Source organism: the organism of the source record quoted next, unplaced genomic scaffold, assembly GCF_019419815.1.
Source record: "Pyrus x bretschneideri cultivar Hongxiangsu unplaced genomic scaffold, Pyrus_bretschneideri_v1 Contig2, whole genome shotgun sequence".
In the NCBI taxonomy this organism is placed as follows: Eukaryota; Viridiplantae; Streptophyta; class Magnoliopsida; order Rosales; family Rosaceae; genus Pyrus; species Pyrus x bretschneideri.
This window is the reverse complement of record NW_025999501.1, coordinates 366,094-438,182: the sequence shown is the minus strand read 5'-3', so window position 1 is coordinate 438,182 and position 72,089 is coordinate 366,094. Positions and strand designations below refer to the sequence as shown.

At 36.8% G+C, this 72,089-nt stretch overlaps 4 protein-coding genes and 1 long non-coding RNA gene across 6 annotated transcripts; 2 read left to right on the top strand and 3 right to left on the bottom strand.

The window, feature by feature from the left end:
- Positions 1-17,210: 17,210 nt before the first annotated feature.
- LOC103936000 (aminoacylase-1) lies at positions 17,211-19,997 on the bottom strand. The gene is made up of 4 exons (XM_048583505.1): positions 19,131-19,997; positions 18,885-19,022; positions 17,756-17,995; positions 17,211-17,648 (listed from the first exon to the last, which is right to left on the bottom strand). The coding sequence occupies exons 1-4, from the start codon at positions 19,971-19,973 to the stop codon at positions 17,559-17,561; spliced, it is 1,311 nt and encodes a 436-aa protein (XP_048439462.1). The 5' UTR covers positions 19,974-19,997; the 3' UTR covers positions 17,211-17,558.
- A 6,224-nt stretch (positions 19,998-26,221) lies between these two features.
- On the top strand, positions 26,222-28,974 carry LOC103936001 (the record flags this gene model as incomplete). The annotated part of the gene is made up of 3 exons (XM_009345837.3): positions 26,222-26,398; positions 26,528-26,617; positions 28,782-28,974. Coding segments are annotated over 3 exons (327 nt in total), but the record flags the coding sequence as incomplete, so codon positions are not given.
- Positions 28,975-48,364: 19,390 nt separating this feature from the next.
- Positions 48,365-49,715, bottom strand: LOC108866314. Of its 2 annotated transcripts, XR_007258213.1 has the most exons (4): positions 49,622-49,715; positions 49,042-49,131; positions 48,780-48,846; positions 48,365-48,651 (listed from the first exon to the last, which is right to left on the bottom strand). It is a non-coding gene; the product is annotated as an uncharacterized LOC108866314 (long non-coding RNA). The 2 variants fall into 2 exon arrangements; XR_007258212.1 differs by having other exon boundaries at positions 48,780-49,131.
- Positions 49,716-49,801: 86 nt separating this feature from the next.
- LOC125468134 (enhanced ethylene response protein 5-like) lies at positions 49,802-50,614 on the bottom strand. The gene is made up of 3 exons (XM_048583002.1): positions 50,308-50,614; positions 50,063-50,185; positions 49,802-49,960 (listed from the first exon to the last, which is right to left on the bottom strand). The coding sequence occupies exons 1-3, from the start codon at positions 50,359-50,361 to the stop codon at positions 49,802-49,804; spliced, it is 336 nt and encodes a 111-aa protein (XP_048438959.1). The 5' UTR covers positions 50,362-50,614.
- Positions 50,615-62,421: 11,807 nt separating this feature from the next.
- On the top strand, positions 62,422-67,913 carry LOC103936002 (WAT1-related protein At4g08300). The gene is made up of 7 exons (XM_009345839.3): positions 62,422-62,731; positions 63,071-63,133; positions 63,317-63,433; positions 65,791-66,028; positions 66,536-66,694; positions 66,799-66,950; positions 67,305-67,913. The coding sequence occupies exons 1-7, from the start codon at positions 62,532-62,534 to the stop codon at positions 67,465-67,467; spliced, it is 1,092 nt and encodes a 363-aa protein (XP_009344114.2). The 5' UTR covers positions 62,422-62,531; the 3' UTR covers positions 67,468-67,913.
- The last annotated feature ends 4,176 nt before the right edge of the window (positions 67,914-72,089 follow it).

Sequence of the window (72,089 nt, the reverse complement as noted above, 5' to 3'; positions counted from 1 at the left end):
TGGTACCATACATGTTCATGTAGCATGCTTGAAACCCAAAATCTGAATGGTAAATGTTTCAGTACACATGCTACAATTTGTGTGAATTTGTAGCATCATATCGTGCATGTTGGGCGGGGCATCATTGAATCCCTAAATTTAAATCTTAGGTCTTTCAATACACTTGTTATAGTATGTGTGACTTTGTAACAACATGTAATACATATTGGTGATATGTGTGAATTTGTAACAACACGTGATACATATTGGCGTGGCATGGTCGAATCGTGTAACATCATGTGATACATGTTGGACATCATGTGATACATGATGGAGTGGCATAGATGAATCCGTCACATCATGTGATACATGATGGAGTGGCATAGATGAATCCGTAAATATGAATGGCAAATCTTTCAGTACATGTGCTATAATTTGGATGGATTTAGAAAATCATGTGGTAAATATCTTAGGAACTTTAACGAAAAGCTCTTGGTACTGTTCATATTAATGAAAAACCACATTTTTACACTAAAAAATCAATTCTGGTACTATATCCTTTATTTTGTCCTTATTGTTAAAACTCAAAATTTTCAAGCTCTTTTAATTAGTTTTCATAAATATCTACTAATATGGTTGAAACCCCAAGTCTGAATGGTAAATATTTCAACATACGTGTTGTAGTAGGTGTAAATATGTAAATCGCGTGGTACATGTTCGAGTCGCAAGGTTGAATCCCCAAATCTGCATGGAAATCTTTCATTACAATGCTATAATTTGTGTAGATTTGTATCACCATGTCGTAAATGCCTACGTGACATTGTTGAAACTCCAAGTCAAAATGGTAAACATTTCAACACGCAAGCTATAGTTTGTGTGAATTTGTAAAATCAAGTGGTACATGTTCTCGTGTCATGGATGAAACGTTAAATCTAAATGGTAAATCTTTCAGTGCATGTGCTATAGTTTGTATGAATCTATAACACCACGTGACACATATTGACATGACATAACTAAAATTCCTAAATCTAAATAGTAAATCTTTCGATACACATACAGTTTATGTGGACTCATAACACCACATGACACAATCACGCATATAGTAACGTTTTTAAACTGTGATCACACATTGAAATAAGAATATGGACATTCCAGAACGTTTCCGCCATGTACAAAATGATGAAGGTCAAAACATAGTATTGTAATGGAAAAATCTGCAGTCTAAATCAGGCTGCAACCATGTAACCATTAACGATATGTAAAGTTGGTTACGAGACAATTGTGAACAGGGCTTTTTGAACTTTTCAAATAACCACCCTGCCCATGTGATCTGCTTGAACAACGCGTATATATATACATCTCATCTTCTCATTTGCGGAAAGCAGAAAGTTATTGATTGCCAATTTATTCTTCTGAAACTATTTTAATCCGGTTCCCTTCGTATTTGTTTTATAAAAATAATCAGAGCTAGGGCTTTGTTGAGCAGAGAATTGGTTTCTCCAACGATAATGCATGTGTGTGAAAAGAATACTGTCGTCAATCCGTACGAGAGTCATCTCCCTCCTCCCTCCTTCCTCCTTCCTTCCTACCTTCCTTCCCCTTTTGAAGCATTTTGTTCATCGATTTTTTATAATATATATATATATTATTTGGATTATATGCTATCAGGTGTGACTGACAGTATGATTCTCCATGAATAATGTGACAATTTTTAATGACCACTCTCACATGCCAATCCTGCCATCTCATCTTTCTTTATTTTCTATTAATTTGTCAGAAATCCTGGAAAAACGAAACACGACTTGTTCTTTCTTGGAAATTATGAAGGAATTTTCGTTTTTATAATAATTGGTTAATTTGGATGAATTATATTCCACATTGTTTACCTAATACTTAAGTAAATGTCAAAGGTAATTTTATATTTTACATGTGTTATGAGTGCTTCGAGCTGGCAAGAACATAATATCAAAAACGAGCTTTCACATTAATTATTTTTACTTATAGATGGGTTTCGAACTCTGAATCTCTAGCCTATTTCTTACTCATCACCTTCCCTACCCACCCCGAGGCCCGAGCACTGAACTAACCCCTCTGTTAGGTTACTTGAAAATGAAGAGTATTTTTTCAGGGTGTTTTACTTTTGGAACAACGGAACTGGTAACAAGAGCTAATAGGGTCTCTTGCTAAGAAGCTACCCTGCCTATATAGATGGGAAAGCAGGACTAATATCAATTTTGTTGGTCTGGATGTGAGTTGTATTCAAGATTCATCATCATAGGACAATGTGATGACTTCAAAATAAGCACTAATAGGGTCTCTTGCTAAGAAGCTGCCCTGCCTATATAGATGGGAAAGCAGGACTAATATCAATTTTGTTGGTCTGGATGTGAGTTGTATTCAAGATTCATCATCATAGGACGATGTGATGACTTCAAAATAAGCTTGCAGATAATTAAATAGATGACTTCATTGTTCCTACTTCATTGTTTAATTTGGTTGTAAGTAGAAAGTATTTAGGTTTGACTATTGACAATGAATTCACTATACCAAATCATCCACTTCTTACTGTAGACTAATAGAAGAAATACGCTGAATATTTCGTTACTTTATTACTCCTTTAGGGTTTACAATAGATGACCATATATGCCTTATTCTACAAGGAAAGTAATTACAAGGAGACAGAAACTAGATACAAGAGATTACAATCAATTACAAATCTTAATCCTACCTAAAACAGGACTCCTAGAATATTTACAAATTAAGATTCAAATCAAAACTCCCTCTAAAGTTGGTGCATAGATATCATACATGACCAACTTAATAATTGAGTCTTGAAGAACTTTACTAGATACTCCATGAGTAAAAACATCAGTCAGTTGCTCCTCCTAATTCATAAACGGTTTAGATACAATCTTCCTTTCAAGACTTTCCTTGACAAAGTGTCGATCAACTTCCATATGCTTTGTTCGATCATGTTGTACCAGATTATCTATTATCTTCCTTACAGATCCTATCACAATATAGCCTCATTTGGTCCAAAACTAAGACATCTCAAAAGTTAACGTAACCAAAGGAGTTCACATAATTTGTGTGCTATACCTCTAAATTTAGCTTCAAGCAAACGATCTTGACACCACTTTTTGCTTCTTACTACGCCAGCCTAACCAGCATTTGTAAATCCCTCAATCTTTAGATGCCCATGTTTCCATAAAGTATTCCCTTAATATGTGCAAACTTCAGATGTGACAAAATTCTCATTACCATTGCAATGTGATCTTCACTGGATGAACGTATAAACTGACTTACAACACTCACAACATATAAAATATAAGGACAAGTATGACATAAATAAATTAATCTCTACAAGTCTTTGATATCTAACCCTATCAACAAGAACCTAATCTGGGTAAATACCCAAATGATGTTTTTCTACCATAGGAGTATCCATAGGTTTATACCCTAACATACCAGACTCTTTCAACAATTCAACACATACTTTCATTGCGATAAGAAAATACCTTTAGGTATACATGCGACCTCAACTCCTAAGAAGTACTTCAACTTTCCCAAATCTTTCATCTCAAATTTAGATGCAAGATTTACCTTAAAACTTCTGGATTTTGTTTGAATCATCCCATATAATAATCATATCATCCACATAAATAATTAAAGCAGTCAATTTGCCAAGCCTACGGTTAAAGTGTGGTCTGAATGACTTTGGCAATACCTATATTTCTTCATTGTTTGAGTAAACTATCAAACCAAGCACGGGGTGATTTCTTAAGTCTATTGAGACTTACGCAATCTGTACACTCTTGTATTACCACTCCTACCATAACATGGTAGAAAGATCATATACACTTCCTCTTCTAGGTTCCCAGGAAGGAACATATTCTTTATATCAAATTGTTTAAGAGGCCAATCTATATTTGCAAGTAAGGAAATCAAAACACGTATCGTATTTATCTCTACTATCGGAGAAAAGGTTTTTTGGTAATCTACACCATACATTTGAGTGTACCCTTAGCTACTAACCTTACTTTGTACCTATCCACTAATCCATCAGCCTTGTACTTGATTGTAAATGCCCAATGATAACCAACATGTTTCGTCCCTTTTGGTAACTGCATTATCTCCCAATCCACTTAGGGTTTCGTAGGGTTTCTTCTATCTAAGTTGGAATTTTGATTGATTCTATATGATTTACCATTGCCCTCCGCTATTGTTCACTAGATACATAATTAACAATTAAATGGTTGACCTTCCATTCCGAAGAAAACCTATAAGGTGGCAGAACACCATTATGTCTTGCTAACAATTTATAAGTACTCACACCAATATCAGGATTAGTTGTGATATCGTTTAAGATACTTACCTCTTTGGAGAGCAATTTATTTAACCTTATAAGAGAGAGAGCTTATAGGATAATTGTTCCCTCTCATCTAGCAATATTCTACATCTTACCCGTGTAAAGGATCGTCTTTCGTTGCTTGCTTTGTCTTCTTCGCGCCGCATCGAGTTAAGAAAAATTTAATTTTCCTTGTCTTCTTCTTGGATAGTACTGCCGTAGGGTAGCCTTCGGGGTGGTGCGGCACGTCCGCTGGTAGAGGCCAGGAGTCGGCTCGGCATGGGCCGATGAGGTGTTATGGCAGGGACCACTGCTTAGGCTGCTTGGCTTGGCTAGAGCCAAGGGCAGCTTGTGAAGTGGGGGTGTCAAATTGAAGCGTTGGGGTGCAGTGTTAGGCGAGCCGCATAACTCATGTCCTTTAGGGTCTTGGACCTGACGCAGGCCAAGCCGGCGATTGAGAGAAATGAGGAGGTCGTGGGCCTCATGGGTTGCTAGAATGCTGGGCATGCAGGCCTCTTGCTTGTTAGTACGAGAGAGAAAATAAGGGAAAAACCAGTATGGGTTGAGCTCCCCTGCTGAGTACCTTGAATGACGTTGGCTGCTTAGTCGTCTTCGCTGAGAGAAATGTGGACTACTCCCGAGAAAAGAGGTAAAGAGGATCAAGGCGGATCATTGGCTCGTTTGATCACTGTCGTGGCGCTTACTATGAATGAAGGTGGAAATAAGGGATCTTCCCTACCTACTCAAGAAATGCTGGTTGAGAAAAAACTGAAGGCTTCCTCCGCTGCTCATGAAGGTCCGCCTACTACCGAGAGGCATGTGATTAACATGACTTCTTCTAATGGGAAAAAAATGAGGTTGCTAGATCTTAGCCTATGGCGTCTGCCATGTTAAGAATGGCTAGTACGATTGCTGATAGGATTGCTTAGCATCAAGGTCTTGTTATGCCCCCACTGCCGAAGTCTGTACCAAGACGTCCGTTGGGAGCTAAGTCCGGTTCACCTTTGGAGATGTTTGCTATTATGAAGAGCAATAAGGTGACTCTACTGCTAAAGTGGCACCAAGGCCCACTCCCCCTGCTGCTGAGACTAATTCTCTTGCTGGGAATGATGAGACTAGTCGCGTGGACAACTGTGAGAAATCCACTAAGCCTGCTTCTAAGAAGGTTGCTGAGATTTGTGCGCTTTTGAAACTAGATCTACTTGAAGACATAGACGCTTATGCTAAGTTTGTCAATGGCATTATAGGGGTTGTTTTCCCAAGTTCCTTTGCGAAGCATACAACCGAGTATAGGAAGACTGCTTTACTTGCCATGATGCATAAGGCGATCTATTTTGGCAGCCGAGTCTATACTCATTGACCAAAAGGATACCAAGGCTGCCAAGGAGGTGGCAAAGACTATGGCATCCAAAATTTATTCTTCTGCCGAGAAGATCAAGAGGTTTGAATCTGAGCTCGTCGCTTTGATGGGGTCTAATATCTCTGCCCCCACTTCTCTATAGCTTGAGACTGCTCGCCAAGAGATCGTTGACTTGAAGACTAGGCTTGACGCGATCTTAGTTAAGTATGAAAGTGCAGCTAAGGAGATCAGATGTTACATACCTCAGATTTAAGATCTTAAGCGTGTCATTTTTTAGCTTCATTCTGCTATTTATGCAAAGGTTACTGCTCATAACCAAGTCATCCAATTCAAGAAGGTCGTTGATAGGCTTGAACCCCAAGTGTTAGAACTCCAAGGTACGCTGAAGATCAACAAAAGTTTAAAGAAATAAGTTGATAAGCTGCAGCACGTCCGTATTGGTCTACTAGAGGAGAACGAGCAGCTGAAGAGTGAGAAGGCTAAGCTTGAGGTTTTGCTTGTTAAGAGTCATGCTGATTTTTACAAGCTGGGTTATGTAGATCATCTTTTTGGTAGGCCGTCTGACTTCAAGTTTGTTGGGAAAGACTTCGAAACCTTTTCTATTTCTCCAAAAGACTTGCTTGCCTTTACTTTTGAGGCTTCCATTAGTGAAGTAGTCAAAGAAGTTGGTGCCTAGGTTGGGGCAGCCGGGGATGAAATGCTGGATGGTGCCACGATTGCTGAAGGTGTGGCGACTGAGTAGTCGTGGAACGTCCAAATTGTTGAGGAGTAGTCTTCTATGTAGTCTTTAGGATTTTCTTTGTTTTCCTTGTTGTTTTTGCTTTGCTTGAACTCATTCGGTCTTTGCTAGTCGTTTATCAATTTTGCTAGAAAATTTAATAAACTTGCTTCATTTGCTTTTCTCCATCTTCGCTTCTTTTGTTCATGCCCTAACCTTTAGACATTATAGACCAGTGGCAGACGTGCTACTTTTCTATAAGCAGACAGGTCGCATAGCCTATGTAGTCGTAAGTGTTGGTGTAGAACTTTGCAAAGTTCTTAGTCATAGGGTCGGTAACTGGACGTCTTACTTACAGAAGCAGACAAGTCCACGTGACCATTAGGCTGTTAACCTTGGCTTTCTCCAATTTTGTAGGCTGCGTAGCAAGTATCACAACACTTTAGGACTTGGTGAAGGCCGTTCTACGCTTGGCAAAGGTGAAGCTTATCGACTACGTAGCATGTCGGCAGTGGATAAAGCTCGTATATGCACGCTATCTTGTTTAACCTTTCACAAGAATGTGCAGTTGTATAAGTCTAGCGCGGCTTTACTGCTCGAAGGGTAAGCCGTAAGCAGTCTTATGGAAACTGTAAGCTACCTTAGTGCACTCGGTAGCAGCTTTAGGGTTTCAGGGCAGCCGTTCATAGGGCGTACTACGTAATGTGCCTCATCCGTCTCGGAGGTCCGGTTCCCCACGGATTAGGCCAAGAAACCCAAAATCCTTCAATTAGCTAAGCCTTGAAAAAGATTATTATGGCTACATCTCAGAATCTCAGCGTAAGCCATCATGCACCTAGTTATACCAAGGTAGCCCGGCTCATCCACATCTGGATATTCAGAGTGTAAGTTTATCTCCTCGCCTTGGAGAGCAAACCCATGTGGGTGTCGTGGAATTGGTTTACCCTCTTACATTGGAGAGCAATTAGTTTATCATTTTGCACTGGAGAGCAGACCCAGATGGGTGTTGGGGAATTGGTTTACCCTCTCACACTGAAGAGCTTAGTTGGTCCCTCGGGGGGGGTGCAATTCCTGCAATAAGTTCCTAAGAAGGGCGCGTTCTTTTTGAAGTGCAGGAATGATCAATTGTTGTAAGTATGTAGCCGAAGCAAGTTATAGATTAGTTCTGAATTCCTCATTGAAAAACGAGTGAAATGAACGAAAACTTAGTTGTAAGATAGGAACTGCATAACAACTGGATAATTATCGACTTGTGTGGTTGTGCCCGTCGAGGTGCTTGAGTTTTCAGGCTTTGATGTGATGGGAGGTCACACATGGTACTTCTTCGGATTGTAGGCGTTCCACTATTTTTCGATTTCTTTATCATTAATGGTGGCGATGGTGTAACTACCCTTGCCACCTACTTCGCTGTTCTTGTACTGACCTTTCCAGATAAGATCCATCTTTTTAGAGCCTTCTTTGTGAGCAGTGATGAAGGCTTTTCTTAGAGCTAGATCGTCGAGTTTGAACTGCCGGATCTTAGCTCTTTTGTTGTAGCTGGAGATGAGTTGCTGTTGGTAGGTTGCGATGCGGGTGATGGTTTGCTCACACTTCTCCTCTGCCAAATCTAAGCTTGTGGCCATCTCTTTACTGTTCTGCTCAATGCTTAGCAGTAGAGTGCTGATACTTGGCACGATGACATTTAGGAGGAATTTTGAATCAAATGTCAAAGAGAAAGGAGTCTCACCAGCAGCTCGTCATTTGGTGGTGCGATATACTTATAGACATCTGGGGAGTTTGTTTGGCCACTTTCCCTTCTTATTGGAAAGGGATTTCTTCGAGAATCATCTTATTGGATGCTTGATGTCATACTTTTGGAAGAACTTCGTCAAATCTTTGCCCACAAATTACGGGCCATTGTTTGTAGCGTTGGCAACGGTCGTACTTTTACACTAACTCCTTAGCGTCTTCATGCATGGTAGATTAGTAGTAGCCTGCGTTAAGAACCCTCTGCATTAAGGATCGACCTCCGGAATGATTTCCACAAACGTCTTCATAGACTGAGCTTAGAACCTTTAGGTTGTCGGGAAGCGCTAAGCAGTAGAGATGTAGTCTGGTGTAGGATCTTTGGGCGAGAATGTTGTTCCGCATGTAGTAGCATGTTGCCTTTATTTGAAGCTTTCTAGACTCTAACCTTTCCGTGGGGAGTGTGCCATTAACCAAGTAGTCTATAATAGAACTTTGCCAATTTGGAGTTGTACTAACCTATGACACTTCGGCTACCGGCTTCGCCTCTATGCTTGGTTTGTCTAGATATTCCATCGGGATAAAGCGTTTGAGTTAATGACCGAAGGCAGAGCCTAGGCCGGCTAATGCATCCGCGTAGGTGTTGTCTACCTGCGGAACTTGAGTGACAGTGTAAGTCTAAAATGCCTAAAGTTGCTTGCGTACTTTAAGTATTGCACCATCCTTGGATGTTTTTTCGTGTTCTCCTCAGTAGTCTGGCTAATGATTAGCTGGGAATCGGAATGAATTGCAAGCTTTTTCACCACCAAGTATTTTGCCATTCGGAGGCCTGCTAGTAGGGCTTTGTACTTTGCTTCGTTGTTGGATACCTTGAAACCTAGAGTAATCGCCTGCTCGAGCATCGAACCGTTTGCAATGACAATGACCATGCCTACTTCTGAGCCTTTTTAGTTGGATGCGCTGTCAACGTGCAAATGCCAAAAGTTTTCATCGGGCGAATCAAGCGTGGCTAGGGCATGCTTGGCTACCTTCGAAGCGTCGTTAGGTCGCACTGTTGCATCGCCTAGGCTAGGTGTGAAGGCGTGGTAAGGAGTATCGAGCCGCTTTAGAACTGAATCATGAAGCAAGGGTCGGCTGAGGTCGTGTGACGCGCAGTAGGAGGTGGGGCTTAACTTGCCAGTACATGTTGCTCCTATGTAAAATCTTCTGGGGCAACGATGACAAAACTTGCTTCCGAGTGTCCTTTTAATGATCGTCTGCCCTTAACGTGCCTTTTCAGCTGAGTTGTTACGTTCGTAAAAAAACTTTGCACCACCAATGTCTGCGCCTTTATCATCACGCTTCTGGATTGGACGGAATAGTGCGTCATGATGATGACTACGTGCGTCTAAAGGTATAACTTGAGCTTCTGGGTTGCAACAATTGTCGCCAAAGTTTACTTTGGAATTTCTGGTAGCTGGTTTCCACATCGAGGAAATCTTTTGAACTGTGGAATACAAGTAGTTTGGCCCCTAGCTCTTCTCGTATGAAGGTATAGTTTATTGTTGCTTCAGATGCGACTGCTCATCCAATCAGACCTTGAATCTCCTTCAAAGTAGCAGGGGACTTCATATTCAAGATTACTCGGATTTGCCTTGAATGTGCATCGGCGAACCGGGTATGCTTCTCCGCCAGAGCGAAAGAGTCTGCCAGAGTTAGATCTTCTTTCATGATTAATTCTTTGAACAGCGGATGGTTTGCTGAGAGTCCTTTTTGGAAGGCTACTCTAGTTATCTAGTCGTTGCATCCGACTATTTTTGCCTTCTTTACTTTGAATCTCTTCACATAGTCGCAAAACGACTCACTTGGGTTTTTCTTAACGTTGAACAAGTGGTAGGACTTTTTCTTGATCGAACGATAGAATGAATATTCTTTGGTGAAAACCAAAGAAAATTTGTCGAAACTCCGGATGAATTCTAGTGGCAAGGTGTAGAACCAATCTTGCGCTTCGCCTTGTAAAGTGGTGGCAAATATCTTGCACATGAGATCGTTGTTGTTCCAATAGAGGATCATTGCGCTTCGGTAGTGCTTTAGATGTCTTTCTGGGTCTCATCCCATTTAAAGGATGTGAAATGTGGCATGCTGAACTTTCATGGAGGCTCTGCTTGCTCGATCTCGTCGTGAAGGATGACCTGCTTATGTTGGTCATGTTCCATCGTAGTGCCTCGTTAGTGACCTTGTTGAATTGGAAATCACGCAATTGCTCGGTCAGGAGCCTTTCTACTTCTTCCTAAATTTTCCTTTGTTGGGATGTAACGGAGCTCCCAGCTGCCCCCGGTCATGACCTACTATTCTAGGCTGCTCTTCTACGTGCTCAGCTTATCTATGTCACGGCTGCGGTGCATGTCGTTCGTTCCTAGCAGGAGAAGGAAATCTTCGCAGGCTGCTAGTTGAGCTTGAGCCAGGCTGAGTGACTGCTTTTCTCCATCCTTCGTGCTACCTATTCCGATGTGAGGTGGATGATGCTCCTTGCGGCCTAGTTGCGAATAAACACTTCACCTGGAAAGTTGCTCATGTTGATTATCAGAGTGTGGCCTCAATCGTGAATGTATGCTTGTTCATAGGCCTAGTCGAGAGTGCACGCTTCTCTACACGCTAAGACATGAGTACATGCTATCTTAGGAGCTCAATTGGGAGTGTACACTACCCAAACGCTCGGTTTGTGGCTAGTAGAGTGGCTACTTGTCGAGATGCGGCTAGTAGATGTTCTTCGTTTGCCCTTGTCCTACTTTGGAACACGTCGTCTAGGGCACGTTGCTTATCGGTGCAGCAGCCCCTTTTGAAGAAAATGAGGGTGTTTATATAGGGGTGTGGCCAGCCCCTTTGGGAGGAGGAGGACCGACCACTTGGATGGTTTTTTAGGTGAGATTCATGATTTGTTAGCTAATTAATAAATTAATTAGGTAATAAATCAATTAATTAGCTAATTAATATAATTAGAAAGGAATGATTTGGGGTTGTCTTGTGGAGAATATTTGATGAGGATGGATGAAATAGGTTTTGAATAAATACCTATTTTGGGCACTTTTGACTTGATTGAGGGATGATTGTCCTACTGCTTGTGCATAGAAATCCCGATGTGCCTTGAGGGTAATTTTATCTTTTTCACCCAAAAATCCACGTGTTGCCTCCATATTATTCTTGATTATTTTTGGCTCCACACCAATAATCAGAGCATGAGCTGTCTCTAGGATATGACAATTCTTCCTTCCTGCCACCCCATTTTGTTGTGCGGTATGCAGACAAGTAGTTTTATGAACAATCCCACGATCTTGTAGAAATCAGGATAACTCAAAATTTATATAATCTTCACTTTGTCAGAGCTCAAAACTTTAATATTAAAGGAATATTGAGTTCTAACCATTTGATGAAACAAACGAAACACATCATAAACCTTACTTTTATTTTTCAACACATACAACCATGTCATATGGATGCTATCATCCACAAAAATAACAAAACAATTAATTCTCGAAGTAGTACTAACAAGAGAAGGCCCCCATATATCAGAATGTACTAGCTCAAACGGAAAAGACTTTCTATTCATACTTGAAGAGAATGAAGTACGATGACTTTTGGATAAAATACACGCTTCACACTTCAATTTGAAGTTATTAATATCGCTGAACAAACTAGGTAACATATGCTCCAAATAACCTAAACGATGCATACCTCAAATGATAATGTGATAACAATACCTAATGTAGATTACTATTACGCGAAACACATGCAAATTATCTATTCCAGGAATCACATCTTCCATATAATATAGCCCCTCTCTCTTAGCACAACGCCCAATAACACCATTTGTCTGAATATCCTGAAGCAAGCAAAATAAAGGATAATTTAATACAACATAATCCAATTGTTTAGTGACTCGTGGTACAAACAATAAGTGATGAGATCAATGACAAAATCAATAGACAATTATGTAAGGGAGGAAAGGGTGTAAAACACATTGTTCCCACTCCATTAATAGGAGCAGTAATACCATTAGCAGTTGTCACACACTTCTATGAGAACGAGTAATATATTGAAATAAAGTTTTGTCATATTTCATATGATATGTTGCATCAGAATTCAAAATCCAACATGTATTTGCCATTGTAATAACACAAAAGATAGTAATACACGACAATCACACTAATACACGGTAATTGCAGCAAGCTTCACAGCAGAACTTGTAGATACTGCAGCAAAACCAATACAATAACACGACAAACAACCAAAAAGAACAAAGCAATATGCTGCAATTTCCAGGTAGCAATAAGAAAAAAACACACAAGAACAGCAAGAAAAACCCATACAACACAGCTCTTACACGAGCAAATTACAAAAACTACAGATAAGAGCTGTGTAAGAGCTGTGTTGAATGGTGATGTAGGCAGGGGTTTTCGAGGATTACAAATAATCTTCGGTTTTTTTTTTCTTCAGATTTGGCGAGCATTTGGAATAACTAGTGAATTTAATTTTTTATGTGTAAGAAGTCATTTATACTGCCACTTAGTACTACGATCTAATGGTATTCCTCTTCACTTGTAAGTAAAAGGTCTTAGGTTCGATTCTCGTTAAAGGCAAGTTTGAACCACATTATCCTTAGCTCATTGTGAGGCTAAGCTCACATCCTTCTCTTAATATAGATAATATCGTTTGTTCATAAAAATAAAAATAAAAAGGTCATTCATACTTGTTTATAAATCACATGGACACTTAAACAATAATAACTCAATTAAATCATAAAATGAAAAGTTTATAAACGCTAATTGCAAATAAAGATACATGGATCCTTTCAAGTAAGGAAACACGTAGGTAGTTTCTTTTTGTTGTGCAAATGATTCAATTACCAACCACAATATATGAATGAAGATTCATTGCTCCATCTTCCCTTTTCTCCCTCTATAAACACTATATTTTAAATCATTATAAGTAGTATCTGAAGAACTCAAATCCTCACTCTCACTTAACTGGCATACACTGTACTTTTTCCGTACCTTTCATATCAGTGAAAGGGACATATCTAATAATGAAATCCGCGTTAAAAGATGTAGGTCAAGCTCTGAGGAGGCAGGGGCCACTTTGGTTGATGCCAAAGTGTCATATGACCAAAATAGTTAAAGATCCCAATGTGTTGGTTTGATATATTGACGTTGCCAGAGATTGATTGATCAATACAAGCTTTGGTTGTAAATGGTTGAGGCTCTTTGGCCGGGGAGGAGCGTTGCTATAGCAACCCTTTTTCTCTATGCGAATAAGATTGACAAACTAATATTTTTTTTGGATCACATGTTAGTTTAGATAACGAGAGACAACTATCTAATTCATTGATTATGTTATATGTTATTTGTGTGTCGTTTGAATATATGATCTCGATTCACAATTTGATTCTCAACAACATAAGTTGAAGAAGATAATAATAAACTATAATAACATATAAAAAGGAAAAGAGATAGGGTAAGGAAGAGGGATGAGCATATACGAAAGTGTAGTGACCAGATCCAAGTGATGTGTACTTAAAATCTAAATATATGAAGAATCAAATCCCTTGTTTTGGTATTGACTCGAAAGTTCGAGGAAAAGGTCCATGGCATCAAGATTCAATCAAGAACCGTACCATCCCCACCCCACCCCCCACCCCCTTCTGCAGAGCTTCTCTCTATTGATAATACTAAATTGATTAAATTTGGAGAAAAAATATGTAAATTAAATGATGTATTATCAATAAAAATAAATATGTTTAACAACATTTAAGTAATAAACCAATCATCATTTTCTATATCCTTTAATTTTTCAATTATATATATAAATTTAATCTCCTAACATTATCATATATATATATATATATATAATTATCTTTGGATTACGTAAAATGGATAAAAGTTTGGTGGCTGTGTTTTGTGGGCACCAAAATTAATTATAGTCCTCTGAGTCACAAAACATGTTGACATCTAATCATATTACAGCTAGCAGCTATAAGTTTGATGAGCTATGCATAATAATGCATGCACAGCTTCACGTAGTGACTTTCAGCATGTCAGATTCGACCAAAAAAGCATGTCATATACCTACTCTATCTATCTATGATCTATCCCAATCTCTATAGATGTTGACATGAGAGGCTTTTTAAACCTAAAGTATTTCCCATTCCTGTTTCAACCCCAATGGTCCATATGACGCGTCATTCGCATTTGGATCCCACACTCATCGAACGGTTTATATAGCGTGATACGTTCAGGCGCGCAGCGGGTAGTGATTACGGTTTGTAATCTTTCTCTCTATCTTTAGCGGTAGTCAAATTTTGATTTGATGGCATTTTAATAGATTTTAAAATCAGAATGTAATCAATTACGAGTTTAATGGTGGATTTTAAAAGATTTTAAAATCAGATGTAGACAAATCAGGATTTGAGAGGATTTAAAGAATACATTCAAATCTGAGTAGTCAATTAAAATTTTAAAAAGTCCATACAAATCTAAGTGTAGTAAGAATGCTAAAGATTTGCTAGGATTTTGGTGGACGAAGGATTTTGATGAATTTGAGGATGGGTGGTATACATACCAAATGCCATCAACAATCCAACACTTTCCCATCTGATTTCTTTTCACGCCGAACCATAAAAGATGAATTGTCCTAGCATGAGTTCCAAGCATTCCCCACTAAACTCGCATTTCGCATTTTTGCTATATTTTTTTTTTTTCTGCATTTGGTCTGTTCCTCTGGGAAGATGAGTAACAATTGGAACATGATTTTTCTGAATTGGGATTTTATCTTCTTTTTTTTTTTTTTTTTTTTTTTCCTCTTTGCCTTGTAATTCGTGCTCTTTCAACTTCTCATTTGCAATTTTTTTGGGGGTGTCAAAAAGAATTTAAATTATCAAAACTGGAACAATTTTTTGGTGGGTTAGATGAATGCAATTGAAAAATTTTGGGTTTTTCATTGATCTGGATTCAATATGTGAAAATGGCAATTGAGTTTGTTTTTGTTTAATCAAAAAGTGGAAAAAAATTATTTTTCGGGAATTCCCTTTACTGGTTTGGTGAACTAGGGTATGCAATTTTGGCCTACAAGCTGTTTGTTTAAATGCCTCAAAGAAGTATTTGATGAATTGGTTGAGTTTTTTTTCCTCCGCCTTTCGTCTAATGAAGTTTCTGTTGGTTTTAATTGCTTTTCGTATAATGTGTGTAATGTTGTGGCAATTTTTTACATGAATTTGATACTGTTGAGATTTTGGGTCGATATGTTATGAGATGTGATTAGATAAAAATTGGGGAAGAAATATATTAGCCATTTGTAACTTTGATAAAAATCCATGAAAAATGTCCACACAAATCCTAAGAAATCCATGAAAGAAGTTCATACAATCCATAGAAATCTATTGTGGAAATTCATATAAATCTTTCAAAATCCATATAGAATTGTAGAATTTATTAAAATTCTTTAAAATCTGTCCCTTAACAAAATCTATTAAAATCCTGTGAAATCCAAATTGACTACACCTCCTTTAAACTATGGACTAATCTCTGGTGTATAATTTTTCTGCATCATTGAGTTTATTCTTCGGTTTGTAAATAATATTTGAAGTAGAATGAATCTATATAAATGCTTTGGTGTATAGTAGAAATTAAAGAATGAAGATTTATATTCTGCAAAAGGCATCCGTGAAGTAAAATCCTCACTCCACTACTGTGCTCATCAACGATTTTTGATAGCATGATGCACCCGCATGCAACTGATCTGAGGCTTGAAAAGCTCCCTACCCTAGTACATAATGTGAGGTTTTGGAGCGTTGGAGCTATAAAACGACCACAAACAACCATCAATATACCTCAAGTGGTGAAGTGCATTTATTCATACACCCTTATATTCAAGGGAACTTTAACGAAAAGCTTCCGGTACTGTTCATTTTAACGAAAAGACCATATTTATACACTAAAAAGTCAATTCTGGTATTATTCACTTTACCCTTTATTTTGTCCTTATCGGTAAAACTCAAAGTTTTCAAACTCTTTAATTAGTTTCCTTATATTCAATTCTCCTCAGCTCTCTCAGACTCGTTTGTATAAAAACTTAACTTAGTACGGAAATGCAATTAAAAAACATAGTTAAGGACTCAATATAGTAAGCACAAAGAAACCAAGTGCATGGCCAGACATACAGGCTTGACAAAAACGACTTTTCTCCCGACTTTTATTTAGTATATCTTCTTCTAATCATTGTATAATCTCAAGAGTAAAAGGGATGATCCAGTCAAAAGTCTACTGTTTAATTACCCTTAAATTAGTGATATTTCGGTTTAACTTGCAACAAGTGACTATAATTAACGATTAAGAGAGATCTTGAACAATTCAATTCACCGTTTTATGACATGAGGCATGACATGCACATAGCTTAATTAAGGATTAATTATGTTAACCAACGTCATCTGCTACCATTTGCCTATATAATCCAAGTCCAGTCCTAATTATATTATACATGCAGACTTGATAGCAGTATGCGTACCAATACCATTGAACACAAAATAAACATACCATACTTCACTACAACATAAGCAGTAATGGAACGGTTACTTACTTCGGAATAAGAAGTCATAAATCGTACAAGTCAAAATATGTTAAAGAAGCAACAAGTATGAGATCTACTACCTCTCGTTATCTAATTTCTAACTCTTCGTGTATTAAATTACGGATTGTATTGTATAACCCTAATACATGTTGATCCCATGTTGTAGTATACACAATGAGAAGTCATGTATCAAAATAACTCTATGAAAAAAGAACGGGGATAGGATGTAGAGGCAGAGTCTTAGCTGAAGTTAATGAAGGACAAAGAGTAGTATTACGAAGAATAAAATAAAGGATTAAGTAACTAAAATCTACTAATCTTTCAATGTCATTCTAAATTGGTCTCAACTTTTTTAAACATTCAAACAAGTACCTAACGTATTGAAAATGTCACACCCTTGAAGCCCCAATTAAATTTCAGTTAAATTAACTGGGGCTTTCTTTGTTAGGAGATTACACATTCGTAGAACTAAAGCATATGTGTTCCATTTTAAGGTGATAAGTGCCATCTATTAATTTGTGAACTCTAATTCTAATTTATACAACGTTCCAAGGAACGTACAATAATGTCATTACAGCAATACACATGCAAAGAAGGTCCAGTGCCAACTAAAATGGCGGCTCCTGGACTTTTATTCGGTGTCCGCAATTTATAAAGCTTACTATAAAGTTTGTAAATCTGTTAAATCATCACTTAACCTTTCAGACGGCCCCAAGTATAAATCCACCTTTGCGTCCCCCCGAGTGCAAAACGCCCAGAATGGTGCAGCACTGCCACCATGTCAAGTCTAGCATATGATAATTGTCCTTTCCATTTGATACTGAGAGTGGCTATTGAGATGTTTGCTCAAAGGAACTCAAAGCACTGATTAGAGATTCATAAACTTTTATGCCTTTCAAGAATACGGTATCCTTTAGGTGCTGCAAAAAAAAAAAAAAAAAAAAAAAAAAAAAGAGACGTTGGAGTCAGGCAAAGAAAAGATATTCATGATAAGTTCATGCTAAAGAGATTGGTCAAAACATCGAACCTCATTATGGTCATGAAGTAAGATAGGAGTATTTGTCATTGGGGAAAAACCAAGCGCAGGAATGCCCTGCTGCCTCATGAATCGTGCATCGGTAGTTGATGTCAAAATTTCAGGCTTCGCAAGTTTCCCTCCAGCTGATTCGATAGCTTGTTTGAAAACAGACCACCATGGATTGGAATCATCAGTTGCTGTTGCTAAAGGGCGGCCCATAAAATCTCTAGTTGGTCCTTGATCAAGTAGCTGCCATGCCATAAAAAGGAATAAATGAGACATTTCCCACTTTTACTCCCACTCGTTGCAGATGGCATGCAGAGGAAATGAAGAGTACATACAGATTAAAGTAAACAATGACAGCATAATGGTCACCAACAACATATTTGAAAACAAAACCTTGTATTTTGGGTTCTAACAAGCTTATATGTATTGAATTCATGAGATCTCATCAAATAAGATGGCAAAAACCACACTTGCAGAAAGACAAATGCTTGCTTATTATGGCCATTCACCAGCCATACCATGATAGATCAAGCTAGCCACAGAAAGAGTGTAAAATTGGTATTGAATGCACAAGCTACGATAAGTTTTGTAGTGCTTGTTCTGCATCCAAATCAAAATCAAGCACCTTTCGTAATTTGATGTCTAACTTTAATTCCAATTCCCAAGTGAAAAACCTGAGACATGGTTGTTCACTATGACTAAAGATGACCACAAGGGATGAACTGCTTGAATTTCATAGTCAAAATATGGTTTAAAATGGCCAGCATAAAAGATAAATAATCCAATACATTCTAAAACTTCTATCTATCCAATACCACAAAACTGCAAGGCGTATATGTAGATAAATGCTATTACCATTACAAACTAATCGCTTGCATGCGGGGTTCCTCCTCTAATCTGATTCACACAAAACTACAAGATATGTACTTTCAGTAAACTTGTTTAACTATATGCAGGGTGTAATAATCAACAACGGAATTAGAAATCAGCTCATCTACAGTATCCCTAAAAAACTAACGATTAACACATTCGGATACACAAAAAGTCTCCAATCCTATAAAATTTCACATTATACTAAATCAATAAAGACACTGAAAATCCATGCGCAAAATCAGAGGACACAAAGGCTCACTTGGTAAGTCAAATTCCTTGATGCCGGCGCCCATTCCTCAGCAATCCTCTTCCTAAGAAGCTCCGGGTCTGCAGTAGGCGGGATTCGTATATTAAACCCTGCTTCCGCCTCCGAAGGTTGCATATTCATCACAAACCCCTACACAGACAATCAAACAAGCACCTTGTCATCGTCAAAACACCAAAACACCCATTAATTACACACACATTCAAAGCACAATCAGCAGATTCAGTAATTCAAACTCACATCGCCGGAAGCAATCCCAGCCTTCAAATAAACAGGATTGACCGAAATAACCTCCGAAATCGCCGCATTGCCGGCTTTAACCTCGTCGAATTGGGCCTCCCTGAACCGAGTCATAACCTCCACGCTCTTCATCAAATTCTCCATCGCTCCGTTATCGTACAATCTCGAACCGTGTCCCGGCGTCCCCTGTGCCTTCACGATCAAATTCCACGGCGTCCGATCGGCGTAGAAAACCCTAAACTCGTCGCCGGGATTAGCCTGACCTTCGTCCAACATAAACCCCACATTCAAATCCTGAAATTGCTTGGAGGCGGCGAACTTAGCGGCGCCGTCAAGGCCGCCGATCTCCTCGTCGGGGACGAGGGACACGTGGACTGTGCGGATAGGGGTGAAATTGGCGGCCTTGAGGTTGCGGATGGCCTCGAGGTACTGGATGGCGATGCACTTGTCGTCCTGGGCGCCGCGGGCGAAGATGAGGCCCTCCGGGGTGCGGTGGGCGGAGAAGGGAGGGTGGGTCCACTTGTCGGGCTCGGCGGGGACGGAGTCTAGGTGGGAGTTGAGGAGGAGGGAGGGGAGAGAGGGGTGGGACCCGGGCCAGGTGAGGAGGAGGAGGGGCTTGGATTTGGACGGGGTGAAATGGAGGGTCTGGATTTGGAGGTTTAGGGTTTGGGCGATGGCGGTGAGGAAGGCGACCGGGGCGGCGTAGTTTGGGTTGGGGTGGGCGGTGTTGATTCGGAGGTAGTTCTGGAAACGGCCGACGGGGGTGTCGTTTTGGCGGTCGGGATGGGCCCCGGTTGCGGCGAGTAGGTGGAGGAGGAGTGTGAGGAGGAGAGGGTTGGACATGGTGGCGGATGTGGCGGCTGTTACGGTTTGTACTTGCAGTTCAGCTCACTGCCACACTTCAATTCGGTTTGGGCTGTTGTGCTGTGTCTACGGTCCAATTACAATTTTTTTCTTTTTCCTCCCTACGGGACTCTCTGGTTTCTTAGAGATATGATTTGAAAGTCAATCTTGAGAACAAACATTTCAAGATAATGTCTAAATGCAACAAATAGGCAAAGTCACTCATTCCGAGTATCTCAATTATATGTTTAGATAGTGAATCCATGGGCAATGGATTGATGACAGAAGTAATTTAAAGATGTTTAGACTGCAGAGATCTTCTTTATATAATCATAATGTCTTAAAGGTTTTTGGTCATAGGATTGTCAGAGGGATGTTGACAAACCGGATAGACCAGTATGTACTATGTCTGCTTAAATGAGAATGATGAAAAGTCTTAAGCCATTCGCGTAGGGACACTGAGACAAGTACGTAGATGCTCGTTAAGGGAATGAGCCCACTAATACAATCAAATGAGACTTGCATGGAGGTCTACTCACATGTCAAGCAAGTAACTTTACTGGTTGAAATAATGTAAGTAGTCATTTGACCAGAGACATCATAGTTGTCTTGGAGATACGTTGCTGATCATTTGACAATGAAACGTGATCATATCTCACCTTGGATGTGCTATATACATTGTTGGGGTCAGAGAATTATTCTCAGAGGCATGTGAATGTTCAATTCCTCATTATGTGAGGATGAAGACTCTAAGATGTGATTCGGAAATCTTCAGTTGGAGTATCAAGCGTAATGAAGGAGGCATTCATATACGACTCAATTGAATCATATAAGATAGTATAATCATATAAGGTTTGACATAAATTATCCATAAACTGGTAAATGATTGAGAGTATTGAATTGGAGAATGATTGATTACATTGTAATTCCAATTGAATAAGTTCTCTGACCAAATTCTACATTAGCTTGGGTAGCCATGATCTATGTCACTCGTGGCCTGTGAGTCCTTCTTAATGGTTAAATAAGTAATCATCAAAGTAGAAGGAGAATTAAAAGTAAGTTTTAGTTTATTAAGGGTGTATTTGTTGCACATGACTATCTTGGACTAGACTAACTTCAGGAACTAAGTTGAACTAATGTAGTGAAGTGTTTAGTGCAGTATCAGAGGCTTGTGAGTCCTTGAAACAAAATACTACTTTTTAATCCTTGAAAAACTACACTCAGCTCCCCCTGAGGCCTAATCCTTAAACTTGACCAAATAATCCTTAATTTGATCAGATAATCCCTAATTTCTTCAAAGTTACAACCAATCACCACACATGAAATTCAAGGAAAAATTTAAAGGACAAAAAGGAAAATATCTGCAAATAATTGAGAAGTATATTTCATGGAACTTCAAGGAATTTTTTTGCAGAAATTGAAGGAACTATTTTTTTACAAGAAATTCAAGAAACGTTTTTGCAAGAATTCAAGGGATGAAAAATCTTGCAAAAAAAAACAAAAAAAAAAGGATGTTAATTTCACAGAAAATACTTGTAAAAAATAAAAGGAATCTAAGGGAAAATACCTCTAATTGAAGAGAGCATTCAACCTTGAACGTAGCCGTTGAAACATTCCAATTGGAGAGAGCTTTCCAAGTCCGTGGATTCAATCAGAGATGCAAGTATGTGAAGCGGCAGAACCAACCTACTGTGATGCCTGGCGAGCTAACTGGTGACGAGTCAGGGTTTGTGGAATTGGGGAAGCGAGAGACAACGATGGCTTGGATTTTTTGGATTCTTTTCAGTCAAACCTAATATTACAGACTTGGAGATCTTCTGAGATGGAAAAGAGGGAGGAGGAGAGAGAGGGAAGGCAAGTTATCGTTTGAAGACTCATGCTTGGGGCGAAGCAACACAAAGAACAGAAACGGAACTACGAATCCCTCATTTTTTGTGGCTCTTGCTAAGCCCACCTAGCGAAGGATTTAGTCAACACGAGTCCGGCTTAATCCCATTAAACATAATCCTAATTTGCACCACACACATGACTACTAATTCTAGCTAAGTAGTCCAGTCTAGTGAAGCTTAAGGTGGCTAAATAAACACGCCCTAAGATCATCTCCAACTCTTGGGGTTAAAACTTAAAATTTTTAACAAAAAAAATTTAGGTTTTAATCCAGAAACAACTTTTCTCCTTCAACCCTTATGGGTTAAATTTTTAGCCCTAGATTTTAAAGAATGAATTTAGGATATTTTTTTTTTCTCTTAAAGTAACTTTAAAAAAAAAAAACATAAATTATGTAGACTATCCTAATTTAATTTTATTAACATTTTAATTTAAAAATATTTAAATTCTAATAAATATTGAAAAATCACTAAACCGACTACATGAAACTCGTGAAATACTATGAAAGAATATGAACACATAATTTATTTATTTATTTTTTTTATAATTACCTTAGTCGTTGAATTTAAATTTGGACCGTTAGATCTTTTTTTTTTTTTTTACTGTTGGATTTGATCATATTTGATCTTAGCCGTTGGATTTAATGAAATTATAAATGTAAAACTAAAAAAAGTACACATATATGGTGGCCCAGCCCTAATAACTCGACACTAATCTGGGGGAATCTTGGGCTAAATTTGTCCCATAAATGAGTTCTAGGTTAAAACTCATATTTACCGCAAGGGTTTGGAGCAAGTTGAGTTAAGTTTAGGACCTAAAATTTAAGTTTTACTCCAAGAGTTGGAATAAGTCTAAGTGATTGTATAATAGCTAATCAATTGGATTGATACCAATCACCTCACTACCTCACTAATTGGAACCTAAAAAACTATACACTGATACACTCATGTGGTGAGATAGCTAAAGAATGATGGAATTAATTAAATAGATTGATAAGTGTTATGATTAATTAGAAAGTCTAAATATACTATAGAAGCAATGAAACATTGCATTTAGGCTTAAAGGAAGCTTGAGTTCCTTTAGGCCCATTGAGCCCAAACCTATTGGATTTTTATTTCAAGCATGAGATGACTGGAAATGAGAAAAGCCCAAGCCAAGCCAAACAAAGAGGTTAGCCATAAGGGTGAGGAAAAGAGAGAGGGAAGTCAATCATTTGCAAAATTTATCGTAGCTTACTCATTTATTTGCAAATTGCTTTGTAGTTTTTATGCGGATTTTTCGTTGTTGTTCAGTTCTTCTTTTGTTTGAGTAATGTTTACTAGTAGAAAGCACACATTTTGTGTGTGTGAACAATGTCCCACCTCTTCCCACGTTCTCCTCAAGCGCAACCGCTTCAATTCATTCAAACTATCCAAAAAACATCATAATTTCACTTACATGTATGAAAAAATGATGGTGGGACAATTTCTCTTATTAAGTGCATATTTTTATCTTATGTAAATATTTTGATACAAAATTACTATTTTGCTCTCCTTATGTAAATATTGTGGATCAAAAGTGAGGGCAAAATAGGAAAAAGGGTATGATTGTCATTTTGTCAAAAGGTACAAAATTACTATTTTGCCCTCCTCATCTCAACATTATGTATTAAAAAATGAGGGGCAAAATTGGAAAAAGTGGGGTAAAAAGGTTGACATGGTGTGTTCTCTTAATATATAGTATAGACATATATGTGTGTGTGTGTGTGTGTGTGTGTGTGTGTGTGAATATGCATGTACCCTCGTCATAGCTTATTCATTTCATATATACAATGGTGTGTGTGTGTGTGAATATGCAGGTACCCTCGTCATGGCTTATTCATTTCATATATACAATGGATATCATATTGTTGGATGTAGACACCAACAAATTTCATGTTATTCTATGTGTTCTCATTATTATACTACAAACTCTTTGGTCATTGCGTATGCAGAAGCTATATGGCCAGTTGGTGATAATGTGCGTAAAAGAAATGTCCTACCACCAATTATACGAAGAAGATATGGTAAGCCCAAAGAACAGAGGGTGGAGAATAAAAATCAACTCGGAAGTCTTTAAAATGTGATTCAAATGTCCATAATTAACGAACTTGTAGCAATCTCGTTCAACTTCATTCTACTTTGTAGAACTCTTTTAAATTTGGAGTGTAATGAATAATTTTTTTTTTCTCATTTTATTGTCCACTCTTGTAGTTCACTTGCTGCTATATGAATATAGTATGTTGTTCCTAACGTTTTGTGGTATGTTGGCCTTCTAGAGTCATAACAGATTAAATTTCTTTATGTTAATTCCTAGCAGGATAATAACAAGAGATTTGACCAAGTAGGATGTTAATACCCCTTTCTTTGATTATTTAAGAAAAAATGAAATTGAGAGAAACCGATGGTCTTCGTTTGACAAAGAAAAGAAAAATATTGGTGAGAGCAACACGTGATTATGGTACAAGAATCTTTTAATCAATAATTGGTTATTCGTATAATTTGAAGGTAGTTCTATCTATTTAAGTGATATTTTGAATAAAATTGAAAATTTATTTTTTTTTTATAAAAAAAAATGAGAATTTTAAGTTTAAGAGTTAATTTTTAGCTATTATTTATAAATTCTGAATTTCAGAGTCAACCTTTCATTTTTTCTTAACAAAATTTAAGCAAGCAACTGAAAAAGAACACATTCATCCATCCAAAATGGTAATGTCACATCCCGGCCGGGGCCCCCACCACAACCCGGGCTCGATCCACCACCGTAGCACGATATTGTCCGCTTTGGGTTTACCATTCCCTCACGGTTTTGTTTTTGGGAACTCACGAGCAACTTCCCAGTGGGTCACCCATCATGGGATTGCTCTAGCCCCCTTCTCGCTTAACTTCGTAGTTCCTACGGAACCCAAAGCTAGTGAGCTCCCAAAAAACCTCGTGCTAGGTAGGGATGAGAATATACATATAAGGATCACTCCCCTGGACGATGTGAGATGTCACAATCCACCCCCCTTAGGGGCCCGACGTCCTCGTCGGCACACACGCAGCCAGGGTTAGGCTCTGAGCCCGGGACGGATCACTTCCCGGGCCCGCTCCACCATCGTAGCACGATATTGTCCGCTTTGGGCTTACCATTCCCTCACGGTTTTGTTTTTGGGAACTCACGAGCAACTTCCCAGTGGGTCACCCATCATGGGATTGCTCTAGCCCCCTTCTCGCTTAACTTCGGAGTTCCTACGGAACCCAAAGCCAGTGAGCTCCCAAAAGGCCTCGTGCTAGGTAGGGATCAGAATATACATATAAGGATCACTCCCCTGGGCGATGTGGGATGTCACAGGTAAGCAAACATAGTATGTACTTGATACCAATATATTATATTCTAAATAAATATTTGGCATACATTGTCTCAACGAGTTCTTCTGTTGATTTGAACAGAACTTATATTATTACAGCATACTTTTGAAGTAGTTCACATTTTCGTACGACCACTAAAAGTCCTATAAAACTATTTGTATATGTAACTTACAGTTAAAATTGCTCCTAATTTTTTAAACCCTAAATTTATTTTTTGTATTTCTGTTGACCTTGACAAGAATACAATGAGATCAAAATTAAAATTGAAAATCCCACTTACAATTGTGTGGATTCCAATGGAGGCAGCTATTATGTGATAAAAATAACAGAAATTTTTTAGACTAAATTACACAAAACTACTTTAATTATGGGTCGAACCATAATCTCATACCTCATGTTTTAAATATTGCAATGTCATACCTCAACTTATGAATTCGTTGAAATGTCATACCTCCATTAAGTTTTTTGTTAATTTGTCTGCTAAATGATAATGTGGCAGGAATGGGGTCCACTTATTCCCCACGTCATCATTTAACAGCCAAATTATTAATGTTTATTAATTTTAATATAAATTATTAATTTTTATTCATAAATAAATAAATTATTAATTAGTTAAATTTGTATTCTAGTTGGTGAAGGAGTGGGCTCAGCTCCTGTCATGTCATCATTTACTAGTCAAATTGACAGAAAACTTAATGGAGGTATGACATTATAACGAATTCAGAAATTGAGGTATGAAATTACAATGTTTAAAATATGAAGTATGAGATTGTGGTTCGACATATAATTCAGGTAGTTTTTTGCATGGGCTAGGCCGATTCACTGAATTAGCCAGAACAAGGTCCGGCCCAAAAAAATTGGCAGCCTCCGGTGCAGAAGACCAGAGAATTGGGCCTGTCCCATTTTGCTAAGAATTTGTAAGCATGGCCATTGCAGCAGTGGCGACGGCGACAATGGCACTGGCAGCAAGGCCAGCCTCGAATTTGTTCCTAACACCACACAGGGTGGGTCTTCACCCCTTTTGCCGTTTCTTCTTCTTCTTCAAAGCCTTCACAAGCACTCATTCTCTACTCGAAGTCCGGAAGCTGTTTGTGCGATGGCCTCAAAGAAAAACTTCAGGCCGCTTTCTTACCTTCCGGCCCTGATTCCCTCCACGATGTCGATTTGCAAGTAAACCCACCAAGTTTTTTTTATTTTTTATATTTTTATTTTTATTTTTTTTCTCTAATAACATTTCTAATCTCAAGCTTTTGGTTTTCTCTGGTTTCAATGGAGTTTGCTGTGTTGGGTTTTGCTCAGGTGAGCGATATTACGAGCAATCCAGAGTGGGAAAGTGCTTACCTGTATGAGATACCAGTTTTGGCCAGAGTGTTATCTGATGGCACCGAGGTTAGTTTCTTCCATTTAGTTTGTTGGGTTGGCTTTAATTTCAAGATTAATTTGTGCAATGTGCTGGTTTTGCATTGGAAAAGCTTACAAATACAGTAATTTATTTGTTCTACTAAGTGAGTTGGAACTTAAACTTTATTATTGTTCGAACAGAATTCAGGGAATTTTCCAAGTTGAGGAACGCCACTTAAGTAAAGAAATATTTAAGCTAAAACATTGAACTTCTGATCATGACCAGAGACCTTTTTTTATTTTATTTTTTTTGTGTGTGTAAAGGATGCATTAAATCTATGCAAAACAGGCATATGAAGCTGTCGTACTGAGTTTATTCGGGGATTTTTAGAATAAACGAAGAAACTGAAATCACACAAGCACTCAAAACTTAATCACAAGTTTTGAATTTACATAGCACGTACTACATGTCCGTAGTCCAATATAGTAATGTGTTGCCTCACCAAATATCACAAGCATTGCAAATACGGGAAGCTATCCTGCCCGGACACATACCTATGGCTGATTTGGTTTCAGCGATCCCAACAGAGGTTAGCTCGGGCTGTATAAGGGTTGAGGTAACTGTTAAGCCTGATAGGCTGATCCATATCATAATATGAAGCCTACTTCCAAAGTAGACTACTTTCCTTTTGTACATATTTTATTATTACTTGAATTTCTTGTCTTAATATCATTGTTCAACTTATCTTATTTTATTTAGTAATATAAAGTGTCTAATAAACAAATATGTTTTGATAATGCTACCTTTTATCAAATTACTGTATCCTTTATGTTGCATTTGCTTTCATAGTAGTTGTCCATTAACCTGGCGCAATTAGTGAAAGGTTTGATGCCCATCATGACGCCAAAGACAGATTTAATATCTTGCTATTGACACTGAATGGTTGAATCAATTTTTGTTGATGAAGCTATTCTTCGGATGGGCTCCAGAATGCAGTCATTTGAGAAACAATTAAGATGGCATTCAAATAAGATGATTTTAATGTCTGTATGTTGTGTGAATGTCTATGATTTGATGAATCTCATAAATTTGTCTATCCTGATGATTAAAATTTTTTGGAATCATATGGCTGAAAGGAATGGACATCCCATGAAACTTTTTGTAAAGTTATCAAGTGGACCATTTCATATGATAGTCCGTTGTGTCATGGATTGTGAGCTAGCCCCGTTTGGTTAAATGCGGAGCTGAGTGATTGGTAATGTAATTTGTAAATGCTACCTAAGATTCGTTGTCTTTGTTTTTTGTTTGTTTTGGAACTTTGGTCTAATGAACTTGTTTGCACAAAAACTGCTTTCAATACCAGCTGATTGATTAGATGCTGAAGTGGTGAAACCAATTAATCTTCGTTATGATTGATTAAAATTGGCTTAGGCTTCGTATGCACATGCAACAATCATATAATGTGTTCCATTACCCTTTGATAATTTTCTTACTTTTGAATCGATGTGTACACACCCTTATCCTTTTCATATTTTATGTAGTTGGTGCTCCCAGAGTACATACTACTTTTTCTAATCAATTTCTAAAGGGATTATTTTCAAATATCATTCTTCGTTTTTGCTTTCTTGCTTTTCTTTTTTCCCGCTGCTGTGAACTATCTTGTGACACATTTGATTCTTACTCTAGATGCCTACCGATGGATGCAGATTCTCTTTGCTGTCGGTTGTCTCAAATATTTTTTTTTCCCCTCTGTTTGTTGTAAGATCCATGATCAATTTTTTTCAGTAATAGCTATCTGATTAGGGTTCGCTTTCTTCCCTGTGCTGTTGTGCATGATTGCGATGATATGGCTTTAGTTGTTAGTCTCTTTTCAAGATATATATATTTTTTGCTTCGAGTATCAAGAAATTACTTTGCTTTAGATAGTGGATTGGCTATCAAATCAACATCCAACTCAATAATAGATGGAATTGCCTCTATGAGGTGGCCTATCTTGCTTGAATCATCTCAAGTTTACTTACCCCGTTCGTTTCCTCTTAGCATGGCTAAGATATTTTGTGGATAGTGCAAGACTTACTACTTGTGCTTGTTTCCTCACTCTACCATTCGATTAGCATGTTAACATTATTGTAACGAAACAATCTAGAATTTTTTGTTATCGCAGATCACATTTGTAGTTTCATCTGAAGAAAATATTATTTTCCTGTTCAGGAAACTCTCCCCAGATCATCTTTGGAGCTGGTTCAGAAGAAAATAGCTGCTGCTTTCTAACATTAGCGGGTTTGGGAGCCCCTTTGTAAAGTGAAGTTATTTTTCATTGGAATGTACATCTTTGATCTTTATAACTCGCTTGAACTTTGTATCAACGTCGAGTAAATGATCAGAAAATGTTTTTTTGACTCTCCTTTCCTGATTCCTTTTGTTATCTTTACATTTCTTTCTATCAATGAAAAATGCAATTCAAGTCCATCACTGCAAATGCAAAGATAGGCACTGTTCCCCTTTCTTCGTCCTTCCTTTGTCAATAATTGGTCTCTGGGGGTCTATGGAAGGAGACTTTAGACTAACCACAATCCAAGGCAATGTGATATTTCTAAAAAACATAATATTAAAAAAAGTAAGTATTTCATGTGTTTTGTTTTCCGTGTTTGTGTTGCGTTGTACGAAGTTATCTTGGATTTAAACCCGATCCATTAACTGAACGTGTTAAGATATATGAATCTGTTAGCATAATTATCATTTCATGTCACTGTCGTGTTAAAATGTGTTTCACGAATAAACACTAACGTGACCCTTTACAAAACACGTGCTTATTGTGTGAATGCGTTACAGATACGCTAAGATACGACTCAACTTGAGCTCTTAAATTTTTTTGAAGAATCATGGAGCCGTGCTATTGTGTCGTATATAATTTTTATTCATCTGTGTATCAGTGCAAAAGTGGTCCATCGCTTATAAAACATAGTAAATAGAGTGTCTACACGTTTTGAAAATTGGATGATTTTTAACCAAGCACACCATTTTTAAGCAATTTGCACTAGTCTTTCTTTGGCTTTTGTTGAAGCAGATGGCTCTGTAGTTGTTAGTTCTAAAAAAACATAGCAATTGCAGGGTCCTGCCTTAGGTGCCCAATTTTGCATTGCAAATTTGCAATTTTAAAGAAAGATTTCCCAACTTTTAAGCATTATTGAAGCAATAAATTACAATTCATGTAAATTAGTCTAGCTCTCGTGCTTTCTCCCAAGAAGACAGATTTCCATCACCTTGATTTCCTTTACTTGATCTTCCAGTTCAATATATATGGATATTTTTTATAGCGCATTACAAGGTGAAATCATCCTCATTTTCCAATGAAAATGATGTTTTTTATTTATTTACTTTTTCTAGAAAAAGATAAGATAATTTAGACTAAATTCATCTAAATTACTAAAATTTGAGATTCAACTTAAGTACATAAAGGAAATCACTATTGTTCTAACCAACTTAGCTAAACTCAAATTTACAAAATGAAGTTCAATGGATATATACCACCCAAATAATTTGAGATAAATTTCTTTTGTAAAGAAAGTATTATACTAATACATGATATTTTATTTAAAAAAAACTTTTTAAAGAAGATAACAAAAGGTGGATCTTATTTTTGTCAATTTGCTACAAGGAGTGAGAAGGAAAATCCTAGAGGGAACAATCATTGATAATGTTATCAACTCAAGAAGGCCGATGAAGTTTCAAATGACACAACATCGAAAAGTACTGATGCGTGCTGATATTCTTTGATCAAGTACTTTTCATCCCTAATCCTAATGCATGCTTTCTAGCTTCTAAATATCTTTTAAGCTTGTTTCTGCTGCTTTAATTTCCCTTTCTTATTTTAAAAGGAGGTAGCAAGTCTGGGCCTATTAGACCACAACAAGAAGAAATATTATAGAGTCATGTACGAATTATACTCCTTTTCATATGATTAATGTTTAAAATATTGATATAGATGAAAATTGATATGCAAATATTGGCTGTCTTTGTTGAAAATTTGAAATGGGGTGGATACCTCAACTTATACAGATTTAGTTGAAATTAGAGAAAAATTTCTCAAAAAAGAAAAAGAAAATCAAAAGTTCGAAATCTAGAATGGCTTCTGACAACATTTAGGTAGTTAATCGATATTCATTGATTTTCCTATATATAGAGTGAAGTTTGCATTTCACCTCTTCATTTCACCCCCTTTTCTATATTGATCCTTGATTTTTCGGATATTTCGAAGGAAATACCAACAATTTCATGGATATTGTAAACTGCATATGATGAGTCAACTCTTTCTTATTAAGCGCAGATGTGAGTTATATCAATTGGTTAAGATAGTGTGTCCGTCCTTTAATGTCAAGTTTGAATCATTCTCTAATAAATTGGAGTAGTTTAGAATATAAGATTCTCCCTCAATAAGGGAAATCTGCCTAGAAAGAAAGATATATCCCTTATTTTATAGTAACCTGCCAAAACAAATACATCCATGCAAACCTTTGCTTGACATTCAGACAAGCACTGCCAAACATTACTATCAAAAGGATCAAAATGGATTTCTCCTTGCAAATTTATCACATGATCATAATTCAGAAGGGACCAGGGAATGTCATTGGCAATGATATGTACATGTATATGCATGATTTTGCTCAGGAATGTGTTTTGCCCATTTAGGTAACCGAAGGGACCAGTGAGAACAACAACTAAATCAAGTGGTAGACATAATGTAGTTGGTAAATTTGTACTTCTCCAATGAAATTAGAGGTTCCGGATTCATACCATCTTAGCCGAATCTCATATTTGATGGGAGAAAAAAAACATTGAAATTTACTGAATGTTTTAGTAGTTCCCCAAACATGGCAAACCAGCAGGTTTTTTTTTCTTTCAATTTAGTTTAATTTGAGCAATATAAACCATATTTTTTTATGACCGTACAAATTTTGCATCAGTAGTGTTCCCCCTGCTTCGATCATCTCTGCTACTAGTTTTCCTGTCCAAATCTGCCCCCTCCTTGATAGCATGAGCATGACACACACTCACTTGCTGGAACAGGACATTGGTGGCAATCATGTTCTCGTCTTAATGTATGATTCAATTTCAAATTAGTAAATTTGTGTATGACCAAGTTGGCTAAAACAGTATATATGTTTTTTCCTCTGAACTTAAGCTTGGATACTTCTCTCCTAGTTTCAATTGCACTAGCATACGCTTACACACTTTGTGTATGAATATTTTTATCTTTGTTTTAAAATAGGAATGAGAGAGGGAGATTGAGAGTGGGAAGAGAGGTTTTTATTTTATATTTTATAATACTAGATATATTCTAAAATCACTTGTCGATGAAGCTTCAACAAAAAAACATCAAAATTTGGTTTTGTGAAATTACATTATTGCCCATCAATTTTTTCTATGATAAAAAACTACATAGTATTTTCACCCTTTTTTGGTTGACAAGAAAAGGTTTTAGTAATAGGTAGAATATCTCCCTCCCCTAGTTTTGATTGGTGAGTTTTAAACATAATATAAGATGATATGTCTCACTATAATGTTACTTTAAAAAGAAGTTGACGATTATTAGGAAGAAATGAGAGAGTTCAAAAATATTACAATAATTTAAGGGAGAAAAATTGGAACAGGGAATGTATGAATAGAAACCAGATGCAAAAGCATTATGTGTCCTCATCATGCATGCTGAATGTGTAGCAATTATGAATATGCACAGAAATTATGATCTATGGCTCTTTTCACGGCCACTAATAATTGGAAACCTTACAACAAAAGTTAGGTGCATCTATACATCATCTTAATTATTCATGTTATCCAAAACGAAGTTTACGTTCATCACATATATCTTGCTTATCCCGCATTTTTAGCAAAACCAAGTTACATGACAGATTTTTAATTTGCTCAAAATTTTCAATGAATGTTTACGATGCGTTATATCAAAAATCACAAAGCGTTATATCAAAAATCACATTCTCATGAGGGTAGGTAAACAAAGAATATTTAATCAACTTCTTTTGTTAATTATAAACAAATATTTAAGGGCTTATTTAGAAATGCTTCTAAAATAACTGAAAGTGATTTTGGTGAAAATATTTTTGAAACCAACTCTTAGTAAAATTCAAGTGGATCCTATCCTTGTAAGAAGCACATATTTGATGATTCTTCCAAAAAGCACTTAAAGTGCTTTTGGAACCCAAAATCAATTTTACCAAAAGCACTTTCAGTCATTTTAAAAGTACTTCCAAACTAGCTCTAAATTCTTCGGAGATGTGACTTACTATATATTTGCCTTCTTTTTTGTACGTATCTGAGTCTGAGTACCTAGCTAATCAGTTTACTTGAGCCCGTTTTGCAAATATATATATATATATATATATATATTTATTTTTTTTAAGCTTTTAGTTTTTGTTTACATTTTTGTGAAGAACTGAAAAATTGTTTGGTATTTGTTTTCAGTTTCCAAAAAAACAATTGAAAACCAAAAAAAATGAAAGCTACTTTTGTGAGTTTCTAAAATTTGGCTTTATTTTGATTGAAAACTGAAAACAGTAAGCAATTATCAAATAAGTTTTTCTGTTTTCACAAAAAGGGAAAACTAATGAACTAAACAAGTTTTAAATTTTTAAAATAGTTACCAGGGCAAGTTGTGAATTGTCCTAATAGTTAATTTGAACCTTGCTTTATAATTTATTAGTGATTTAGGTGGTCATGTATGATGCATAAAATTGGACAATTAGTACTTCTAATTTATTGTTTATATCCAATCTATGTGACATTACAGGCGATAATCTAACTGGATCGGCTGCTCCAACTTTTATACGTTCTCATGGCATGAAGCTATGTTATCGTCGTCTACCGCAATGCTACTGTAGCACTTTTCCTCGCTCCTTCTGCTTTTGCTTCTTGAGAGGTTACTAGATAAAAGCCTAAATCTACAATAAGATCAATTAATTAAGGAAATAGACAAAAATAAGACATTTTCTTAATCTAGGGATAGAAATAAGATTTTTTTTGAATATGCACACGACATGCACACACCATGCACAACATTGGATCTAAATAGAATTTTTTTTTACACCGTGAAATGATTTAATTGCCCTCGTATATGAATGAGTTATTTCCTCTAATTTTCTAATTTTTTTCTCTCTCTCTCTCTCTCTCTCTCTCTTATTTTCTCCCTTACACACTCTCTCTCCCATTCGCACTGTGCACACACAAAGCCTAGTCTTCCTGACCAACACCGTCCAAATGAAGCCACCACCAATTTCATCTCGTCCTCACGGGTCCAAAACACCTAGCCTTGTCACGAATCTCATCCCTAATCGTTAGGATCGAAACTTAAGCATGTTGCAAGTTTTTCGGCAACATGACAAACAATCGAGGCTCGAGACCACCACCACTGGACTTGCATCGAGAGTGGGAACAAAGCCTAGTCAGTAACTACTAGTGCACACACGGTGCCTACTGGGAACAAAGCCCTCTCTTTCTTTCTCTCTCTCTTTCTCTCTCTCTCTCTCTTCACGAGCATACTGGGCAGGAGGGGTCAACACCACCAAAACAAGAAAACCCATTTGTCATTGACCAAAAATAAGAAAACAAATTTGTTGTTTGCTCTCTTCCTTCCAATATTTGTAGATTAGTGGGATTAAAGAAGTGAGCTTTTTCATATTTGGGAAATGGGAGAATAAACCTAGAAGTTGTATGAAGTAATAGTGAAACAAGATTTAATCAATTTCTCCCTCTTCTATATCATGGGATGCCCTACCTTGTTTGAATGTTGTGATGGTGTTTACTAAAAATTGGCAAAATTTGGTGTTTTCTTGGATGAATATTTCAGGATATGCTCGTTGTATGTACACGACATGCATATGATATGCTCATAGATATGAGTCAACCTAAAAACCTAGAGCTCAAAGCTCTCTTCGAAATTAAAAAAAATGACGTCATCACCTATGACGTCACCACCATATACACCACATGCACATCATATGTACATGACATGCACATGTACAAGACATACACATGATATGCACAGAACTAGAGATCGAGCAACGAGCTGTTTTTTGCATTAATAAGAAATTTTAACGGCAACCTATTGGTATAATGGATACAAATAAAACATAAGTATTACGTATATAAGGTTACAGTGGCAGTTTGAAAAGTCTTGTTACGAATATCAACCACCGCTTAACCGTTCACGTGTAAAACATGATACTCGTTGTTGTTATTTCATGGATACACATGACCCTTAACATCTTCTAAACTTTTTCTTAATTTTGTTTTTTGCCGAGGCCAACTAGGTTTTGGTCATACTCGCTAACTTCCGAGGCCCAACATATGTGCATCATAACTAGTAGATGTTCCCACTTCTCATATTAAGTTGTAGCCATGCACATTATATGCACACTACATGCACATTACGGAAAAATTTTCACAAATTTCTACAATTGGACACTTGAACCAGAACTTGTTCCATCCTAGTTTTGCAGCACGTCAAGAAATAAAGTTTATTCCACAACCCATAGGCCCCAATATGAAACACAAACCTTAATTTAACTTCTAAGTATTAATTCATCTTACAAACAACCCATTTATTCCATAAATCATTGATGCATAAACTTAGAACTACACATCCTACCTTACTATGCCTGCCGAAGCTTCAATCGCTGGAAAAAATGAAACTTTCCGGCCAAAACAGAAAATATGGTACAAAACCCAGTTCACTCCTCTCACCTCTCTCTCGCATCCCTTTGTTCGAAATTAGAGGTATGAGGTCAACCTAAAACCTAGTTTACTCTTCTCACCTCTATTTAGACTTCCTTCTTTTGTAAATCCGAGCTCAACCCAGAAACCAAGAGCTCACAGAGCTCTTTCCACATCTCTCTCTTCTAAATGAGAAAAGTCATGCAACGGGCTTATGATTTTTAGTATTTATATGTGGGTATTTTAGTAATTTCGATTTTGTGTATGGTGTGCGTGGCTTATGCATGACCGGTTTATACCATTTTTGTCCCAAGATAAAAAAATGTCCTATTTTTGTCTATTTCCCATTAATTAATCATATGTAAGTACCTTTAAATAATGAATTATTCCACTTAACTAATTTTTATTTATTTTGCAGGAAAACGAGGTCAAAAATGACAATTTGTACCTTTTTGCACATTATGGTGCTGGGATTTCTAGAGTAAGATACTCTCTGTCTCACTAACATGCATACACTGCATACATAGATGACTAATAAATATTAGCCCTATGATTGAGCATTAAGTGAACTAAACCTTGTACATATAGTGCAAATATATTTATTTAAAAACACTTGTGGACAATCTATTTGAATCTAATAAAGTTTACCTAATCCTCTCTAGTGTTTCTCTAGGGTTTCTCTAGGAGAGCGGCAGTTCTAGAATTACAACAGTGGCTGTTTAATTTTGTGAAGAGACTCTGTGCAAGCAGGCTTGTAGAGAGTGTGTCGCTGAAAGGGCGATTGGGTTGCGTGGATGTTACAGAGGATAGTAAGGAAATTGGGAGGCAACTTCAGTGAACTGGTTCAGATAGGTTTGCAATTCAGTCATCGGATGATGGAAGAGATGGTGATGAAGTTTGCAAACAGATTGACATTAACTGAGGATGAGCAATAGGTCGTGGTGATCGATGCTAAGGTGAGCACTTTGGTCCGAGCAGATAGAGTTTTTTGGTTGGGAGAGTGCTCTCACGTAAGGTGTTCAACAATGAGAGGTTTAAATGACAGATGTTAAGTCTTTGGCACCCAAAAGCTAGGGTTACGATAGTGGAGATGGATGAGGGGCTATTTTATTTCGGGTTCGAAAGTGCTCAGGAGACATCTTTGGTCTAGAAGGGAAGGCCATGGTTGCATGATAGTGCTCTTCTGGTATTGGTGGAAGCGGATAGCCTGCTGCATGCTGCTAGTATTCCACTGTGGGTGCATGAGTTTTAGGTTCAAGTGAAAGGATTGCCCCTTACGTATATGACCCGTCATATTGGACAATTCATTGGGAACTAGATTGGGGTTCATGTTTTGATTGATCAGAGTCATAATGATGATATATTTGGAAGCATATTATGCATTAAGGTTGGGCTAGATATTACGAAGCCGCTCTGACGGAGTCTACGGCTTTCAATTCAAGGCACGGAGGTGGCTATCGATTTACGTTACAAAAAAACTCCCAATTACTTGCCTTATTTGTGGGATCGCTGGCATATGGAGGAGCAATGTGCGCTGTTCAAAGGTACGAATGATGATGACCATTCAAAACCATATGGAAGGTGGTTCCAGAACGATGTGCTGGGAGATAACTATGGTATGACACAAGGAATAGGGTTTGGACTTAAAGGATTGCAGAGATGGTCCATGAAAGCACCACTGCATGTGAGGACGAAGAAAGTATGAACGGTGAGGCAGTGGAGCATTAGGGAGCATTGGAGGTGACTCCAGTGGTGGGACAAGTCTGCAGCGAAAATCATAGGGTGGTGATATAGGATGTAATCATTAATAATAATTTTAATTTCCCAGATTTGAATGTGGAGGTTGACCTGGAGGGAATGATGGAAGATTTGGTTATAATTAGGCTAGCTCAGCAATTTCCGTTAGTGAGAGAAGAAGTGGGTTTGACTTTGGGTGATTTTGACTTGAATGTATCGCCTACATTAAATGGGGAGGATATTTATTTTCAATTTTTATCGACTGAAGCTGATGGGGGGGATAGGAGATAGAATCACTAGGCTTGTGTTGAATTCTGTTGGGCCCAGGGATGAAGATATGATTGCGGTGAGTCAGTAAGTGGGCTTTGTGGGGCAGCCTGGGTTGAATGAGCAATAAGGATGAGATCAAGCCGTAACAGCGGGGGTGATTTCTAATGGGCCTAGACTGGTAGATGATTTTGAAATGGGTCAGTAGCTGGGCGTTGGGGGGCAGTTTGGGCTGGTTGGGCAAGAAGGAGGGGTTCCAGATGTTTCAGTGGGTACGACCTCTATTGGGTCTAAGCATAGAGCTAAGGCTGAATTGGGACAGCAGTTGGGCTTTGTGGGGCAGGTTGGGATGACTGATCAGCAAGGAAAAGATCAAACTATATTAGTAGGTGGAGATTCGGGGATTAGCTCGGATCAATTTGAGCTCATACTGATTATTGAGTAGTACCAAAGAATCAGGAAAATGAGAATAAGGAAAGGAAGAAGGGGTGAGAGCCTCTTGTGATCCACAATGCAGATGATTGCCCTGGAACATGAAGGTGAAATGTTACCTACACTTGGGAAATGAGTGGTGTGAGATGATGAGGAGGTAGAAGCTCAGCGTGAAGGTTGACGAAGGTTGCTTGCTAACTTCGGTAATATCTAATTCATCAGCAGAGGTTGACTAGGGTTAACCCCGCCGTTAGCAATGAGTTGTTTAAGTTGGAACTGCCGAAGGCTTGGGAACTTTTGGGCAGTTCATGCCCTCTAACGTTTAATATCTAGTCAATATCCCACTGTAGTGTTCTTGTGAGACAAAGAATAATTCTCGCTACATGGACCAGTTACGTTTTAGGTTGAATTTTGATCATTGTTTTACTGTTGACAGTAGAGGTAGTTCATGGGGCCTATGTGTTCTTTGGAAGGATGAAACGAAGTTATGTTTACGTTCTTATTCCCAGAACCATATTGATTTTGATGTGGGTGATCCGGGTGACACATTCTATTGGAAACTTTTGCAGGAAATGAGTCCAAGGTTTAGAGATTTTAATGAAATCCTCCAAGCCAATGAGCAAGAAGGGGGCAATGTTAGATAGGAGAGGCAGATTAAGGGGGGAGGGAGGTTCACGGATGCGGTGGTGCAGTGTCAGCTTTTGGATATGGGCTTCTCAGGGAATAAATTTACGTGGTTTATGACGAAATGATAAGGAAACAAGGTCAGGTTGGATAGAGTTTTGGGGAATCTAGAATGGATGGAATTGTTCCCTCATTCTAAAGTGCACCATTTAAACAAGACGTCATTAGACCATGTGTCAATCTTACTTAATTGGTCAGGATGACTTCCAATTTGAGGTAAGAAGTAGTTCCATTATGAGGAAAATTGGAGGAAGGTTGTGCTGAAGCGGTACAAGATGGGTGGACCCACGATGTAGAGGGCTCGCCAATGTTCCAAGTTACTGAGAAAATTAAGATAACAAGACTGAAGCTCAACAACTGGGTCCGTAATAATGCAAGGTCGGGTCCGTGCGAAATCAGAGAGGTGGAGGATAAACTTATGTGTTTATTGGGTCAACCATTTATTAATGAGTCTACTGAGAAGCAAAAGGAGCTTATTAGAAGGTTAAATAGACTGCTTGATCAGGAGGAGCAATTTTGGAGACAAAGATAGAAAGAAAATTGGGTTAAACTTGGTGACCGAAATACTAAATATTTTCATCATAAGGCGAATAGGAGACAAAAGCATAATTGTCTATATGGGTTGATGGACGTTAATGAGGATTGTCACGAGGACCGTGAGGGAATGGAGGAAATTGTGGTGTCGTACTTCATGAAGCTTTTTAGTTCAAATGGTATAGAGAATTTTGATGATATTTTATGCCATATCATGCCCAAGGTGACTGAGGAGATGAATAACTCCCTAGAGAGCTCGTTCACGGACGAGGAGATAAAATGTGCTGTATTTCAAATGCATCCTACAAAAGCTCTAGGATCTGACGATATGTCTCTAGGTTTTTACCAAAAGCATTGAGGAGTGGTAGGTGCAGATATTTGTAATGGGGTTCGATCTATGCTTCTATCTGGTTAGATTCTTTGGAAAATCAATTATACCCATGTTACATTAATTCCCAAAGTCAAGGATGCTACGTTGATGACACAACTTTGCCCTATTAGTTTGTCCAATATGTTGTACAAAATAGTGGCTAAAGTATTGACAAACAGGTTGAAAACCATTCTCCCACATGTTATTTCTCCTACACAAAGTGCTTTTGTTCCAGGAAGGTTGATTTATGATAATTATTTGGTAGTTGCTGAAGTTGCTCACTATATGCATAAACGGGCCTCAAGATCAACATGTTTGATGACATTGAAATTGGATATTAGTAAGGCATATGATCGTGTGGAGTGGAAATTTCTCAAGGCTGTGATGCACCGGTTGGGGTTCTCTGATCGGTAGATTCGTATGGTCATGTTATGTGTTACAACGGTGTCTTACTCTTTTAAGTTGAATGGTGATATTGTGGGCTATGTGCATCTATAAAGGGGAATACGAGAAGGTGATCCTTTATTCCCCTATTTATTTGTTTTGTGTGTAGAGGGACTCTTGGCATTATTGGCTAGGGCTAAGCTCGATGGAGATTTGCAGGGGATCAAAGTGTGTTATGCTGCGCCTAGCATCTACCATCTATTTTTCACCGATGATAGCTTTTTATTTGCTCGAGGCACCTTTAGTGAGTGTCAGAATATCAAACAGGTGTTGAGTAAGTATGAAATGGCTTCGGCACAAGAGGTGAATTTGATAAGAATGATGTTTTGTTCAGTTCTAATCTCACTAGTTATGATAAACAGTTGTTAGCGGATTATCTCGGTATGCGGATAATGGATTTTCATGATAAATATTTAGGACTCCCGATGTTAGTTCAGAAGTTGAAGAAAGAAACGTTCACATATGTGAAAGATCGGGTGTGGAAAAAGCTGCAAAGTTGGCGAGGGGGTTTTTTTGAGTAGTGTTGGTCATGATCTATTGGTAAAGACTGTAGCTTAGGCGCTACCAATGTATTCCATGCAATGCTTTATGCTCCCTAAATCATTTTGTGAGGAGTTGAATATGATGATAGCTAAGTTTTGGTGGAGTGGAGATCTGGGCAAGAGGAAAATACATTGGCTTAATTGGAGGACCTTATGTAAACCGAAACATGAGGGGGGGGTCTTGGTTTTCGAGACTTTTATGCGTTTAACCAGGCTTTGTTAGCTAAACAAGCTTGGTGTTTTCTACATGATCCTGAGGCTCTTGTGTATCAGGTATTCAAGGCTCGTTACTTTCCTATGATAGAGTTCCTAGATGCTCGGGTGACTTCTAATAGTTCATATGTCTGGAGGAGTATTGCAGCCTCATGACTGGTACTCTGAAAGGGTATTCATTGGCAGGTGGCTAATGGAAGGAAGGTTCGTATATGGAAGGATAATTGGGTGTTGAGGGACTCTTGTCTCCGGTTTTTGACTCCAGCACCAATCCATTGGGATGAGGAGGCCACAGTAGAAAGTTTATTTTGGATGGAGTCAAAATAGTGGAACGTCTAGTTGATGAATGAACTATTTTGCCAGGAGGAAGTAGACCTAATTCGTGGGATTCCTCTAAGTCTACAGAATAGAGATGATCGTCAGATTTGGCATTATGAACGGCATGGAAAATTTACAGTCCAGAGTGCATATCATGTTGCATGGGGGATAAATGTAGCAAGTGGTGAAGAGGGTAACAGGCTCATCTTCTACTTCTAGTAATGTTGAATAGAAGCTATGGAAGAAACTATGGGGCGCTTGTGTTCCTAGGAAGGTGAAGATTTGTGTATGGCGTGCATGTTTTGATTCTCTGTCTACGATGTTGAATCTCTGTAAACGGAGAATGATGACAGAGGAGGTGTGTGTAGTATGTGGAGGCCATATGGAATCAACGGAGCGTGTCTTGAGAGATTGTAATGTGGCTAGAGCAGTGTGGTTTCGAGGTTTAGGTTTACGGGTGGATAGTGGGCAGGGAGAGTGCTTTATGAATTGGTTAGCCAATTTACAACTCTAGGGCTCTACTTCGGGGTTTGATCCATGTCTAATGTTGATATGGTCTTTGTGGAAGCATAAGAATGAGATTCTTTGGAATGCCAAGGCGTTACCGCCACTTGAAATTGTGCTTCGTACGGAAGGATGGCTGCAGGAATTTCATAAGTGGCACAAGCCAGCAGCGAGGAAGGCAAGCTAAGAGCATTAGAAGTAGGGGCGACCTGCGGAGGGGTGGGTTAAGTGCAACTTCGATGGAGCGTGGAACAATAGAAATAACCGGGGAGGTTTTGAGGTGGTGATTCGAAATCACTTGGGGGAGTGTCTTGCTGTTGCAGCTGGGCCCATTGAGAGGGCGACCTCTATGTTGCATGCTAAATTATTTGCAGCTCGGAGAGTTGCAATATTGGTGGGTATTGTTTGTACGGTGGAGGGGAAGGTTTAGTTTGAAGGAGACTCGGCACTGGTGTTGGTTGCCACGCAGGGGAGTGGGGACGACAAGTCTTCCTTAGGTCCTATAGTCAATGATTTACAATGCGTTCTCAAGGAGTGGTCGGATTCGGTGGTTAGTCATATTCAACGGGAAGGGAACTAGGCAGCCCATCAACTTGCTCGGATGGGAATTAATAGTGCTCAGGAGGTTGTGAGGTTCGAGGATCCTCCAGATTTGATCCAAGATATACTTCTAGAGGAGAGAGTGTAATTCTTTTCCATTGTTCATTTGAGGATAGTTTTTTGATTATGCGGGATGCTCTTTTCCTTTGATCGGTTTGAAATCCCCTACAAGGTTTTTATCGAGGTCCATTAAGCACATTATCCTCAGTTTGTATGAATTCTGATTTACTTAATAAATATCGTACCTTTGCTTCCCAAAAAAAAAAAAAAAAAAAAAAAAAGAACATTTGTGAACAAAAACAAGCACTTGATTGTGCAGGCAAGCCGTTGATCAGGAGTTTACATACTTAGTAATGAAATACACATCGGCCTCATTTGCATCTGCCATCATGGATGCGTTCCGTGTGTCACCTTTTTAGTCGCAGTTATTTAGGTAAGAATCAATTAATCAAAGAAGTAGAATATTTCTCTCCAACGAAATGGTCTTCGAGCTTATAACTTCATAATTGTAGTCTTAATCCATTCCAAGGTCATAGTATGACAAAAGAAGTATACGTCCGTTATATTCCCTTCCATCTGTAGCTAACTAGCATGAAAATCCATTTGCATGCATAAATAAATAAATAAATAAATAATTAATAATAACATTTATAAAACTGAAACATATATGTACACTGGTCGAAACTGTAAAAATCAAAGAGGTGCGCAGTCAAGCCGAGGTGATCATATAAGAACCCTAGTAACTTTTGCTGGCTCTTTGCTTATGACACTGTACAAAGGCCCTGTCATGACCTCCTATATACGGTCACACAAAACCAGCAGCCACCATGAAAGTAGCAGCACCGCTACAACCTACAACCAACACTGGATAGCCGAGACACTCTTTATCCTCCTAGGTTGTGTCTGGTCCTGTTTCTACGTATTGCAAGTAAGTGTTAATTGAATTATGTTGCATGCATGCATGTCATTTTGAATATTATGATTATATATATGATTTGGTTGGAAAATATTACAATTGAAGTTAACTAACTTATATATTAATTATCCAGTCTAGCTATAACAGTGAAGAAATACCCAGCAAACATCTCTTTCTTGCTTGATATGCTTGGTGGGAGCGTTGCAAGGCTCAGCTGTAGCATTTACTGTAGAGCGTCGCCCTAGCGAGTGGGCGGTTGGTTGCGATGCGGCTCCTAGGGCTCTACGCGGTAATTATACCAAACAACTTAATCCCAATACATTCCTAACAAGAATTCACATTTTATTATTATTATTTTTTTTAAGAAACGATATTACCTACACTAAGGAGGTAGGGGAGTGGGCTAAGCCTCACAATGAGCTCGTAATAATATGGTTCAAATTCGTCTTTGGTGATAATCGAATATAATACTTCTCACTTACAAATGAAAAGAAACATCACTAAAACGTAGTACTAAGTGACACATTTTAAACTAATTATTCTTAAGTTTAATCGAATTAGGGAAAAATTAAACTGATAAAGAAGCATTTTCAATGATTTTGGGGAAGAGTTTTTATCATAAATGGTCCTTGAACCCACAGCTTCAAGGTGGTCCCTGAAATTGAAAATTGTTCAATGTTGTCCTTGAAAATAGGTGTTGCAAATCAATGCGGTCATTCCATCACAATTATGTAAATTTTTTTGGTATGTGCTGATGTGGGTTTAATAATTAATTAAAAAGGTTGTCAAAATACCTTTTTGCACAATGAGATTATCTCAAGGCAGAACTCGCCATTCTCTGCATCACCAAGATCACCGGGAAAGCGCCCAACAAGCTCTCCAAGATTAAGGTTGTGAGGTTGTCAATCACCCAAATATTGACAGTGATGTCACAGAAGTTGACGCCAATCCAAGCAGTCACCAAAGGTGTTCTCGATCTTGGTCTAATTCAAGGAAGGGTGTTGAAAGGTGTAAAGATGTGTGTCTTGAGATTTATTTATTTTTTTTGTTTTTGTTTTTTTTTGTTTTTTGTTGCAGAGAAGAGACAGTGAAGGCTACCATAGATGGAGATATAGGTGTGTGTGACACACCCCGACCCAGAAAGTCCACTTGGACCCTGAATCGAGCTGTGCTGGCCGACACCTGGAAGGTGACGAAGCCATAAAATGTGATAGTGTATAAAAAGTGAATAAATTTGAATCTAAAAGTGTCTAAGTACCAGAGTGCGCTACAAGTGGGAGCGAACCCATTTCACACGCGATGTCAGAGCATAAATAGGGTACAGTAGTGTGGGTAAGAATCATACCCTCAGAAATATCCATTAATACTAAGATTCGCCACATATTCTTGTCGATACAAACTCAGCAGCTAAAACCTGGAGGGCACCAAACAGAAGGTGTGAGTAAGCAATAAAACCAAGCTTCCCAAAGTTATTACCTCTCTAAAAGTCATGCCCCTAAATGTAAAACCCGTATCGTTTTCCATAAGACAGTACAACATATATACATATATCCAAACCATACTCAGAAATGACCAAAACCACGGTTTGCCATCAAATCCACCATACATTAATAAGTAGGCCAAATGAACTAAATCAATACAAAGTGATATATCAGTCAGAGTCATCTAAAATGACATGTACAACTTATCCGTATCTCATCAATCATGGCTAGCATATAAGTCGGAGTCACCTATAGTGACCTGTACGACTTATCCATATCTCGTCAATCCTGGCTAGCATATAAGTCGAAGTCACCTATAGTGACCTGTACGACTTATCCATATCTCATCAATCATGGCTAGCATATAAGTCGGAGTCACCTATAGTGACCTGTACGACTTATCCATATCTCATCAATCCTAGCTAGCCAATAGCTCAATAAGTATACCTGCACACGAGTCGGAACCACCTAAAGTGGTCTGTACGATAGGACTGGGTGTAAATAAATACACTCAAGTGCTACGATCACGTGAAGGCTGGGCGAATAATCGCGGGTCACCTACGAGTCGGAACCACCTAAAGTGGTCTGTACGACAGGACTGTGCACCTACCTTGAATCCAAGGTGAGCGTAAGGTGCAGGAGGTGAACATCACGTGAAGGACTGTGCCCTGGCCACGGGCGGGAGCATTAACACTGGGGTGCAGGTTTATGAGCTCTCAATGCATCTCAATATAACATGTGCAACTCATGGCAACCAATACGACAGTATCGAAGTTGCCTAACTCATAACTGTAGTCATGCTATAACGCAATCGATTCAACTAATACCATAAACTCACCTGAACTTACCTGGGTGTCCTGCGTTCACCTTTGCACTTGAAAGCATTCCCAATATTTATATGCAAATAATATACATATGGATATACCATGTTGTAGCATTATCAATTATAGACAATATGATGTGAAGTGTACAATCAATAACGCCCTACTCCCAACTACTTATTTTCAAGGATAATTATTCATGACAACCCAATTAACACTAATTTAACAAACTAATTCATAAAGCTAAAACTTGCCTTTACCAATTTCCTTCGCATTACTCAATTTCCCAAGCAAGGCTTTTGTCTCAAATATTTTATGGCTGCATCTAACGTCTCGTTAGACTGCCTACGTACCCTACATAGGGATCAAGCCATTCGTAGTTCATATAAGTACTTCAAGCATTCACGATAATTATATGAAGGTAATATACCTAATCAATTTAAAAGTGTCGATTGAACTCTCAATAATATGCACAATAAAAAGGAAAAGATCCACTCACCTGGAGTCCACGATATACTTCTCTAGCGCACGTATCAAGGCATCCTGAATGATCGGTCCCTGAGGACAATTATCAAATCACATCTCAGAACTCTTATCTGTAGAATACGTAATTCACATAAAACACAACCTCAACAACATTCTAAAATAGTTTGATACCCATTGACCACAAGTCAACCATCGATCAAAGATTGACGGTAGGGTTTACAACCCCGTATAACTTGACCCGGAAGATCCGCATATCGGATTTCCAATCCGCAACTCCCAACGATCCACAATATGTTTCTAGAATAGCATATTAAAATTTCATTACGATCCAACGGTCAGATTTCCGCCAATTGCCTAAAACAAGTGGCTGTGAACATTTATTTTAATAACTTACAAATCCAATTCAGGAAGATCCGTAAGTCAGATTCCTGATCCGTAAATTCCTATGATCTTTAAATATTACGTATTATAATGTATCCAATTTTGGTGACGATCCAACGGTCGGATCATCGATTAACATTTTTATCAAGTAACATATCATAACGAATTTAAGTTCCAACGATCAACCTACGTCATTCAAATGACAAAACTGAATTCAAAACATTCGACATAGCCTAAAAATAGCATTGGCGGCTCACTGGCCACGCGCCGCCGCAGGTGGCGGTCGGCCGCCCCGACTCGCCGGAAAATCCAACTATTTCCAAAAAAGCCGCCCCGACTCGCCGGAAAATCCAACTATTTCCAAAAAATTACCAAAATTTACAGAAATAAAGATCTCAATGAGCAGAGTAAACTTTATAGCTGTGGCCAAGGCCAAATTGGCTTGGAAGTGCCTCAATTTCACCAAAACCGTGCGGAACCCTAGGTTGTGGGTGTGTTCAATCCGACTCCAAAACAACTCCGTCGTCCCAACCATTGCTTGGTCTTTGTTCTAGGCCTCAAGAGGATGCTATGGGTGGTAGAAATTGAAAGAAATTGCTTCGGGATTGGGCGATTTGAAGCCAAAACCGCCGCTCCCCCTTCTTGCGAATTTCACTATTTTCAAGGCCAAATCTCTCCAAATTTGAGATGGAATGGATAGAGGGAAGGTTATGGAAGAGTTCTCAAGAGGTTTATGAAAGCAATTCGTCGGAAAAATGGGTGAAAATCGTCGAAAATGGAGGTGTTGCCAACCGGGTTGAAAACGGGTTGCGGGTCAAGGAACCCGACTTCCCCTCCTTCTCTTTCTCCATCCTTTCCCTCCTGTTCTCTCCTCTGGTTGGTTAATGTCCTCATCTCTCTTCTCCCCTCTTTCCCGATTGGGCAACTCGCCCAATCTTTTTTTTTTTTTTTTTTTTTTTTTTCTTTCTTTCCTTTCTCCATTTCTGACCTTGAATAACCAATTTCTAATTGGGGATTTAATTTAATTAACGCTAAACCTTGAATAACCAATTTCGAACGTCCGTAACTATAACGTTATAATCCGGACTCGCAAACGGCTTTCGCCTATACGTTCGTACCAACGAGTACTACGAGGATATGCTAAAAGAATAAGTCCCACATCTCACAAGTCGATGGTCGACGGAAGTCAAAGTCCTTGCCTCTAGGGCAATTTCGTAAATTCACGCTTTTTAAATAAAGTAAAAACGTAAAATTTGGAACGGGTTGTCACAGTGTGGGTTGGGACTGGAGGTGATTGTGGGATTGGGTTTTTGGGTTGACAACTTTTTAATTAATTATTAAATATTAAACCTGTTGCTAATTTATTTTTAATTTAATTAGACTTGTTGGAAACATCAACAAATAATAATTTTTTTTTAAAGAATTGTGATTGAATGACCACAATTATTTGATACACTTTTTCAGGACTATATTGATCGATTTTCAATTTCAGGGACCATCTTGATGGTGTAGGTCAATTTTAGGGACCATTTGTAATAAAAAAGACTTGTGGGATCCATTTATGTGTCACATCAGCACATAACATAATTTTTGATAGAATTATGACGGACATACGATATTGATTTGCAACACCTACTTTCAGGGACTATATTGTGCTATATTCAATTTCAAGGACCATCTTGATGGTATTGGTCAATTTTATGAACTATTTGTGATGAATACTCTTTAGTGAATAATTAGCTTTGGGATTACATATTACGTGCAAGGCTTGGTTATTTAAGACTAGAGTGCCCGGTGTCTGTAAAAGCGTTTAACCCTCTCTACATGATTATCATCTCCTTTTTGGGTTCAAGTATTCTAGCTGAGAAACTTCACCTTGGCAGGTAAAAAGAAAGAGAGAATATCATAGTTCTCCTGCAATGTTTTCTAATTCTAGATTCTAATTATCTCATATAATGGGATTTTCTTGGATTGCGCATTATTCATAGCCTTTTAGAACGCGAAAGACATTTTTTTAATCATGGCACACTTACATATTTTAGATGTATTTATATGCAAGGATTGGCTCAATGTAAAGAAACATAAAATAAAGACGATTATCTATATGTAAAAAAAATAATAATAACAGAGAAGATTTTTATAATTCAATTGCAACTAAAAGCTAAATAAAAAGTATAAAAACAATCCAAGAACTTCAATTGACCTCGATACACTTGACTGCAAAATATATCATGAACTCATATCGTTCCGTCTTGTTGAATTTAATGCGTTTGGTTAAAATCAAATATTATCATTATTTGTAATTGAATTGCATTAAAGGTTGAAAAATGGAATTAAACATTAAAAGAAAGAATATAATCTTATGTAGTATTCGAGGGAAGCAAAATATCTTTGTACACAATGATATTTAGGGATTCATGATTGGGTCCGTGGTTGAAGCTACGTTGTCTAGTTGCGATAGAGAATAAATTCAAAAGGAGAGGGAGCAGAAAAGGAAGGAAGAAAATTGCATTTGCTCTACCAAAGGCAATTCTGACCTTATCTCTCTTAGGGAATTCCTCAAAATCAAATATTCGCGCAGTTTCAACGCTCCCTATGACGCTGCGGCAAAGGTGAACTGTACCAAGCTGCAAAGTAATAAAGATGATTCATCATAGTGCAGCTCTAGTTCAGCATTCAGCATTCAAAAGATACCCAAATAGCTAATTCAGATATTAAAAGCACTGACGAACTCATAAGAGTGCGAAAAAATTACCTTAAAAGTAAACTTTAAACAACTGGCAAGTGACGTATAATGCTCCAACACGTTTCGGGCGTTTTCCCTACAATGGATACACTAGTGAAAGAGTTAGCAGTACAGATTCAGACAATTGTTCGTAAACACCCAAGAAAATACCAACTCTTATTGTATACAAGTTTGAGTAAAGGAACAGACTTTTCTTGCAAAGAGAACAAAATACAAACCGAAGTTTAGTAAGAGTAGCGAAATAAATAGAATATCAAAGAGAGAATCTTACAGCAAGAACGCCAAAGACTTTCATAAGGAAAGAGCCAGCTCCCTTCAACTTCTCTGGAGACTTTCCATTCAAAGCTAATTCCTTATCAGCCTACAAAAGTTCTATTGAAGTATCTATTATTATTGGTGGTAGGGTTTGTCTAGTTGTCATTGTTTAGTTGGTGATGGATAACAACTCATTGTCATCTTACTTTCGGCTAGGGTTAGCTGCTTGTTTGTTTACTTTAGGCTTATTTAAGAGCAATATTCCCTCATCATGAAAAGCTAGGTATTAGTTTAAGTTAGAGATAGTGGAGGTCAGGTCTTCACTCATGCTTGCTGAGCTGCCATCCCTGTCCGCACCATTCCTCCACTTTCTTTCTTGTATTCCTCTCCTATTTATGGTTGATCTTGTAAACTATTTTATACATGATATATACATAAAATTGTCCATAAGTTCCACACAGGCCAGTCCTAGTAAATTCGTCTTCCCAACGTAGCGGCAACCAATTACGAAATAAAGCACGCATCTTTACAGAACAATAATAAAGTACAAATTAATTTTCTTTTCATTAAATGATAAAGGAAATTGGGGGTCTTACCCTCTCAGCTAGAACCCTAATCTCATAAGCAATGACATACAATGCTGGCAAAGCCCATGCCGTATCCCAATTCCGAAACTCCTGAATAAAAGCACTGCACAATATCCACCATTAACATTAGTCAAAAACCAAAACCAAATGCAAAATTTCACACAGAACAGAATTAAATAAAACAAAGAATCAATAAAAAAAGATCAATACTTTCGCAGGTTTTTCATATGTCTGATAGGAATCAATGAAATTCCCAATTCGGTAGCTCTGAAAAGCCCGGAAGAGATGCACCAGAATTTCGCCAAACTGCGAGTCGTTATCGGACTGTTTGATCAATCTATTGAAGTCCTGTCACACACCAAGAACCCTCACCAATCAAAACCCTAAATTCCCAAATTGAAACAAATACAAATACGTATGCAAATATACACATTGGTGAGGATGTATTACCTGGAAGACGTTGAGGGCGTCGGCATCGGAGAAGCGGTTGAGGTAGTCGGTAATTCTTCTGTGAGCTTCTCCCATGCTCAAGTATGCCATCTCTCTGTCTGCTCGATCTAACACTCTCAGTATCTGCAAGGACACACCTTACTTTGTTTTCTGAAGGGTTCAATGACGTCGTTTTGCTCCACCATTCTTCTTGTTTTTCTTGAATTGTCTTACTTTCTAGTTTTTTAAATTGGGAGGTTGGGTACCTGGAGAAGATGGCAACGAAGGCAGCGGCGGCATAGGTGGAGGAACATGGCCATGAGATTTGCTCCTGAAAGTGGGCGTCCAGGATTGAATGTGTGAAGAAGGATGGGTTCCAAGACACGTCCCGGAGTCTAGTTCCGAAAATTGGGTTCTTTTCGATTATTTATCTGTATATAGCGGTTGTGTGGGTAGTTATCGTTTAACCTTCAACTGAACTCAGATCGTAGGAATCATTAAACTGCTCTATAGTTTCGATCGTGGGAATCGTCAAACTCTCTGGTTTTGATCGTGAGAAGTTGAAGTACAACTGATAACTGAACTGGCAACTGTATTCTTTTTCACTTTCCTCCCACATTTCAAATTTTGTAGTTAATGTTTTTACCTTTCTATCCCTTATCAAATTTCTATATAATTTAGGGATGTGATATTCACACATCTTATTTTACTTCTTACACACAATTGAAGAAGATCAACGGATATAAATTATCAAGGGTGTGTGAGAAGTAAAATGGGGTGTGTGGATAACACATCCCATAATTTATTAAACGAGTTAAGTTTTTTGTTTCAAAGGTTTTTGTGTCCAATTATTTTTGGTGAAGCCTTGAGTCATCAAAACTCATTTTTGACATTCTATTAGTAGAGATGATTATTTTAATTAAAAACTTGCTCCTACTGTGACAAATTCTAACTAAAAATGATCGATAATGAGGAATAATGGAATGTATAAAACGTATTCTGATGCCAAGCGTACATCTTGCGACAACTTTTCTTTGGATCAAATACTTTTATTAGAAGGTATATTTGTGATGTAATCAATCAACTTTAAGCATGCATTGATACATCATTTTACCTGTATTATCTTTTTTTTTTCTTTCTGATTAGTACATAATTAATTTAAACTAAATCCAATCATGTCGTTCCAAACCGCCCTCTTTATTTATTATTATTATTTCATTTTATTTTATTTTATTTTACATTTAAACTTGATATAGTGTCATTGGTTGGAGGCATGATCATCGCATTTGGCCTTTATTCTGTGTCATCCAATACTACTACGAAGGATGAAGCTCACGATTTACCAATTTCTAGTGCAAATGCTATCAGTGGGGTTAAACTGGTGATTGACAAAAGGATGTGATATCTATACATCCATATTTACATTTCATACACCTCTAATTAATTTCTGTCATTTGATATTTTTTAATACGTTTGATCCAACGGTCGAAAATTAAGAGGATGTATGAGAAGTAAGAATGGGTGTGTGGATAGCACAACCCTTGACAAAAAATAGCAACCACCAGACATCGCAAATGCAATGGAAGACGGTCCAAATATAATGCTGATCAAGTACTTTGTATGTCTGGTTTGAATTCTATCGGATGTCTTCAAAGCACAGGCTAATACGGGCTGGAGATAATAAGAGGGTGAGGAAGTGGTTTAAGCTTCACAATGAGCTAGCAATAATGTGGTTAAATTCGCCTTTGACGATAATCGAACCTAAGACCTCTCACTTACAAATAAAGATGAATATTACTAGATCGTTGTACTAAGCGGCAAAGAAAATATATATGAAGAATCAAAGAATGCCTCTTTATTATATTCCCTTTTAATTTTAATTATGATAAGAATTTCATAAGAACGGTGTCGACAAGCCACAACATAGACTATATACCATGGGTCTATTCATAGCCACTATAGAGCTAGCTTGCACAATGTTCTCTTCTCTTCTTTTGACAATTTTTCTAGCACTTTATTAGATCTGGAAAGATGCCATTAAATACTCTAGACTATTTACTAATAGCATTTCTTCTACAGGTGAACCACTTACATATACAAGTGAATTTTTTGTACACTTTTTATACGTAGAGAGCAAGTCATCCATAATTATAAAATTACGGTTTGTATACGGTACTCTTTAAAAGTGCATTAGTGTGTCAACTTGATAGGCTTAATAAGAAATTTTCTATGGGGTTCCATTCAATCCAAATAAAAAATTCCTTTGGTTAAATGGAGTCAGGTGTGTTTACCTAAAAGTGCAAGCGGTTTAGGGTTGAAGAATATGAGGGCTATGAACTCTGCTCTTCTAGCAAAAAAAATGCTGGGCCAATGTTACAAAATGATGATGCACGTTGGACTCATGTTTTTGGTAACAAGTATCTTGCTAGAGGGAATAATTATTTATTTAAACATGTTAATTGGCAGGGTGCTTCTGGTACTTAGAGGAGCTTTATTGATGAAGTTGCGTTATTGAAAAAGAGTCTTGCTTGCCGTATTGGCTCTGGTGAAAACACTGCTCTTTGGATGGATTCTTGGTCCAAATGGTGTATTCTCCAACATCATGCTTTATTGCCACTATCACAAGAGATGATTAATATTTCAGTGGCTGACTTTTCTTCAAATGGGGTATAGAATATTGACCAACTTCTACAGTGGCTTCCAAAAGAAATTGTGGATCAAATTGTCAACACTCCTATTAATATTATGGAGGGTGCTCACGACAAATGTATTTGGAATGAGACTAGTGATGGAAACGTAGCTGTTAAGTCTGCTTATAATCTTGCTATTCAAGTGTCTGAATGTCTGGATTGGAGGTGGAAGTTTATTTGGCAGTGGCATGTAAGTCCTGAAGTGAAATATTTCTTGTGGCTCCTATTGCTGTTCAGGTATGTCAATGACTTAGTGTTCCAATTTCTTTTTTCAGCCCCGGGGATATCTTGGAATGGTTGCATAATAATTTTTCTTCGAAGGCTCTCTTCCTTGACCATTTTGATTGGCATCTTGTGTTTTGTGTCACCTGCTGGTTCATTTGGCATTGGAGAAATAAAAGCATTTTTGAAAGTGATTTTGTCTACCCCAGTGAACCCAAAATCATTATTCTCACTTGATGCCGTGTATGGCTGCAAGCAAATGGTATTACTTCTCATAAGGCACCCAGAGCCCTTGCTTTTTTATCGTTGGGAATCACCTCTAGAAGGGTCTTTTAAACTCAACGTGGATGGCTATAGAAAAGACTCCCTTAATTTTATTGGAACAGGAAATGTTTTTAGCAACTCTTTTGGAGCTTAGGATGCTGATTTTGTGTTAATCTTGGGCGTTGGGAGATTCTCAACACTGAAATTTGGGGATTTTTTTGGGATTACAATTTGCTTGGAATAAAGGGGTTTGACGTCTTTTGGTGGAGTCTGATTATGCAATTGCAGCTAAACTGATATCACATGATGCCACTAATAATCATCCTATTGGTGAATTGATTCAAGCTTGCCGTTCAATGTTAATGCATGACTGGGAATGTACTATTCATCATATCTATCGTGAAATGAATTTTTTTGCTCATGAGTTAACCAACCTGAGCCTCTTTCATCCCTTGGGTTACATACCATTCAACTTCTTAAGTGTTATACATACCATTCAACAGCTACACTCCTTGACCCTATATGAATACAATGAATGAATTCGATTTTTAATTTAAACTATTTATACTAGTTGATCCACAAAATCTTATGTTATACTTAATGAAAGTATAAATAAACTCTAATGTGTTAGTGAATCTTTCTTTATGATGGGATACATATTGTACGAAACTAATTTCAACGATCCAACCGTCAAACTTGTTTGTATATGGTTTGAGATTGCATACGCCAAAAATCGCAAAAAAAAAAAAAAAAATTCAAAAATCAAGTAACAATTCAAAACTTTTTGACAGTTATAAATGAAAAATCACAATTTAACGGTTATTTTAACTCCAATTTTGATGATTTTTACAGCTACACTCTTTGACCCTATATGAATACAATGAATGAATTCGATCTTCAACTTAAACTATTCACTAGTGGATACCATAAAATCTTATGTTGAACCCAAGCCTCTATAATTGATCCTTCGAGCTTCGCCCTGTGGCGTACGCTTTTTTTCAACTCCTCGAGAAGCGTGCCAAAATAAAACAATATGATACAAATTAGTAAGAGTGGGCTAATGATGCATAAACAAATGATGAGGATTATATACCTTTATACTGGATAGATCCAATGATAGTTGACAGGACTAGCAAGCAATGCCTCTTCGTGCAAGTAAACCATCACGTGGATCATGCTTGTGAAGAAAGCTAGAGGGAATATCATCTCAAACTTGCATAGGACTTGGACAATGTCATGGCGCAACTGCTTAATGTCCGTTTTTTGCAACGTTCTTGCCGTCAGTTGGGAAAAAAATCTAGATAACAACATGATTGGCTTCATAACATCTTTCGACAATAGGTGTTGAATACCCACAAGAAGTAGGCGTTGCATAAACACATGCTAGTTATGGCTCTTTAGCCCAGCAAATTTACCCCCGTCAACACACGCAACGCGCGATATTAGAAGCATACCCGTCAGGAAACTTTACAGATGATACACACTTTAAAATTTTTTGTTTTGTCATTATGTTTCATGGAAAAAAATACAAGATCCCTTGTGGCTTTATCACTATCCCTATTCATCCATAAACCTCTCCGTATTTCCATTCTTTCCAAATCAAGGCGAGCTTTGATCATGTTCTTTGTCTTGCCTTCGATAAATAGAATGGTGCCCACCGATGTGTCAAATACGTTCTTCTCAACATGTATGATGTCGAGTTTATATCTCAATTTGAGTTTCGACTAATACGAGAGCTCAAAAAACGTAGGCTTGTGCGTCCAGTTCATATGTGTAGAGGTTTGATCATACTTACTGTTTTCCCAAACGGAGCAAAATCCAAGCAGTTAAGTTGTTCCAAAATTTGATAACGGGACCATTATCTAGGTCTGAGGCGATACTCTGTTTTGTCGTCGAACTCTTTATCCTTTTCCCGCCACTCGTGGTCCCATGGCAACCATCTTTGATGATGAAGGTTACAAACTTTTCTGGTGTGCCCACCAGATGTTACATCATCCTTACATATAGGGTATGCCATATAACCTTTAGTGCTCCACCCAAAAACCATTGCATATGCGGAAAAATCGTTCACAGTCCACACAACTGCTACCCGCAAAGTGAACATCTTCCCAGTGGACTTATCGTACGTGCGCACACCATTTGTCCATAAATCCTTTAACTTATCAACCAACGACCTTAAGTAAACATCGATTGACCTACCATGATCCTCAGTTATCAAAAGAGTCATCATCATGTATTCTTTTTTCATACATTTCCAAGGCGACAAATCATATGAGAGTACAAACATCGACCAAATGATGTGGTGTTAGTTTAGAACCCTAAACAGATTGAATCCGTTAGTGGTAAGTCCCAATTTAACATTTTGGGGATCAATAACAAACTCGAGGAATGTTCGATTGAACTATATCCACACCTCCCCATTTGCAGGATGCCTTATCACATTGTCGTCTACTTGTTTTTTCTTTATGCCATCTCATGTTGATGGCAGTATACGTCGACATATACAATCAATGCAACCTAGGTTTTAGGGGCAGATAACGCACGACCTTTTGTGGGATCTTAGTCATTTTATTCTGATATGTCATTTTGAATTTCGACTCATTGCATACAAGGCATTTATCCAATGCTTTATTCTCTTTGTAGAATAAAATACAATTATTTTTGCAAGCGTGACTTTTTTCATAACCCAATCCAAGACCATTTAACACCTTTTACGCATGTTTATGGCCTTTCAGCAAACAATTGTCCTTTGAAAACATTCTCTTGAAAATCCCAAACAATAATCGAAATAATGGTTTGACATATGATACTTTATTTTTCTGTGCATTAGTTTCACAATAGCTGTAAGAACCGAAAAACTTTCGCACCCCAGGTATAACTCTTAGTTGGCATTTTTTAATAGTTTTTCATATTGTTCGAACTCTGCACTGTCCATTAGTGTAGGCACATCATCTTCCCCTTCTTGATTGGTGTTTGTCGATGTAAATGGAAAAACATCATTTATAATATCCATGACTTGTTCATTAGGATCCACAATAGGTTCAACATTTTCCATTCTTATGGTGTTTGAAGACGAAGCATTGTCTAATTGTTCGCCATGATGGTTCCAAGTATTATATGTCTCAATCATTCCATTCCTTACTATATGAAATCGAACATTTTCAATTGTCTCCCTTAACGTGTTGCTGCACCTCCTACAAGGACATCGGATTCTAGTTGCACCCGGGTTGTGTGTAGGTGCAAAGTCAATAAAATACTCGATTCCATCCAAGTATTCGTCTACGCATATATTCGGGTTTTGTTTCCACGTTCTCTCCATAATACTTGCAACCACAATAATAGTACAACAATCAAAAGAACTTCATACAAATGATAATGTGACCTTATGCCTCTAGTAAGGGCCCTATCCCACTTGGGAATGCATAGTTATGTCACGTAATTTACGACTACATCAGATTAGATTTCAACATGGATGAATTTGGGCAGCATCTCGGTACAGTTCTTCAAATGTACGATGTAGATACAAAATACCTATATGCACAACCGAAACCTACAGAGATGTACGAAGTAGATTTCAACATGAAGAACGTACAAAGATGACACTGAAATCTCCACAACCGAAACCTAATCATGCAACCATAAACTATGTGCCATAACTGTGCATTCCCAAACTGTCTAAATAATGTGACAATTCAAGAATTAATTAGACCACAGTCATACTTTCACATCCATGTGCGAAATCCAACTAATCCTCGAACGGGAAACTAAGTTTTACTAAAAATAAAAAACAAGTACGAAGTTAATTTCAATTAACTCCATACATCACAACACATATTTGTACGTCACATACAAATTTAACAACATAATATAAATATAATTTCACAACACAATATAAACATAATTTCACAACACAATATAAACATAACAACATTAGTTCAACATAATTTAATTAATTTGATATTTTTAAAAAATATAACGAAGAAAATACCTTCTCAATCGTTCTCCAGCAATCGCTAATCACACACAATGTCCCTATAGACAACGAAATTCATGGCGTCAGTATGAATTTACATTAATACTTTTACCCTAACAAAAAAAAAAAAAAAAAAAAAAACTTACCAGGCGCACCGAGATAGCTTGATCAACCTAGAAAAGAAGATGGAGGGAGTATTAGATGATAAAATTGAGAGAAAATGGAAACGACGGATTGAGCAAAACCTAAGGGGATGAGTACAGAGGCAATTTTTGTTCACTTTACCTCTGCACAACCTGAATCTTGATTATGAAGTTCATTTTTGGACGAATGATTTTGTGCGACAAACAAGATATTCATTGCGCAAATGACCTTTGTGTGACGAAACCTCTGTTAGTTGCTTAAAGGTCATTTGTGCGACAAAAATAATGTATTCGTCGCGCAAGTTTACCATTTTTTTATTTTATTTCCTTTACTTTATAATTTATTCTTTTCAACTGTGCAGCCTTTGCACAATCTGAATACAGATTAATTATAAAGTTGACTCTTGGATGAATGATTTTGCGCAATGAGAGCGAAATTGGTCGTCGTGCAAACAACCTTTGTGAGACAAAAGCAGTTTGTTCATTGCCCAAGTTTACATTTTTTTTTTATTTATTTCGTTTACTTTATACTTTATTCTTTTCAACAAATTGCACGAAGAAAACATGTATCGTTGCGCAATGCATATATTTGAACTTTTTTTTAAAGTTTTTCTATTTTCTTTTTATGTAATTTAAATTTTATTTTAATCTAAATTTAAAAAATCAAACCTAATTAGACATTAAATTAATTACCAAAACTAATTTACTAGCCCAAATACAAGTTATAATTAATGTAATTATTAAATACTCATCCATATAACATAAATTTATTAATTAAAATGAATATAAAGTCCACAAAATCTTATTTAAACAATTTTTTTTTTCTAACAATTCAACTTCAAGCCTCATCCGCCTTTGCATCCCACAACACATCAAACTTCCACTGCCGAAAACGCTACCTGAAAAGCCCATCCAGATGCTTCCGTTGCTTCTCATCGGTTTCGTTGACATCTCAATGAAGCTACATTAATGCCAATAACAATAAATACATTTTAGAAAAAATAAATATACCTTATTTGATACAAACTTACCGATAACTCCCCCAGCATGAACTTCTTCAACTCCTCAGGCACCTTTTTCCAATGCTTAAACTCGGCAGAACATTCCCTTTGCACTAAATCACGAATATCATAAATAAGTTAGGAGTATGCCTCAACCATACTTTTGTCTACAAAGTACGGCAATTGCTTCCGTCGATACCTCTCTGAGCGCACTACAAGTTTCTTTTTGCCAGAACCTTCTCCAGAATCGGTGAAACAAAAAACTTTTGAAATTTAGGTTCTCAAACTATGTTTATATAGGAATAGGAACCCTTTGTGCGACAAACACATTGGTTGTGCAAAGGCATGAGTTCATCGTGCAAACGCGCCATTACTGCGCAATAAATGGGATCGTTTGAATGCAATCTGACCTTTTTCTTGCCCGACAAAAGAAGATCTTTGTCGCGCGAAGTGTGCTTGTGCGACGATAGTTTCGTTGTGCAATCTCTTTAGTGACGACATAATTGATTGTAATTATAAAGTTTACGTAAACATAGATATCTATGTTTACGCAAACTTTATAATTACAATCAAAATTTTAGTTAACTATTTATTCTAAAAAGAAATATTACCTTAAATATTTATTCTAAAAATAATTAATACCGTAATCCATTCAATTATTTTAAAAACCAAACAGGAATTAAAACATAATTAAGTCCAAATACATATATAACTTATAAAAAAAATCTTTCAATTTAAATATTGTCCTTAAAAACATAAATTTAAAACTACTATTTCTATGGTCCTCAATTCCGCTCGATATCATAACGCCACCAATTGTAACCTCCCTCCAATGCATCCTCCATCAACTTCTTCAACTGTTCATTTGTATTTTCATCAAGAGTATACTTACATTGTTACACATATATGGAAAAAATTAATTCCACCATATAACAACAAATTTCACAAAATTAATTATTGATTCATCAACAATATACTTACTAATAATTCATCCATCACTGCCTTCTTCGCATTCTCGGGCACAAATTTCCAAGAATGCCACTTAGCAGAAGGACAATTATTCCGCATGGCTACAGAAATCGCATGCGTGAACTCAAAATGTTCCCTCAAATCATGCGGTTTGGCGTCGCGCACACTTTGATCCTTATTTTTTTCCTCCATCCCGGCACGAACAGAATTGTGAAGAACAAGGAGAAAATAATTGTGAAGAATAAGGACAACAGAAGCGCATATTTATAGGAAAGTTAGAGCCTTTGTGCCACAAAGCCTTCGTCGTGCAAACATGTGTACTAAATGCAGTTCTGATTCCTTTGATTCACCTGCAGTGAATGGTCGTGACGAACCCCTTGTCGCGTAAAGGTCACTTTTTCGTAGCTCAAGATTTTCACGCCAAAAAAATTATCTTGCGTTTTTCTTGCTGACTTTGTGCGACGACGACACTTGTTTGTCGCTTTAGGTATTTGTTGCGCAATTTTTTTTTCTTTCTTTCCTCTCTTTTTTGTGCGACGACACTGTTTCTTTCGTCATGCATGTGTGACAAAATTTCCTTCGTCGCACAAAATCTCGTCGCGCAAGCTGTATTTTTTACTAGTGAATGGCATGTAATTTCTAGTAATACAACCAAATACACATGTTTTACATGTTTTCTGTTTTATTTTCTCTTTGCAATAATTATTAACCACATTCAATTCTCTTTTCAAAGATAGTATCAAAGATTTTAAGGTGGGATTCCACCAACATGATTTAAAATTTTCGTGGAATCCAAACACGAAACCACCATCTTTATATGTTTGGACTTTGTCTACCCAAGTGTTCTACACTCATCCAGGAAAAATAATGAATACTGTGAGTTTAATATCTACGTATATGAGTCATTGGTGTTAGCCTAATAGTGAGGTTGAATATATAGGGCACTGTTTGAAACTCACCAATCTAATTGTTTCCTCAAAGACCATCTTTACTAATAATTATCTAAATTTGAAATTATTTGACCGTTGGATTAAATGATGATAGTCATAAGAAATTTGAAAAATTGTATTCATATATTTTCTTCACTATAATTACATGCATGTCTTAATGATTTTGAATTTGTCTAATTTTTTGCAAGGATGATCTTTGGATAATGTACTAAAATATAGATGGTATGATCGATGATAAAAGTTATGAAATGACCACCACAAGATGTCCCTCAAATAAAATTATTGAGGGATCCTTAATAGAAGGGGAATATATATATATATATATATATAAAGTAATTATAATGGAAATAATATGTGGGCTACATATATAAATATATATATATATATATATATATTATACCTACCTGTATATTTAAGTTAAAAATACATATTGCACCTAATAGTTTGATTAATTATTTTTTCTCTTCCCATGGTGGTACATGATATGGTTGTTAAGCTAGCCCAAGGCATATTAGATTAAACCCAATCAAAGGGCTAGTATGTTCTTGTTATTGCATGAATATAAAAACAAGAGTAAACACACCAAATTTGCATAAAATGATAAAGGACATGCCCATGTACAATTTTGGTGATGTGATCTATAGTTTTGTGTATTAATCATTGTTAGTAAAATAAGAGATATTTCATTAAAAATATGTATGTGTATTATTCAGAAATTATCTAAAAATACAATGAAATGTTCGACCACATATAACATTTTAGTATTTATTATCTGAAATTTTAATTTATTTTAATTTTACAGTAATGATTATATGCGCATATAGTATGTGAATTTTACATGTAATATTAAAAAAGTGTGACAAATACATGTACTAACGTCAAAATTATGTACATAGATGTATAATTTGCATATAGGGCTTTGGTTTTAAAAAGTAAAGTGCTTTTACAATACCACTGAGTGTATGAAAAATGAAAATGTTTATAAAATATACGTACGTATATACAGATATATATTACTAACTGAAGTATCAATATTTTGCAAGGCCACGTACAAAAAAAAAAAGAAACAAATAATAATAATAATAATAATAATAATAATAACTAATAAGAATATTAATATTAATGCGGGAATAAAGAAACAAGTTTCTAACCTTAATTAGTTAGAAAAAGCGATGGAAGTAATTTAATTAACAATTTTGTGTAGTTTGCAATAAATTAATCAAGGAAAGAATCAATTTAGTGGCTTGTTCATAAGCCAACATGCATGAATGTGGAGAATAGGTTTTCGATTTTTGCCTTAATTTGTGGCCATACAAAATAAAGAATCATTAGTGTCTTGCTGATTGGCAAAGTTATATAATTAAAGTAGCATGAAAAGCTTATCTCTATAAGAAATTTGGCTGAGTACCTTAACCACGTTTTAGGGATTTTTTTTTAGGAGACATAATTAAAGATGATCAACGTGTAGTGCGTACCCTTGACAAAACTTACCGTCTATGTCTACTTGATGAATGAGATTTATTAATGGGAGAAATTTTATAGCATGATAACTGCCAGACTACAACATATTGTTATTATTCATTTATGTTAGAACACATATTTTCATAAAATAATATTTATTATTTACTCAAATGATAACTTGTAAATTAGTAACCCATGTCACACTCAAATTTTCTCCCATTTATTGAATTTGATCATCCCGTAAAACGTCCCCAAGTATGGTGAGGTAACTCGACCATGTCTCAAGTACTTTAATTAATATATTAAAGTGGTGTCCACTCTTCATAGCACCCACTTCTACTATACCCAAGCACCGCGTAAGTTTAGCCTCCTGCATGTATCATGCTGCACTCAACCAAAATGCGATTTGGTGTCAAGGAATCAAATCCCCACTTCCAATAAATAAATATGAAAAAAAGGGAAAGCATTATGTTTACAAATCCACTTAATTAAAATTCTAGTTGCTTGTTATGTGGCTGTGTTTGATGTATCCACACATTATACACGCGTACACACAGGGGGAGAGAGAGAGAGAGAGAGAGAGAGAGAGAGAGAGAGAGAGAGAGAGGTTGAGTGGTTTGGACATGCACGTATCCTTTTGAAATATGGCCGGGCTGCTGTCTCTTTATTTTTGCTTTTGAGGCTTATAAGAGGGACATTTCTCATCTTAGTGTTGGCATACTCTCACAAGTAAATCAATCAGTGGAGTGTGTAAGAGGAGTAGAGAGAACGACGCTACAGCTAGTACTAGCTATAGCGACAGCATACAGAATTAAACATGGGAGAGTCGAAGTTGAGTTTATTTCTCATCAAGATCAAGCCTTACTTGGCTATGGTCTCTCTTCAGTTTGGATATTCAGGCATGTACATCATTAGCATGGTCTCGTTTAAGCATGGCATGAGTCACTTCGTTCTCTCGGTTTATCGTCATGTTGTTGCCTTCTGTGTCATCGCACCCTTTGCCTTCGTTCTTGAAAGGTCATCTCTCTCTCTGATTTATTACCTCGTGTATCCATAAAATACACGCATGCATATATGCATAAGCGTTTGACGCTCAAAATACTTGTTACAAAAATGCTTAATCTCCTATGTTGTTACAAATTAAAATAATCCATTATTAATCTGTAAGATTGTTAATATGAATCATACAATATATATATTTAAACAAAATTTACGTGTGAGTTTTCAAATTACTAATTTGACAACAAATAATATGCCAAACTGTGTGGTAAAATTATTACATGTATATATATATATATCATATTTCATTTTTTGCCCTCATAATTTGACCACATTGTTTTTACCTCTTTTTTACAGGAAAATAAGACCGAGAATGACACTCCCGATATTCCTCCGAATAGTTCTGCTTGGTTTTCTTGAGTAATGCTCAACTTTTATTTTTTCTTCTTCTAATAAACAAGTGAAATTTGACACTAGTTTACACCAAAAAACAAAAGCGAATAATAAGGTGAAAGTACTGCTTAAGGGGTAAACAAAATAACTTGTAGATTATTGCATGTACAATCATCATTTATTAATATGATAATTAGCATTTGAATACAGGCCAGTTCTTGATCAAAACTTATACTTTTTGGGAATGAAGTACACCTCAGCGACATTTGCATCTGCTGTTGTCAACGTCCTTCCGGCCATTACCTTCATAATGGCACTTTGTTTCAGGTAAAAGTTAATAATCATTCCTGCACTTATGCATGCATGGTTAGCATTTTTAGTGCGCTTATGCAAACAAATAAAAAGGTTTAGGTATGTTTGGGAGACAACACATTGGAAGGCACTACGGGGAATTGGCATATACTGTTCCAATCACATTGTGCCACGTCACGTCATGTGTCTAGAATGGTTTTTCTTTAAAAATGAGCAATAATAAACTCTTACAAAAAGTAATGCTACACTTTTTAAATATTTGTATTATCATTTGTACTACCTTTCTAATGGAGGTAGGCTTATTAACACATATGGATCTTATTTTTATTAAAAAGATGATACAAATGAGGTACAAATATGTGATAAAAGTAACATTTTTGCTTACAAAAATGACACTAAGTTGTAATAGCAACGAAAATGACCATGTTGAATAGTTTTGGTCACAAAAAGACGGGGTTACCCCTTTACTTAAATTTTAAATTTTAGAGAAGCGTGTTAATGTATCTCTTTTCTCTCTTTACTAGTACACATAAAAAATATAACGACAACACAACAATAATATGATAATAATATTATAAATATGTTGTAAAGGTGTTATTTATGTGCATTTCCTTATTTTTCTTCCTCTTATTTCTGCTCAAATCATGATCGACATGACTCTATCATAATTCACATAACATGAAAGAAAAAGATTCATCATTAGTTTGTAGGAGATTACTACGGAAACTCATGTATGACATGACGTAAGCCTTGCTCGTGGCACTCTGATTAAAGGAAAATTTTTAAGGAGTTTTAACAAAATACTCTCGGTATTGTTCATTTTTAGTGAAAAATCATATTTATACTTTTTTCTAGTACTATTTACTATATCTTTAAAAAGGGCTTTTCATTAAAAGGGAAGTTTGTTTATAGACTTTTGGTTAGTTTTTTTTTTTAAATTTTAAGTATAATTAATTTTTGACAATAAATTAAAGGAAGTTTGCTGGTGCACACGAGGACCTAATTAAATTGGCTAAAATAATGTTTTGTTTTTTAAGGAAAACTAATGAAAAATATCTGAAAATTTTGAGTTTTAATGATAAAGACAAAATAAATGGTAAAGTGAATAGTACCAGGAATGACTTTTTAGTGTAAAAATATGATTTTTCGTTAAAGTAAACAGTACCAGAAGTTTTTCGTTAAAATTCCTTATTTTTTATCTACACATAAGTTTGGATCTTTCTTCACGTAGAGCATCTCATGTATCGCAGATCAATGACTCAAATCTTATATGAGTCCAAATGGGAGGCAAATCACTTCTAACGCACTGGAGACTTAAAGTCATATTTGAGTAGTATAAGATTTGAGTGTAAGATGGATCCCAACCGGCAAGGAAACTTTTTATTACACTAAGAAAAATAAGATTGAGTTTTGAGTCCAACCACCTTTAATGCACAATTTTGAGTTTAGACTCCAATCTTTTCTTCTCCAATTCAAAGACTCACATCTTAGGACTCAAAATATAATAATATAGAACTAAGAATCCTTTGCATTAGAGAAGAAATTCAAAATACTCAAACCCACCACCTTTCTTTATGACTCAACTATAAGAATATAAATCTAACATTTGAGTGAGTCTTTGTACTGAGATGCTCGTAGAGTATCATTTTGTCAAAAGAAAAAAACATGGTAAGCTTGCTACAAGCTAGTTGATGGGCGAGTGATACTTCTCTTCTTAATATTAGTAAGAGAACTTGACATTGTATTGTGCATCCCTTAATTAACATTCCTTTTTTCTCTTTAAAGAAAAAATAAACTTCTTAGCTCACTTCCGTAAATAGAAAAAAGTGAACCAACAAGTTCGGATTCTTTGTTTGTGGAATACAATGCTAGTGTGATGTAAAAAGAACTAGCATTATGAGTCAATTTATGTTCCTAGAATAAAACATAAAAAAAGCTATATAATTTTACAAGAGAATTAGGGATATAAGATATTGTTCTCTTTCTTCTGATGTATCTATCGTCCATATCTATCCACAAATATAATTCCTCTCTATTTCCTATCTCACAAACTCTTACTAGTTTTGAGGTATAGCATGATAAGACTGATAGCTAGGTTTCCCAAGAGAGTTAGACATAATTACGTAGTCAAAATAACACAATGTCCAAATGTTATTTGATCAATAGTATATGATTTGTTCTCATAAACATTGCATGATACATTGATAATATCAAATACGTACAATCCTGTTAAGTTTACAAACATCAACACAATCTCATTCGGTTGATATTAATATTTTATCTAAATTAAAATCCCATTTTTAATAGAATAGAGTCCAAATTAATTAAAAAGTTTACCGGAGTCTTGTCCTAATTAATGTTTGAATAACTAGGCTAGAGACTGTGAACGTTAAGAAGCTACATAGCCTGGCGAAGGTGATTGGAACAGTGATCACAGTGGGAGGAGCAATGATCATGACATTATACAAAGGCCCCATTGTGGATATCATACGAGGACACTCACAGAGTCACAACAGCAGCACCACCGAATCCAGCGAACAGCATTGGATCGCTGGCCCCTTAATGCTCTTAGGCAGCTGCGGTGGTTGGGCAAGTTTCTTCATTCTTCAAGTGAGTACCTATTCACAATATTTGAAACGTATTTCTATAGATAATTAACATTTTGTTACCAGTACGATAAATGTTCTCTTGTCAAATTTTGAATTTAAATTATTAGTTAGGTTAACTGTTGTTTGAATTTGTTGTTTAGATTAATAGTCTGATAACATAAATATTTTGTCAGTGAATATAAGTTTGGCATATAGACTCTATTTGGCATGTTTAGTACTTATCAAACTATTGTCACATATTAAAACTACAGTATTACTCTATACACTCCCAAATATAGACGAGTCACACACATAGAATTGTGTTAGAAAGTATCATCAATGATATTTGTTTTGTGTGTCTTAATAACATTACTCAAATTATAATTCTACGTGATGAATACTTGAGATTAATAGTTTGAAAACGTAAGTAGATATGTCACGCTATCTATTAACCTCTCACAATTTCGTATATATTAATTTATATGATAACTAAGTTAATCCAAGATTTATATGTGTTACTATATATCAGTCCTTTACGTTGAAGAAGTACCCGGCAGAGCTCTCTCTCACGGCTTGGATATGCTTGATGGGTATGTTGGAAGGTGGAGTAATAACATTTGCAGTGGAACGCAAATTGAGTGTCTGGGTTATAGGCTGGGACTCAAGGCTCCTTGCTTCCGTTTACTCTGTGAGTACATATACAACGCTACACTCCCATAATTCACAATCTGGCCTTTGTATAACATATAATAAAATCATTTGACACGTTATATTACTCTTGTGAATGATTAGGGAGTGGTTTGTTCTGGGATGGCATATTATGTGCAAGGAGTTGTCATTAGGGAACGAGGCCCCGTTTTTGTGACCGCTTTCAGTCCCCTCTGCATGATCATCACCGCCGCTCTAGGGGCTATCGTTTTAGCTGAGCAAGTCCACCTCGGAAGGTATAAGGCTAAAATTCCTCTCTAAATTGAATAAAACTATTTGATCGTCTCTACTAATCATATGTTGTACTATCTCTCCAATTAAATAAGAAACTTGTGAGATGTATGACTTCCACCTCCACCAGAGAGATAATACAACCCATGAGCCAATTTCTTTGCTAAAAATATTAAAGACCTACACACCCTAGCTCACATGAATAATTGTCAACTATAGATGCATACAAGTTTTATAGTGAATCTTGCATGTACTATTAACAGCTAATAGTCGCCCATGCATGAATAATGCACAAAACAAAGGAATCATCATTTTTTTTTACTTATACTGCTGGTTGTCTCCCTTGTGCCTTGTCTCAGTATAATTGGAGCCATTTGCATAGTGTTCGGCCTCTACACTGTGGTCTGGGGCAAAAGCAAGGACCCTCTAGCATCAAGCGCGCCGTTGAAAGATGAGAATACTCGTAACCTTGAGTTGCCAGTGAGTGCCGATCATCACAATAGCATAAATGATCGTACCTGATCACAAGATTTCATTCCCAAGATTCCTAAACCAAAAGAATAATTAATTGATAATAAGGTCGATATACATTTCGATGTTTTATTTGATGTATTCCTGCTGATCCGTCTTACAGTTACAAAAAGGGCCATGAAAGATTTTGCACAAATATTTTCTGGAACCTCCTTAATTATGTCATGTTGTATTTTAGCTACATGCATGTATTAATTTTTGCGTTTTGATCTTATGCATCTTGAGAGTGAACAAAGTGGTCAATGTAATAGTTCTAGCCAGTTATATATGTTTGTTTATGTCTTAGTTCGATGTTCATCTTCAATTTCCCCTTCCTCCTTCATATGTACCTCGAATATTCCACAATTTTTTACAGGTGTGTGTAAAATGTCTGCATAGAATTTTGCTTCACATCTGTATGTACGGCCTGAAAAATATAAATTTTACTGCTTTATGGATCATGGGCTTCATTATGAACTACTAATAAAATGAGAAAGCTAACACAACCCTTAAGCAGTCCAAACCGGGTTACCTACATATAATAAATATGAACTCGGTTTTTGACTCGTTTTTACATAAACAAGTCTAACTCGAACTCTTTGAAAATTAAAAGTAAGAACCAGATGGTTTTACATCAGGCCAGGTAATACGTACGATCCGAATTCACGGATCCACTGACCCTTATACTTATACCCACCCCTAGAAGACTTTTAGAGTGTATCATGAATTTTAGTTGCAACACGGTCTAAAGTATATCTGTGGCAATAATGATTTATATAGTCACTATTATAAAAAACACTTTGAGCGATGTAGGTACCTTTGTCGCACAAAGTCAAAAATCATTGCCTGAAAAATAGTGCAACGAAACCTTCGTCGTGCGCTAACTGTCACGCCAAGGCAGTGTCAACAGGGTTTGTGCGACGAAGAAGAAACATACATCTTTCAAAGCCACTTTGTGAGATGCACATCTCTGCGTCGCGCAAAGTGGCTTCCCGTGACGTAGGGCGTGTGTCGTTCAAAGTGGCTTTGCACGACGTAGAGACATGCATCGCGCAAAGTGGCTTAGGTTGCTTTGCGCGACGTAGAGACATGAAACTGGCTTAGTGGTTTTGCACAACATAGGTTTCTTCTTCGTCACACAAACCCCTTTCTTTTTGTTTTGGTCAAAAATATTTTTTTTTCAAAATTTTTAATAAATATTGTAATTAAATTCTAAACAATAATTAATTAACCAAGGAAAAGTATTTAATTATAAAATATATGAAAATGTACATACAAGATGTCCGAACAAAAAAAGAAAAAACTGCAAGTAGTCTTCTAGGTTTGATACATCAGGCTACTTGGTATCGGCAACGCGAAGTGGCTTGGACGTCGAAGGTGGAGCAAGATCAGGTGCTGGTAGCAAGATTTAGAGGCCGGACATCTATATGGCTCGTACAATCAATGAAGCACTCACGCTTGGAGCAGTATATCCTGATAATGGGGGAGGCACATTGGTCACACTTCGACAACGAGTGATCAACCGTGACATTTATACACTTTATGAACCATAAAATTATAACATCAGAAACTAATCCTTTCTTGCATTTATATATATATATATATATATAAAGTAGTAGTGCAATGGTAGAAACAATACTAAGTGGGTGTTGGAAGATCAATTTGATGAAATATGTGTCGAAGTATCAGAGCATGACCATGCATGAGAAATCGGCTACATTGCCCACAAAAAAGATTAGGATTTAGGGTTAGAATATGAACTGATTTAGTTGGCTTTGCCCTATCAAAGTTTTAAGGGGCACTCGTGCCCTAGAAAAAAAAAAAAAAGTGATACAATTGAGGCAAGCTTAAATATGGTTATGGTGTCAATTTACAAAATAGTGAAATGAAGAAGGCTGCATGCTTGTTCCAGAAATGTGCATCAGTGACAGGTTAGATGAGGGAGCATGACAAGCATGACTTCTTTCTTGAGAGAGAAAAGAAAGCAAAGTTGAGCTTCCCTAAAACCTTCTTTTTCCTTTGTCCTTATAGCTTGGGCAGAGTATACAATTGACCTAATTGCAATTGCAGAATGATTAGGAATAAGAATCAATACAAGACATAGTTGAAGAAGGATAAGGAGAGAAGCAAACTATAAGTTTACACACATTCCCGAATTTTTTGGTTTACCAAATCAGAGGCTGAGACTAAGAAGACAAAAACCATGCTACATGTACCTGGAATGAAGATTTTTCGCTGCCTCCTTCAAGGAACCTAAATATGTTATGTCTTTGGCCTTTCAAACTTAGCATGTATCAGATAAATTCATCTTACATTAGCATTTATCAAGCAATTTAGAAAGAATAGATAACGGAATCTCCTAATGTGGATTCATGACGATATAGGAAGATGTTATGCTTCTAAAACCTGATCAACAATGAATAAGATGGTGACTTTGCTCTAAGATATCTATAAATATTGCAAAGTTTATAACTAAAAAAGCCAAAATATCTAAAGGCTTGACAAGTAATGAAAGGTGAAGTTTTCCAAAGAACATTCTTGATAAGTAGGCATAGTTTGTAAAAGTCAGACCACCCATGATACATGAGTTCAAGAGGAAGTCAGAGAGAGAGAGATCCAATTCTAAAACTAAAACCATACATGCAATGAGAAGATTTGGATGACAAACTCCAGTTGAAAACCAATCTAAGAGGAGATAAACAGCTATAGTATGTCTATATAATTGTAAAAAGTTCCACACCACTAGCCATCTCCTCACATAAATAACACCAGAAAAATATATCAGTATGCCTATACAAAAATAATACTATCCTTATGTCCATAAAACATTCGGTTTGGCCATATACCACCTTAATAAACAATTAAACACAGTGGCTACAAACCAATAAAATTAACGAGAGAGAGCGAAGGATAGAACAAGAAAAAGGCACAACATTCATCAAATTAACACAGTACTATTGTTAATTCATGCATGTGCACAAACTTGCTCTAGTAATATAGCCATAGAGTAAGTAAGTGACTGTCACTACCAACTTCTAAAAAGGCGATCTTGAATGAATTAGATGGGTGAATTCAATATCAGGGATTTTTGCCTAATAATCAAAATGAAGGAATCCAATATTAATACATGAGAAGAAATAAAAAACATTGGAGAAATAAAATATAAAACAAAACATGAAACACAGCAATTCGATTCTAAATTTTAAGAAAACCCTAAATGGTGGCAACAGACCAATCATCAATCTACAAATGCAATTCAAATTTTAGAAAACCCTAAATGGTGGTAACAGAACAAGCATCAATCTACAAATTCTAATTTAAAAACCCTAAAATCCCTACACCAGAAATTCACATTAATAACAAAACCCTAATTCAACATTACCTAAATTTTAGAGGGATGATGGCTGGTAAAGTGTCCTCGCCGATAGTGATAGGGTGATGGTAGTTGTAACGGTGGGGGTATTGTCGAAGAGGAGAGAATTAATGGTGGGGGTGATGGCCTGGGTTCTCTGGGATGTCATTGAGAAGGATGATGGATGGTGCCGCTGTGTTGGTCGATGATGGTTATGGCTGGTGAGCACTATGAGAAAGAGGATGATTGAGAGTTGAAGAGTCGAGGGAGAGGGAGTCGAGGGACTCAGAGTCTGAGGAGGAAAGTTGATTGCAGCGGGAAGAGAGAGATCGAGTGAGAGAGATGAGAGAGAGGAAGGCTTTTGTGCAAAGTGCCTATTTTAAAAAAAACTTGGGAAAACTTGGGAAATTTTAAAAAAAAAAACGCCTATTTTTTACTATTGCACTGTCAAAATTATCACAAATGACGTGATACAAGTATATATTTCGACGTCACGCAAAGTGCTTTTGTGAAACGACAACATTGTGGCGTTAAGCAAGTTTTTATTTTTTATTTTTTATTTATTTTATAAATTTTTCTGAAAATTTACTTAATAAATATATATACCTTTGAACTCGATGGGATACGCATTGTACGAAACTAGTTTCAACTATCCAACCATCGAACTTGTTTGTATATATTCCAAGATTGCATACGCCAAAAATTACAAAAAAACAAACATTTAGAGATCAAGTAACGGGACAAAACTTTTCGACGGTTATAAATGAAAAATTACGATTTAACAGTTATTTTAACTCTGATTTTGATGATTTTTTACAACTATACTCCTTAACCCTATATGAATACAATGAACTAATTCGATCGTCAATTAAAAATATTTACACAGGTGGAAATCACAAAATCTTATGTTGTACTTAATGAACGTATAAATAAACTCTAATTGTTAGGGAATCTATCATTTTGATGGGATTTGCATTCTACGAAAATAATATCAATGAGCCAACCGTCAAACATGTTTGTATATACTTCGAGATTGCATACGCCAAAAATCGCAAAAAAAAAAAAAAAAAAAAAAAGAAAAAAAAGACATTCAGAGATCAAGTAAGGGGACAAAACTTTTTTACGATTATAAACGAAAAATCACAATTTAACGATTATTTTAACTCCGATTTTGATGATTTTTTACAGCTACAATCCTTGATCCAATATGAATACAATGAACTAATTCGATCGTCAATTTAAAATATTTACACTAATGGATACCACAAATTCTTATGTGATA

Excerpts from the sequence above, each read along its gene's own strand:
- LOC103936000 (XM_048583505.1), bottom strand. The coding sequence starts at position 19,973 with ATGTCCAACCCTCTCCTCCTCACACTCCTCCTCCACCTACTCGCCGCA. Across the intron at positions 19,023-19,130 it reads CTGGGATTGCTTCCGGCGAT|GGGTTTGTGATGAATATGCA; the intron begins GTGAGTTTGAAT and ends TTGTCTGTGTAG. Across the intron at positions 17,649-17,755 it reads TACTTCATGACCATAATGAG|CACCTAAAGGATACCGTATT; the intron begins GTTCGATGTTTT and ends TTTTTTTTGCAG.
- LOC125468134 (XM_048583002.1), bottom strand. The coding sequence starts at position 50,361 with ATGGCCATGTTCCTCCACCTATGCCGCCGCTGCCTTCGTTGCCATCTT. Across the intron at positions 50,186-50,307 it reads TTCGTTGCCATCTTCTCCAG|ATACTGAGAGTGTTAGATCG; the intron begins GTACCCAACCTC and ends GTGTCCTTGCAG. Across the intron at positions 49,961-50,062 it reads ACGCCCTCAACGTCTTCCAG|GACTTCAATAGATTGATCAA; the intron begins GTAATACATCCT and ends GGTGTGTGACAG.
- LOC103936002 (XM_009345839.3), top strand. The coding sequence starts at position 62,532 with ATGGGAGAGTCGAAGTTGAGTTTATTTCTCATCAAGATCAAGCCTTAC. Across the intron at positions 62,732-63,070 it reads TTTGCCTTCGTTCTTGAAAG|GAAAATAAGACCGAGAATGA; the intron begins GTCATCTCTCTC and ends TCTTTTTTACAG. Across the intron at positions 66,695-66,798 it reads TCCTTGCTTCCGTTTACTCT|GGAGTGGTTTGTTCTGGGAT; the intron begins GTGAGTACATAT and ends GTGAATGATTAG.